The sequence below is a fragment of the Oryza sativa genome, chromosome 12 (genome assembly GCF_034140825.1).
Source record: "Oryza sativa Japonica Group chromosome 12, ASM3414082v1".
In the NCBI taxonomy this organism is placed as follows: domain Eukaryota; kingdom Viridiplantae; phylum Streptophyta; class Magnoliopsida; order Poales; family Poaceae; genus Oryza; species Oryza sativa.
Genome location: NC_089046.1, coordinates 2,842,111 through 2,913,485, shown reverse-complemented (window position 1 = coordinate 2,913,485; position 71,375 = coordinate 2,842,111). Strand labels below are relative to the sequence as shown.

The following is a 71,375-nucleotide window of genomic DNA, read 5'->3' as shown; positions in this document are numbered from 1 at the left end:
CGGTCGGCAGAAGCGGGCGACGCGCGGGGCCATAAAGCGCAGACGGCCGCGACTGCTGGCGTTGTGGAGAAGGGCGTTGGCGGGAGCATCTCCTCCGGGTACTGAAACCACGACGCCGACTCATCCTCCGCCATCGCCGCCGGCCGCCGCCACCGCCGCCGTCGTCGCCGTCCTCTCCGGCCTCGGCGGCTTCCGCGGCGCCTGACTCTGCATGATGACGTGGCCATTGCACCAGAGCAGCTCGACGAGCCCGTCGTCTTCGCTGCAACAACAACAATAACCAAAGAATCACTCATCTGATCGCCTCCAATCCATGGAAAGATCTCCAGCTTCGATCTAAGAAACGCACGAACCCTAATGGCGCAAAGCCATCTCCCATGCTGGTGGTGTTCCAATCAGGGACGAACTGGTTCATGGCATTAACAACCCTAATTAATCACTCACTGCAAGGAGAAGCACAACAACTCTGTCTTGTTTCTACTTGCAAAGCCAATGATCATATCAGATTCTGCAAGAATCAGAACAAGTACTTTCGCATCATGCAAAAAATATTTCTCTTTTTTTTATCAATGAAGCTTCAAGCTTTCCTGAGGACAAGAACAAAATTTGTAGGTTTGCCAAAATTTAAGGGAAAACTGAACTCCAAAGAACAAAATTTGTAGGTTTGGCAACGCCAATGCACGCCCTGGCTCACGGGAGATCGAGGCGTCATCTGGCTTGGGCGCGAGGCAGCAAGGCGCATTGCCCGAGAGGAGGGAGGCCGCCACTCCGGCGCCCACGCGAAGGCCCCCAAGGTCGCCGCGCCGGTGACCGCGCCCGAGGTCGGCTTCCGCGCCGGCGCCAGTGCCCAAGGCCGCCTCCACCCCGGCTCCCACGCGCTGTTCCCCAAGGCCGCCGCCACTCCGGCGCCCACGCACCAGCCCCCAAGGCCGCCGCTGCTCCGCCCGCCCCCTCCCCCCACCCACGACCTCGACTCCCGGGGGCTCTCCGCCGCCGCTTTGCCCACCCGCCGCCGCTCCGGCCGCCGTCGCCACTACTTCCTCGGACGACCTCGACTCCCGCGGGCTCTCCGCTGCCGCCTCGCCGGCTTCGCGCGCTGCCGCTCGGGCCACCGTCGCCCCGCCGACTTCGCGCGCCACCGCTCCGGCCTTGTCTTGCAGACTGCAGAGCAGGGGAGAGAAGAGAGAGGATTAAGGATGACATGTGGGACCCGCGTGGGTCCCACCATTTTTATTATTTGGTGTATGAAACTGGCATGTGGGTCCCACGGTTTTATATTTTTTTAAATTAAATTACCACATAAGCGCCACGTGGATGCTACATGGAATGAAGACCTAGTCAAAGCAGCCACGTAGGTGCCACATCAGCCAAAACCAGGCACAATACTACCGAGGGACCTCGTTTGCACGGTTTTGTAAGTTGAAGGATGCGTTCTACCCGGTTTTGCACTCAAGGGACGAATTTCGGACTCGGCAACAATTTGAGGGACCTAAAGTGAACTTATTCCTATAGGCTATGCCATGTAGTGGGCCGAAATATGGGCCGTCCGTCCGAAGGGCCCAAATTTTATGTTAGGCTCTGCCCTCTAGTGGGCCGAAATGGATCTTAACCCACATCATGGGCCTCATCGAGCAGGGCCCTGTGGCCCATGTCGTGTCTCGAGCCTGGCTCGAACGAATTCGTAGCCGAACTGAAAAGTATGGGCCGAACTATTAATTTATCAATTGATTATTTGATTATCTCGACGCATGCTCACGTACGTATACGGTTAGGTATTAAACTATTAATTAAATATATTTGTTTGGTTTGTGAGTATTTGTGAGCATAAATACGGTAGACATCATGTTCACGTACAATTCGTTGCAGTATCAATGCTGTGACGACCGAATGCCCATGCATATGCGTTGTAGGCGTACTCCACTACGTATACGTACGTATATACATACGTCGTCGCTAGCTACTAGCTTAAATGCTTAATTAAATCGAATTTGGTGCTTCCATCCATCTACATATTTCGATATGTGTGCCGCTTTTGTAGTACGCGTACGTACGCGCATAAATATATGCATACGTACATATGAATATGGTACAACTAAAAGTATACGTACCCAGATTAACTAAGGAAAAATAATATATTGCGCCGAAATTACTAAAGATCAAGATTTGCTGATGATTGTATTAGGACTTCTTCAGAATCAAACTACATTAAAAAAAAGCTTTACTTAAATTTTTTGAATAGATGAATTGTCGAACACGAGGTAAAACATTAATAGCATCATATATTAAGAGTAGGCCTGAATCGTGTATTTCAATTATATACAATATATTTTCAAAATTTTCATCATATTTTAAGAGTTTTAAAGGGGATTTCGAAGCTAAGTCTAGAGCTCAAGCCCTAACTCCTAAATCCCCTTACCTAATCCAGTGGAGCCCCCCTTTTGTCATAGGGGCGTAGCAAGCTAGGTGGCACCGTGGTCCACGGACCACCTAAAAATTTAAAATTATAGTATATGTGCTAGTTAATATAGTAAAAATTATATAGTGGACCACCCTTTTAATTGACATATTACATATAGATGGACCACTTTTACTTTAAATCCTAGCTACGCCTCATAGAAGAGGATCTGAATGTTATTTTTTTCGGATCATGGTATGTTTAGTCTGCTCTAATATTTTTGGATCGTCCCCTGGATCATGGTATGTACAAATGTTACAACCGATAATCAATGTCAATTATTACAAACGATCTATTCTCTCCGTCCCACAATATAAGAGATTTTAGGTTGATGTGACACATCCTAGTACAATGAATTTGAACATATTCTTTATCCAGATTAATTGTAGTAAGATATGTCATATCCACCTAAAATCTCTTATATTTTAGGACAAATGAAGTAACATAATTCAGTACTTGTACTAGCTATAGTTCCAGAGAGCCCTTAATTAACTGCAAGCTAGCTGCTGCAACTTTGATATCACTGGTAAGTACGTGTACTTGCATGAGCAATATTACTACTAGAACTAAATAAAAGCTGATTTTATTTAGGTACTAGCACTACTGAGATGGCCTTGATATATAGCTAGCTGAGCTGCTGTTAAATTCAGAGGAGAGCTGCTGTTAACAAGACTACAAGAGCAGGCAGGCAGATGCAGAAGCAGAGGCAGGGAGGCAATGCAACGACTCTGCAGGTGGCCTTTAAAACCGCAGCTATAGCTTCAGCCTTCAGCTATAGCCGGCGAGGTGTGGCAGTGGCAGTAGTGTGCCTGCGTGTGTGTGTGTGTTTATGCAGGAGCAGAGAGTACATTAACATGCAGGAGATCGATCGATCGAGAGGAGAAAGAAAGAGGAGAAAGAAAGTATATATGTCCTGTCCATTGGACATTAACTTGCTGCTTACTGCTAGTAGTAGCTAATACTATAGCTTTATTATTCAGTGCTGCTAGCTAGCTGCATTTGTGAGCATGCATGATCGATGCAGGCCTTGCAAGTAAGGTTTTAAATCTCTGGCTATAAACTGTCACTGTCTTCGGAGATAACTGTTGGAGAAGAGTTTAGCTATTTGCTTTTATGTACAACTGAGCCACTATTTTCATTTAGTTCGCTATTAGCTGTCTGAAAAAGCCGATCTCTTGCAATTCATGGCAGCTTGATGAAGCCTGCAATAAGCTACTACAAGCCCAAGCTTGCTTGGATCATCATCGATCAGCAGCAATGCCATTTTCTGAAATAAATCTTGCTACTGCTACTGCTATGAACTCATCATCATGGATCGATGTCCCAGCTGATAGTTTCCTACCTGATCTCTTCTTCTTCTTCGTCTTCCTCTCATCAGTCATCAGTGAGGGGATCGATCGGTGTAGTATTAATCGGAGTGACGCAGAGAGGGAGGCGCATGCGTTGGCGTCGCACCGCATGCCATTACTGCAGCAGCGCGAGGAGGCTCAGCTCAGCTCATCTATCTATCTCTCCCCGGCCAACTGCTTGCATTCATGCTGATTTGTTACTACTCCATCTCTCTCTACTTGCATATATTGCAATTCAAGTCTCTCTCTCTCTCTCCTGCAGATATGATAACAATGGTATATCTGATAGATTTTGAGAAGTCTAGCTATCTCCTCTACTACATTTGAAGTACAGCCTGTGTATATCTTTTTTTTAATCAGCTTAATTAATTATGGTTTGTGGTGAAACGCTGCCACATTTTCTGCGGTTTGCCTTTTATTTATAGTATTTTTTTTAAAAAAAGATGCGTCTTTCTAACAATTTGAGAATGTTGCAATGACATTTTTAAGGAGTAAATTGCATTACGGTACATGAACGTGTCAGGTGGGTATTACATGAACGTATCAGGTGGGTGCAATTTAGTGTATGAACTTGTAAAATGCTCATTTTAATGCATAAACTTGTCTAATGCATGCAAACTAAAACTAAAATGGCACGACAAGACTAAAATGTGTGCATAATATACTACCTAGCTTTCTTTTTCAACTTGACATTTTCGAACATGGAAACATCAATCTCCGATACATATATTTGATGATTATTTTATCATATCATATTTATCAAAAGAAAATTATTAAAAATATAACTAGGCTTCACTTCAAATCTAGTAATTTCACATTTCATACTCAAATAATTTCATGCATTAATGACTACAGATTTTGGTGTTTAAATGCATGTATATTGTTCATTGTTCTAAATACAAACTGTCATCTGAAATGTAAAAACATGAATTTTATGCTATGAAGTTAAGACACTTTCCAGTATTGGTGAGCCCCAAACCAATCTCATATGAATATATTTGATCATTACTTTATCATATCTTATATTTCTCGAAAGGAGATTATTAAATATATAACCACATCTCACGACAAATCTACTATGCCATTTTCCTACTCAATAATTTCGGGCATTAATGATATACGATTTTCGATGTTTGAACGTGTATATTGTAGGACACCATGTGTTTCTAAGTACAAACTCTTCTCTGAAATGTAAAACAAGAATCTTGTGATATGAACTTAAGACACTTTCCAGTCATATTGATAAGCCCCAAGCTAGCCTCAAATGAATATATCTGATCATTGCTTTATCATATCATATATTTATCGATAGGAAATTATTAGAAATATAACTACACAACAGGACAAATATACTAACATCACTTTTCCCTCTATTTATCATTTATATACCAACTATATCTTTCTTTCTACATCACCTATTTCTCCATTGATCAAATATAGGCGAATGTTTTGGTGAAGGTCATTGGGAGGGGGACCCACCTTGTAGGTTTAGTCATTCAAACCATTATTGCAATCTCCAACATTCTACACATGGTGGTGGTTTTGCTTGTAACATCATAATTGTTCTCATTAATCAAAATTCTCTCGTTCGACAGCTGTAAATATATAGTTGTTGGTGTGCCAACTCATCAATTCTTACTAGTAATAATGTTTTTTATCACTACGTAATCTTTACTCGGTTACGCCTCGATCTTTCCCAAGTAAACGTTTCTATCACCTCGAATGAATGGTAGTCTTACCAAATGTCGTTGTTAGCATTTGGATGGTTCAACAGATTTGTTGTTTTGCTTTGCCCTTATCACTGAACTGTGTCAACCCTTCTTTTAGACTCTTAGTCATACCATAGACAAAGGAGGTCAACTCTTTCATCGTGAGTAATTCGTTACCCATGACTCACAACTCACTATATTCAAATCTAGGCTATTGTTGCAAGGAAGGCTCTTCATTTGAAATGGTAGTGTATTTGTCTTTGAGTTGTCAACAAGCCAGTCAATGTGAGGGGATCTTGCCTTGTACATTTATACAGGTAGTTAGGTTAGTCATTTGAGCTGTTGCATTCTCCACCATCATCACCATCAGTGGCGGAGCTTAGTGGAGGCCAACATGGATGATGGTCCTAGTATATTGGACGAAAAACTTCATATAGATAGCACAAGTTACTAACTTCCTTTCATATGATGGTTACTATACTTGCCTGTTTCATTCCATGGATTGTCGGTTCAACTCCTCCCGGCCGACCCCATTCCCCCTCTCCCCCCTCGCTTTTTTCTACGAATTGCTCTCTAATGTGAAAAAAATATAGCTTTAACACTTTCGCTGTTTTTATATAAATTGCCATCTAATGTGAGAAAATGCCTTTAGCACTTTTAATTTTATCCTCTATAGGTTGCCCTCAAATGTGGGGGAAAAAAATGCTTTTAACACTTCCAAAAAAAAATCTATAGGTTGCCCTCCAATGTGAAAAAAATGCCTTTAACACTTTCAATTTTTTTCTCTATAGATTGCACTCTAATATGAAAAAAAAAAAGCTTTTAACACTTCCAAATTTTCTTTTTTTTCCTATAAATTGGGCTCTAATGTGAAATTTTTTTTAGCACTTCCTATTTTTTAATACTAATGGTATTGTTTATGTTATCGGTACTATGAATAATACTTAATTTTATTCTTTTTACCACTATATATGTTTCCCCAGTAAATGATTCAACCACCTATAATGATTATGCCATTGCTAGAAGTTCTAGATGGCATTTGTATGCATTAGAGAGACGTATTGATGAGATTTTCCTTTACCACTAGACATACAACAGCATTTCCATCCCCTGTAATTGTCCTATGGCCAAGAGTGGTCAACTCCTCCATCCCGCAATCTTCGGTTACATGCGACTAACAACTCAGTACACTCAAGCATAGGCTACATCATCTATGGTAGCATCATCTTTCTTTGATTTGCTAGCAAGCTAAGGGACTTTGTGCAAATTAACCTTTACGACTTGGTGTGCATATAACCGTTGCTGTGCCAACTCTTTTGTACACATATTGTTTTACCACTACATATCTTCCCCCAAGTAAATGATGCAATACATATTTTGAATGGCGCTCATGCTGGCATTTGGACTCATTAGAGAGACTCATTGATGAGATTTTCCGTTATCACTTAGCCATGCTTACACTGTTCTCAGACTCTTATAGTCATTCTATAGCTGAAGGAGTTCAACTCTTTCATCTTGTAGTATTCCGTTACTCGTGACCCACAACTCACTATACTCAAGTGTAGGCTATGATGGAAAAGGAGGCCCTTCACTCGAAACAGTAGCATATTTTCCTTTTGGTTGTTCGCAAACTAGTGCATAGGAGGGGATCTCGCCTTGGACAATTAGATAGATAGTTAGGTTAGTCATTCGAGCCATTGTATCCTCCACCATCACCACACAAGGTGGTGGTATACCTTGTTTGTCAACATGGTGTATATATATAACCGTTGGTATGCCAACTTATCTATACACATATTGTTTTACCACTATGTATCTTTCCGTAGTAAATGATTCAATCACCTATAAATGAACGACACTCTTGTTGGAAGTTCTTGCTGGGATTTGGGCACATTAGAGAGACGCTTTGATGAGATTTTTCGTTACCACTTAGCCGCTCCAACCCCATTATCAACCTCCTTAATCGAACGATGTCCTAGAGCTCAACTCTTCCGCAGTCTTCAGTTACATGAGGCTAATAACTCACTTCATTGAAGTGTAGGCTACGTCACCTAAGGTAAGCATCATCTTCCTTTAATATTCTAGCAAGTTGGTGACCTTTGTGCAAATTAACTTGTACACATAGTTGTGAACCGTCTTCCCTTTCGCTGATCTCAAGCATTTGGGTTTATTTCCTCGGAGTGAACATTTGATGTCATTGTCCCTTGATTGATACCTCATATATCTTGGTGACAGTCAATGGGAGGAGGGGGGGGGTCCCATCTTGTAGGTTTAGTCATTGAAGCCATTATATTGCAATCTCCACCGTCATATGTGGCTTTGCTTGTAATGTAGCTAAATAATTACCTGAAGTAGGTTGTGGTGAAGAGGAGAAGCTAGGACATGAGTTCTGCTCTATTTGGTTGATGGCTTTCAAGTGCCCCAAGAGGGTCCTTATATAGGGGTTCAGTAGGTGGAGAGGTCAATGCTTCTCTTAATTCGGTGTTGATGCAATGCAAAATAACAAGGCTCCATTCATCCCCTCCCCCCTCTCTCTCTCTTATGTCATTCATTTCCTAGTTTTGTTCTCTCTATATCTTGTGATTAATTCTAAGATTAATAGACATATATCTGCACATAGGGGTGAAAACGGTCACGGAAAATCCTGATCGACCGATGCTCCTTTTCAGTTTTTACCGGCCGAGCAATGTGCAGATGGTCACCAACGAAAACAAAAATAGGAATGGTAAAAAAACATATGGAAATTTAAACGGAAACATTTTTGCTGCATACCGAACGTTTCTGACTTTATCGTGTTCGTACGGTAATTACTTTTTTATACTATGTAATTATCGTAGTTCTAAATACACTAATATTTATGATATATTTCTTTAATTGACCCATGGTTTAGAGAGACCCGTCGATTTCTTAACCAGACCCTTAACTTGAGTACAAGGTTAAAAGGATATAATTTGGAACCTTGAATTTATATTATCATATTATATACTTTTGCAAAGCTAAATGTGCTATTGTACAGTTTAATATTTTCGATATTTATTATCGGCTTCTGATTGATACCGACATGTTTCCATCCGTATTGTCCCTTTCCAGTTTTTCGATATTTCCTGTATTGTTTTCATTTATGTCTTTACCATTTTTGAAAAAATGGTTTTGGAAATGGTTGAGATGTTTTCCGACCGTTTTCATCCTTATCTGCGCATTACAATGATCTATATAAGTTTGGCTGTGTACATCCTCTCATGGATGTAGATGCTGGGTTTTTTAATCCATTAATTAACAAAAATGTATCATACGTACATTCTAAATTTGAAACAATTAATATAGTTTTTTTCAGATGAACTTTGATTCATGAACAATTCTAATACAAATCATGTATGCAAATGATATACTACCTTTCTTTTTCAACTTGACATTTTTGAACATTGACACATCAATCTCTGATACATATATTTGATTATTATTTTACCGTATCATATTTATCAAAAGAAAATTATTAAAAATATAACTATACTTCAAGACAAATCTAGTAATTTCACATTTCAAACTCAATAATTTCATGCATTAATGACTACAGATTTTGGTGTTTAAATGCATATATATTGTAGGATGTCATCTGTCCTAAATACAAACTGTCATCTAAATTGTAAAGTATGAATTTTATGCTATTAAGTTAAGACACTTTCCAATATTAGTGAGCCACAAACCAGTCTCATATGAATATATTTGATCATTACTTTATCATATCATATATTTCTCGAAAGGATAATATTAAATATATAGCCACACCTCACGACAAATCTAGTAATGTCACTTTTTTACTCAATAATTTTGGGCATTAATGATATAAGATTTCGATGTTTGAACGTGTATATTGTAGGACGCCATGTGTTCTAAGTAAAAACTGTCCTCTGAAATGTAAAACATGAATCCTGTGATATGAACTTTAAGACACTTTCCAGTTATATTGATGAGCCCCAATCCAGCCTCAGATGAATACATTTGATCATTGGTTTATCATATCATATATTTATCGATAGGAAATTATTAGAAATATAACTACACAGCAGGACGAATCTACTAACATCACTTTCCCTCTATTTTTCGTTTATATACCAACTATATCTTTCTTTCAACATCACCTATTTCTCTATTGATCAAATATAGGCGGATGTTTTGGTGAAAGCCATTGGGAGGTGGTCCCACCTTGTAGTAAATTTTATAGAAATACATATTTTATGGTCAAAGTTGCAAAAAACCACACACACTTTGACATTGGTTACTTAACTACATATATTTTAGATTGAAGTTTCACAAAACTACACCATCAATGAACGGGCCCACCTGCAAGATGACGTGTCTGTTCCACCTAGGATGTGGACTTGGGAGCTTTATCCTAGGTGGAACACTCATAATGCCACGCCAGCATCCTAAATATATGTAGATAAGTAACCATGTCACCTCATGAGTGGACCCATTCGTTGATTGCGTAGTTTTGTGAAACTTTAATACCAGAATATATATAGGTAAGTGTCAAGTGTCAAAATGTGTATGTTTTTTTTTTGCAACTTGAACCACGTTGGTGCAGTTTTATGAAATTTACTCTTCTTTTTTAACTTGATATTTTTTTTAACAATGACACATGAGTCTCTGATACATATATTTGCCCATTATTATACCATATCATATAATATGAAAAGGAAATTACGGGTGCGCTAAAACACACCCAGAATAAGCAATAAATATAACACGTCCTTTACATAGTAAAATTTTTATTATGCCTTTACATAGTAAAATTTTTATTATGCGTTATATGTTTTCAAACACCTAATAACTTTACAAATAGGTTTAATAGGCGACAAATCTACTAATATAATTCTTCATACTCAATACTTCATGCATTAATGACTTAAGATTTAGAAACTTAAATGCATATATTGTAAGACGTCATATTCTGTTATAAATACAAACTCTCTTCTCACAAGTCAAAGTGGAGATATTCCTCAAGGTAGGGGTGGGCATTCAGTCTGACCGCAAATTTCGGTCTTAGTCTTCGGTCTTTCGGTCATTTCGGTCTTTGAAAAGTAAAGACAGAATTTCAACGCAAAAATATCAGGACCGACAAATTCAGTCTCGGTCTTGGTCCTGACCGAAATTCAACAACATTTTCATATATGCAACGAAATAATGGAAATTTTCAACACAAAAATCATAAAAAAAATTCATAAGCACGTATGACTAGTAAAGACACTTATTAGTTTGCATGACTAGAAGAAGTAGGGATGTGAAAATTAGAGTTTAATCCTATTGAATTTAGTGGATTGTAGGTTGCATTTAGACATTTTTTGTTAATTCGGTCTTTTCTGTCTATTCGATTAACCGAGGAAACTAACTGAATTGATGGGACAAAATTCGGTCTTTCACTACCTGGGACCGAATTTCTCGGTCTTGGTCTTTTCGTTTCGGTCTTTTTTTGCCCACTCCTACCTCAAGGAAATGCTATGGTTGCAACGAGTCCGAACACTTCATCGCCGAACCCTTTGAAATGTAAAACACGAATCTTGTTATATGAACTTAAGGCAATTTCCTTTCATATTTGTGAGCCCCAAATCAATCTTTGATAATATACTTGACCATTACTTTATCATATCATATATTTATCAAAAGGAAATTATTAAAAAAAAGCTATAACTAGACTTCATGACAAATCTACTAATGTTATTTTTTGTGCACGATAATTTTGTGCATTGATGAATTACGATTTCAATGTTTGAAGCATATATTTTAGGACGCCACCTATTCTACTAGTTTATTTTGTGAGAGAACTCCAATCAACTCCAGAGTACGCAATAACTAAAACACGTCCCTTACAAAGTAAAATTTATACTACGTGTTATATGTTTTCAAACAACTAATAACTTTACTAATAGGCTTAGTAGGTGACAAATCTACTAATGTAATTCTTTATACTCAACAACTTCGTGCATTAATGACTTAAGATTTAGAAACTTAAATGCATATATTGTAAGACGTCATATTTAGTTATAAATGCAAATTAACTCTCTTCTCACAAGTCAAAGTGGAGATATTTCTCAAGGAAATGCTATGATTGAAACGAGCCCGAACACTTCATCGTCGATTGCCCGAAACTCTACCCTCTGAAATGTAAAACACGAATCTTTGTTATATGAACTTAAGGCAATTTTCTTTCATATTTGTGAGCCCCAAATCAATCTCTGATAAGTGTACTTGACCATTACTTTATCATATCATATATTTATCAAAAGGAAATTATTAAAAAAAGATATAACTAGGTTTCACGAGAAATCTACTAATGTCATTTTTTGTACACAATAATTTTGTGCATTGCTGACTTAAGATTTTGATGTTTGAATGCATATATTGTAGGACGTCATATGTTCTACATACAAACTCTCCACATTGAATGTAAATCACGAATCTTGTAGGATGAACTTAAGATATTTTCCTATCATATTGTTGAGCCCCAAATCAATCTCAGATAAATATATTTGATCATTACTTTATCCTACCATATATTTATCGAAAGAAAATTATTAAAAATATAACTATGTAGGATTGAACAACAAGAACTAAGCCAACCAGAGAGGGGTGAATGGTTGGATATCACCGGCCCTATGCACCTGGTCTGATCGGTCCCACACAAAGAACACCACTTCTCTCTATTTTTCCAACTATATATACCAACTATATCTTTCTTTCTATATCACCTATTTCCATATCGATCAAATATAGGCGGATGTTTTGGTGAAGGCCATTGGGAGGGGGTCCCACCTTGTAGGTTTAGTCATTCAAACCATTATATTGCAATCTCCACCATCCTACACAAGGTGGTGGTTTTGCTTGTAACATCATATATAGTTGTTGGTGTGCCAACTCATAAATTCTTACTAGTGATAATGTTTTTATCACTACATAATCTTCACTCGGTTAAGTCTCAATCTTTCCCAAGTAAATGATTCAATCACCTCGAATGAAAGGTAATTTTACCAAATGTAGTTGTTAGCATTTGGATGTGTTCAACAGATTTATTGTTCTGCTTTCCTCTTATCACTGAACTGTGCCAACCCTTCTTTTAGACTCTTAGTCATACTATAGCCAAAGGAGGTCAACTCTTCCATTGTGAATATTTCGTTACCCATGACTCACAACTCACTATATTCAAGTCTAGGTTATTATGGCAAGGAAGGCTCTTCATTTGAAATGGTAGCATATTTGTCTTTGAGTTGTCAACAAGCCAGTCAATGTGAGGGATCTTGCGTTGTACATTTATATAGGTAGTTAGGTTATTCATTTGAGTTATTGCATTCTCCACCATCATCACCATCAGTGGCAGAGCTTAGTGGAGACTAACATGGATGATGGTCCCCCTAGTATATTGGATGAAAAACTTCATATAGGTAGCACAAGTTACTAACTTCCTTTCATATGTTGGTTACTATACTTGCCTGTTTCATTCCATTGGTTTTGGGTTCAACTCCTCCCGACCCCACCCCCCCCTCGTTTTTTTTCTACAGATTGCCCTCTAATGTGAAAAAAAATATGTCTTTAACACTTTCATTGTTTTTCTATAAATTGCCATCTAATGTGAAAAAATGCCTTTAACACTTTTAATATTTTCCTCTGTATATTGCCCTCAAATGTGGGGGAAAATGCTTTCAACACTTCCAAAAAAAAAATCTACAGGGTACGTGAAAAAAATGCCATTAACACTTTCAATATTTTTTTCTCTATAGATTGCACTCTAATATGAAAAAAAGAGCTTTTAACACTTCCTATTTTTTTAAACTAATGGTATTGTTTATGTTATCGGTACTATCAATAATACTTAACTTTATTCTTTTTACCACTGCATATGTTTCCCCAGTAAATGATTCAATCACCTATAATGAATTACGCCCTTACTAGAAGTTCTCGATGGAATTTGGATGCATTAGAGAGACATATTGATGAGATTTTCCGTTACCACTAAGCCATACCAACCCCTTTTCCACCCTCTGTAATCGTCCTATGGCCAAGAATGGTCAACTCCTCCATCCTGCACTCTTTAGTTACACGCGACTAACAACTGAATACATTCAAGCATAGGTTACATCATATTTCTTTGATTTGCTAGCAAGCCAAGGACCTTTGTGCAAATTGACCTTTGTCGCCTTAGCGTACATATATATAACCGCTGGTATACCTATATTAAATGGCGCTCATGCTCGCATTTGGACGCATTAGAGAGATTCATTTATAAGATTTTTCATTATCACTGAGCCATGCCAGCCCTATTCTCATACTCTTATATTCATACTATACCTGAAGGAGTTCAACTCTTCCATCTTGTAGTATTCCATTACCCGTGACCCACAATTCACTACACTCAAACATAGGCTATGATGGCAAAGGAGGCCCTTCACTCGAAACAGTAGCATGTTTTCCTTTTGGTTGTTCACAAACTAGTGCATAGGAGGGGATCTTGCCTTGGACATTTAGATAGCTAGTTAGGTTAGTCATTCGAGCCACTGCATTCTCCACCATCATCACCATACAAGGTGGAGGTATACCATGCTCGGTTAGTCAATTCCTTAATGAACCTATATGTTTGTCGACTTAGTGTGCATATATAACCATTGGTATGCCAACTTATCTATACACATATTGTTTTACCACTATGTATCTTTCCCTAGTAAATGATTCAATCACCTATAATGAGCGACACTCTTGTTGGAAATTCTTGCTGGGATATGGGCGCATTAGAGAAACGCCTTGATGAGATTTTTTGTTACCACTTAGCCGCACCAACCCCATTACCAGCCTCCTTAATCAAACAATGTCCTAGAGAGGTCAACTCTTCCGCGGTCTTCAATTACGTGAGGCTAATAACTCACTTCATTGAAGTGTAGGCTACGTCACCTAAGGTAAGCATCATCTTCCTTTAATATTCTAGCAAGCCGGGAACCTTTGTGCAAATTAACTTGTACACATAGGGTCATTTGATTTATGTTCTTCTTAAGGCCCTACACATAAAAACCATCCTAGGTCCTCTGGTTTGATCCTTGCATAAAGTTCCACTGCACACTACACCCTCCGTCACAAAAATAAGTTCATTGGTGGGTTTTTGTGTTCAACGTTTGACCGTCCATCTTATTTGAAAATTTTATGAAAAAATTAATAAAAACAAGTCATGCATAAAGCACTATTCATATTTTCACATCTAATAACAATCAAAATACTAATCATAAAAAAATTTAAATAAGACGGACGGTCAAATGTTACACATAAAGAAACCCACAAATGAATTTATTTTGGGACGAATGATTGTATTTTCTGGTCCACAGCTGCACAGGCTTCTGATTTCTTCTGGCCTTTGTAGCCTTGATGCTTAAGCTCAGATCCTGACTGTTTCTGCAGTTGGCATCAACATATAATTGGGTAATGATGCCCTTGTTTATGTCTCTCCAATGCGTGTGTCGTCTGTGGCCTCTGCAGTGGTCACCCATGACTGCACCTGCCAGAGATGCCCCCCTGCCGCTGTTGCCAACAATATCTGTGACGTCCACTCGTTCTCAGCCGTCAGATTTCGATCAGACCATCACTTTCTTCTCAGCCATTACATGCACACACTTTCTTCTCACAAATTACACACATTACATGCACACACTTTTTTCTCACAAAATTAGAAAATTACACACATTACGTGCACACACTTTCTTCTCAGCCATTAATTAAGTATTAACAACAACTGTCTTGCAAATTAATTTTCTCAAGAGAAGGGTTGATCATCATAGGGGCAAAATCAGGTTTAACAATCCCGGTTTTGGTTATAAGGGGTATCCTCGGTTTTCACGCCGTTGTTAAACTGATAAAATCTGAATAAATCTTATAAAAATATTATAATTTAGTTTGATTTCTTTTGAACTTGAAATAAAAACGAACGATTCGTGTTTTCGACCCTGTCCAAAAAGTCTAGATTTTGATAAGGTTCACAATCCCGGTTTTGGATATAAGGGGTATCCTCGGTTGTCACGCCGTTGTTAAACCGATAAAATCCAAATAAATCTTATAAAATATTATAATTTAGTTTGATTTCTTTCGAACTTTAAATAAAAACGAACGATTCGTGTTTTCGACCCTGTCCAAAAAGTCCAGATTTCATGAATTCCACGGAGATCGTAAACCCTGCACAATATTCACTCTACTGTTTTTTTTTATCAAAAGATAGTGGGGGAGTCCCCCATGGTTAAAATGTTATATAAATAAAAAGGAGACAGTTTATGTACACACTCTACTGTTCTTGGTGCAAGAACAGGACAAGAACAGAGTCCACCATTCACAAACAAATACACAAGTACTCTCTCTTGACTGAATCATCATTGCTGATATGCAATAGAGGGAAAAGTATAATGGTCACTGTTTGATTAGGGACAATGATCAACTTCTTAACCTAAAGTCTTATCTTGCACTTCTTTAATGGAAAAGGGGGGAGGGGGGGGGAGTTACAACTTACTGCTGCTACAAGAACCATTAATCCACCACCACATAATTAATTCCCCCCCTACTAAAACACACACTCACACACCAACCCATAACAATAAAAACCCCAACATAAGGTGACACAACCATTTTTTTGGTTTTTTATGATGAAACCAAAGACACTTAAAAGAGGCTCTACTACTACTATAATAATGATGAAGAAATCCGGCATCGTCCAGTGGATGATCCAACGGCTGTCACTCGTCCACTCATGCATGGATCCTGAGGTAACCATCCGTGTGAGCATCCACTGGACGGACATGGCTGGCGGCAATGGCGGTCTCCTCCTCGTCGGCGGCAGCGGCATCTTCATTTTCTTCTCACAAAATTAGAAAATTACACACATTACATGCACACACTTTCTTCTCAGCCATTAATTAAGTATAACAACATCTGTTGCAAATTAAGTTTCTCAAGAGAAAGGTTGATCATCCGAGGTCCCAGTTTTGGTTATAAGAGATATCTTCGGTTTTCACGCCGTTGTTAAACCGATGAAATTCAAATAAAACTTATAAATATATTATTATTTAGTTTGATTTCTTTTGAATTTAAAATAAAAACAAACGATTCATGTTTTCGACCCTATCCAAAAAGTCCAGATTTCGTGGAATCGGGAGATCGGGAATCTAGAGATCGTAAACCCTGCACAAGATTCCTACTGTTCTTGGTGCAAGAACAGGACAAGAACAGAGTCCACCAGTCACAAACAGATACACAAGTACTCTCTCTTGACTGAATCATCATTAATGGTCACTGTTTGATTAGGGACAATGATCACCTTCTTAATCTAAAGTCTTATCTTGCATTTCTTCAATGAAAAAGGGGGAGTTACAACTTACTGCTGCTACAAGAACCATTAAGCCACCACCACGTAATTAATTCCCCCCTACTAAAACACACCCACACCAACCCATAACAATAAAACATAAGGTGACACAACCATTTTTTTGGTTTTTTATGACGAAACCAAAGACACTTAAAGAGGCTACTACTACTATAATAATGATGAAGAAATCCGGCACCGTCCAGTGGATGATCCAACGGCTGTCACTCGTCCACGCATGCATGGATCCTGATGAGGTAACCATCCGTGTGAGCATCCACTGGACGGACATGGCCGGCGGCAATGGTGGCCTCGTCGGCGGCGGCGTCTTCACTTGCGCTTTCCGCCGCGCTTCTTGTCGGCGTCGGCGTCGGCGGCGGCGGCGTCCTGGTTCTGGAGGAGGTCGACGAGGGAGGGTTGCTTGCAGTTGATGCAGGTCGGGTAGTCCTTCTTGGCGACCATGCAGTACATGAGGCAACGGGTGCAGGCGCCGATCACCATCGGCGACTTGTCCCCGGGGCTGCCGCCGGCGGAGCTGCGGCCATCCGACGACACGCACGACGTCGGCGACGACGAGTCGCTGTCGTCGTTGCCGTCCACCTCCATACCCACCGCCGGCGGCGACAGGTTCAGCTGCAGCTCCAACCTCGCCCCCCTCGTGCTCCCGCCGCCGCCGCCGCCGTTCCCGTTGCTCCGGCTCATGCTTCCCTGATTCACAAATCAAGATCATACATGTAAATAGAACACCATTGGTAGATATACAAAAACGAAAGAAAAAAGAGATCGATTGTTTTTTTGCTCGTGAACAAGAACAGCGCACATCGATCAAGATCGATCTTTGTTTGGTCATGAAAAAGAAGTGCATATCAAGATTGATTTTGCTTTTTGTTTTTTTGCTCATGAACAAGAAGAGTTTATGAAGAACTAGAAGAACAAGTCAATCAAGAATCAAATAACAAAGTTGCTACCTGAAGGTTGTGGAGAAGAGAGGAGAGGAGAGGAGAAGAGAAAGAAATGGACACTGCTCTATTTGGTTGGTGGCTTTCAAGGGCCCCAAGAGGGTTTTATATAGGGGAGTTCAGCAGGAGAGGTCAATGCTTCCCTCACTTTGGTGTTAATGCAATGCGAAAATTCATCTCCCCCCCTTCTCTGCTTCCATATCTTTGTGATTAATTCTATGAATACTAACCAGATATCTGTGCATTTACAGTTATCTATAATATCTATAATAAATTAAGTATAATATGTTTTAAACTTGAAACAACATTTTTTTTCGAGCGTTGTTGCGGTACAGCGGTCGGTACCAGTACCGCCCGGTACCAAAATCCTGGCCGTTGGATCTGACCCGATCCAACGGCTGGTAGAGTTTGTACTGGGCGGTACCAATTCTGTCCCTGGTGCAGTACCAAGTGGGGAACTGAGGTGGAAGGGCAAAAACGTAACTTTGTGTGCAATGAGAACAGACTATTACCCTAGAAATCCCGATCCGCCGCCGCCGTGTTCCTCTTCCATGTCGTCGCCGTGTTTCTCTTCCGCTCCAGCGCCGCCATGTTCCTCTTCCGCCCCGCCGTCGCCGTGTCTGCCACTGCCGTGTTCCTCCTTCGGCGCCGCGAGATTGGCCTCTGTATTGTCCGTGAAAGCGGAGGCGGAGGCGAATGAGCCAGCGGCGGAGTATGCGGTTGCAGCGGCTGAGGAGCCGCTCCGGTGGTGGCGCCGGAGTAGGCCGTGGCTGAGGCACGACGAAGGAGGAGGCGGCGGGGGAGAAGGCACACCCATTTTCTCTCACGATCCTTCCCTTCCCTGATTCAACGGTTGGATGATTTTTGGTACCACATTCTGCTGGACAGTAAAAAATCTCTTTTTTTTTTCAATTGAACTTTGATCATAAATAATTCTAATACAAATCAGATATACTACCTTTCTTTTTAGTAAATTTTATAGAAATACATATTTTTATGGTTCAAGTTGCAGAAAACCACACAAACTTTAACACTGGGTACTTAACTACATATATTTTATATTGAAGTTTCACAAAACTACACCATCAATGAACGGGTCCACCTGCAAGATGACGTGTCTGTTCCACCTAGGATGCGGACTTGGGAGCTTTATCCTAGTGGAACACTCACGATGCCACGCCAACATCCTAAATATATGTAGATAAAGAACCATGTCATCTCGTAAGTGGACCCATTCGTTGATTGTGTAGTTTTGTGAAACTTTAATACCAGAATATATGTACTTAAGTGTCAAGTGTCAAAATGTGTATGTTTTTCTGCAACTTGAACCCCAGAATGTGCAGTTTTATGAAATTTACTCTTTCTTTTTTAACTTGATGTTTTTTTAACAATGACACATAAGTCTCTGATACATATATTTGCCCATTATTTTACCATTTCATATAATATGAAAAGGAAATTACAGGTGCACTAAAACACACCCAGAGTACGCAATAACTAAACATGTCCCTTACATAGTAAAATTTTTGCTACGCGTTATATGTTTTCAAACACATAATAACTTTACTAATAGGTTTAATAGGTGACAAATCTACTAATGTAATTCTTCATACTCAATAACTTCATGCATTAATAACTTAAGATTTAGAAACTTAAATGCATATATTGTAAGACGTCATATTTTGTTATAAATACAAACTCTCTTCTCACAAGTCAAAGTGGAGATATTCGTCATGGTAAGGGTGGGCATTTGGTTTGACTGAAAATTTCGTTATGGGTCTTCGGTCTTTAGGTCTTTAAAAAGTAAAGTAAAGACTGAATTTCAACGCAAAAATGTCAGGACCAACAAATTCGGTCTCAGTCTTGGTCCTTGACCGAAATTCAACAACATTTTCATATACGCAAAGAAATAATGGAAATTTTCAACACAAAAATCACAAAAAAAATGTAAGCACATATGAGTAAAGACTCTTACTAGGTTGCATGCCTAGAAGAAGTAGGGATGTGAAAATTAGAGTTTAATCGTATTAAACTTAGTGGATTGTAGGTTGCATTTAGACTTTTTTTTGTTAATTCGGTTTATTTGGTTAATCGAGGAAAATAACCAAATTGACTGAACAAAATTGGGTCTTTCACTACCTAGAACCAAATTGATGACCGAATTTCTCAGTCTCGTTCTTTTTGGTTCAGTCTTTTTCTGCCCACCCCTACCTCAAGGAAATGCTATGATTGCAAAGAGCTCGAACACTTCATCGTCGATTGCACGAAACTCTACCTAGTGGAGTTGAAACTGTTTGATTGGGCTCCAATTCTAGGAGAGGTAGAAAGCTGGAGCGATGTCAAACAACCCCTCAATCTCCAGTAAATATATTTGATCATTAATTTATCGTATCATATATTTATCATATAATATGAAAAGGAAATTACAGGTGCTCTAAAACACACGCAGAGTACGCAATAACTAAAACATGTCCCTTAGATAGTAAAATTTATACTACGTGTTATATGTTTTCAAATACCTAATAAATTTACTAATAGGTTTAATAGGTGACGACAAATCTACTAATGTAATTCTTCATACTCAATAACTTCGTGCATTAATGGCTTAAGATTTAGAAACTTAAATGCATATATTGTAAGACGTCATATTTAGTTATAAATACAAATTAACTCTCTTCTCACAAGTCGAAGTGGAGATATTCCTCAAGGAAATGCTGTGATTGCAACGAGCCCGAACACTTCATCGCCGATTGCTCGAAACTCTACCCTCTGAAATGTAAAACACGAATATTGTTATATGAACAGGCAATTTTCTTTCGTATTTATGAGCCCCAAATCAATCTCCGATAAATATACTTGACCATTATTTTATCATATCATTTATTTATCAAAGGAAATTATTAAAAAAGATATAACTAGACTTCACGACAAATCTACTAATGTCATTTTTTGTACACAATAATTTTGTGCATTGATGACTTACAATTTCGATGTTTGAAGCATATATTGTAGGACGTCACCTAGTAGTCTACTAGTTCATTTTGTGAGAGAACTCCAACCAACTCCACTCCCATTTTGAGTGGAGTTGAAACCATTTGATTGGGCTCCAATTCTAGGAGAGGTGGAAAGCTGGAGCTATGTCAAACAACCCCTCAATCTCCGATAAATATATTTGATCATTAATTTATCGTATCATATATTTATCGATAGGAAATTATAAAAAATATAGCTATACCTCACCACAAATCCATTAATGTCATCTTTTGTACCTTGAATAATTTAGGGTATTAATGACTTAAGATTTTGATGTTTGAATGCATATATTGTAGGACGTCATATGTTCTACATACAAACTCCCCACATTGAAATGTAAATCATGAATCTTATAGGATGAACTTAAGATATTTTCCTATCATATTGTTGAGCCCCAAATCAGTCTCAGATAAATATATTTGAGCATTACTTTATCCTACCATATATTTATCGAAAGACAACTATTAAAAATATAACTATGTAGGATCGAACAACAAGAACTAAGCCAACCAAAGAGGGGTGAATAGTTGGATCTCATCGGCCCTATCCACTTGGTCTGATCGGTACCACACAAAGAACACCACTTCGCCAATTATCATCAAATATCAAAACCAATTATCTATCATGCTAATTGTTCATCATGAATTAATAAATCAAAACACACTTTGATTTCACAAACTAAACCTTACGACTAATGCCATGTTTTTTACTCCCTCTGTCCCATAATATAACCTAGAACCGGATGGGACATTTCATAGTACAAGAATCTAGATAACCTCTCGTCTAGATTCATTGTGCTATGAATTATGAAATGTCTTATACGGTCTTATGTTGCTATATTATGGGACGGAGAGAGTACTTAATTAGTAAGTGTAATAATGACTTAAGATTTCGATGTTTGAATGCATCATCTATTCTAAGTATACAAACTCCCTATTGAAATGTAAAACATGAATCCTGTGATACGAACTTAAGACACTTTCCTGTCATATTGGTGAGCCCCAAATCAACTTGTCCTGCTGGTGATTGCCCCCTCTGCTTATCCACCATGCTATTGCCAATACCTGTGAGTATGTTTACACCATGCAGCAGTTGGCAATAGCTGTATGACAGTGTTAACATCTTGAATGCCCTTTATGAACAGAATTTATGGCCACAGCTGATTCTATCTAGCAAAGTAAATGTGCATCAATGTGTCACTGGTTATGTGAATAAATAGATCTTAAATAGGAGATGTGCTACTTTAGGTAAATAGTGTCTTTAATTGAACGGCGAGGTCGTACATATGTCTTTGCAGCCTCTCCTTCAATGCTCTTTACACTTCAATGAAGTTATAGGAAACTAGCAGCCCATTAACTTCAATACTTCATTTGATGTTTCACAAGGTGCAGCTTGTGAAATGACATCTCACCAGCAAGCTTTTAGAACCCTATCGCATCTATGCTTGATTTCTTTTACTGCTTTTTAGTTGGTTATTTTTATAAATGTACCGCTTAAATTTGCTGATGTAATTGGGGCTCTGCTCGTTTAGTCAAAGAGGAGTTTATTCTTGCCAGTTTGCTCTGACAACGAAGCTCTATAGCATTCTAGGGTTGACTCCGAGTGTATCTTGCAGGAACCAGGACGAGACAAGCAACAATACCAGTACTCTGAATAACTTGTGCTCACATAATATAGCTCCAAAAAATATGTATGTATGAAAAACCTAGATCTCATTTTTAAAGAACAAGTAAAATTAAAATCATACATATTTTAAGTGAAGTGTATCTGACCTAAAAGTTGTAAACATGAGACATGGAAATTAAAGATTAGTACTTTCAACTTTCAATCACCATCATCAGGTAAAAATAAGAAGCATCTGCTTATCTGTAGCATATATTTAAGCTGAATTAGGCTCATCTCAAAGGAGGGAAAAATTACCCATTCCCAAGGGATTTAACAGTTCCATGTGAAATTCATGCTTGGTTACTTAGAGGGATATCAGTATCAGACTACTTATATTTCTATCAAATGATAATTGTCCTCAAACTTAGCAGACTCATCCATGGTGGACATATGAGGTGTCAAACTCTTGTTCATGTTATATATGCAATCTTTTCAGTAAGGGAAGTTATATATGTAATCTGACGGTGTAAGCATTAGATAGAAAAGAAGGTAATAGTTATGTTGTTCACAAAAAAGTTTAAAAATTGTGCACATGAACCTTGATAACCTTATACATGAATAAATATAACAGAGAAGAGAATTTTTGTTGTCTAACGGATTAATAATCAGATATGCATATAGGATTTGACCTTATTACATACATAAACAGGAAGTTCTCAAAGAGACAAGGTAGTAATTGTTTTGATAATAGAGGAGCACTTTACATGGACTGTGCACCAACAGTAGACGATCAACGAATGCAACCTTATATGCATTGTTTCCTTTTTTTTCTTTTGAGCAAATTCTATGTACATATCTTAACATCAGGGCAATTGAATGATGGTACTCAGTACTCAGTACCCAGGGGATTTGATTACTGTACAGACAACATGTGCGATTTAAACAAGTATGGACTGTTATTGCACGTGCCAACTTGAATTATATATTCGATGAGGATTAGGATTTTAATTTAAAAGTATATTGTAGACCATTTATTCATAGATTCAGATATTTCACAACTAAGACATGTTTCAAGATCTGTTCTGCTATGTGCAACTAAGGAAAAAAATGTGACATGCCGGATTCTGATGAGTTTCAAACTGCAGAATGAAGTTGCTTGCAAACTGATATGTAATGCTCGAAATAAAAAATCGACAAGCTAAAAATAATAATAATCATACCTTCAGGTCTGATGATCACCAGAACTCCAGATGACAATTATATGAAATCTGTGACACAGGTGAGATTACTGATGTTAGCTGAAAGCCTGAATAAAGCTCTGAGTAAGTTGTGTAAATACGCACAGATCAATGTACAACAAAAATATGTGAGGATATATATCAAATATATATTATCTATTTCTCTGTACTTATCAATTACTTAAAGTAAATAGAAATTTCCAAGACCATAACTAATCAGATCATTCAAACCCCATGGCTGCTGTTGTCTTGTGGAAGGAGAGAAATAAGAGAAGGGTGATCACAAGTGAGGACAAATCAGCATAGCAGGTGGAGCAAGACAAAGCTAAATCCTTAACAGAAGATAGAACAAACGATCTACAAGTGGAAGTTGTGTATCCAACGCGCTGATTTTGTTTTGCTACTGACAGAAGAAAAATTGCCATTTGTTGGATTATGACATTTCACACTAAACAGAAAATGTACAATATAGCATGATTGGAATGGAACCCTAACTGCACTTCCAGTGTGCTGGTGCAATACAGTCTGTTGAGGTTTATTTATATTAATTTCCAGTTGCAAGAAAAAACACTGACTGGATTACCATAGAATGGACCATACTTACAGAGTAACAGGATTAGATACAGCAGACTCTGAAAGAGTTGGCTCACATTCTTATTGTACTTAAGTCAGCACCAAGTCAAGTGATCAACAGTGAAGACTGACCAGCATGTGGACCCACACAAGGCAATACTCCCAATAGACCTGCTAGTTGTATGTGCATGTGGCATTCCATTACAATGATTTTGCTATCGATACCTCTCATCTGTTTGCCTTTAAGTTTCTGAGACGAAACTATTGCAAACCAATTAAAGAACGCTAGGACAGTCAGAGCTTGCGTTCTTATGCAATAAAACCAGCTACAGTAGCGAAATAACTGTGTAAATCAGAACACTTTAATGTTCTATCTTGGTCACTTCAATTTCATCAGAGTACACATTTCCCTAACTACAAATATGTACTCCTACGCAAGAACTATCACTTTTTTATCGCATGAAAGTAGAATGTGATATAAAGCTCACATTTCTCAGAGTAGCAATTCACAATTGTACTTGTATTCTTTCAACAACTTTGTGCGAAATGCTGGCAAACTTTAGGGTGTGTTTAGTTCATGCCAAAATTGAAAGTTTGGTTAAAATTAGAACGATGTGACGGAAAAGTTGGAAGTTTATGTGTGTAGAAAAGTTTTGATGTGATGGAAAAGTTTAAAGTTTGAAACTAAACTCGGCCTTAACTGAAAAGGTAAGAAGAAGAGTCAGGCTCTTCCAAGATTATGATGCAATCATCTTTTTAACCTTAGACATAGATTACCACTCACTGGATGAAGCATGGAAAAGTTACGAGTAAGACATCTAATGATGCATTTGTTGTAGTATATCTTACTAGCAACTTAGGCTCTAGCTAATCAATAGTATTATCGTCTTGAAAATCCAGCAATTTGTAACTTATTTCTCCATTAACTAGTCAGGAATCTTTCCTACATTTATCGTTTCTGCGCCAAGGGATACCAGTATTAAGTTGGCATCGTTCCTCAAAATGGGCTACAACCTTTATGAGCTCAGAGCCTTAAAGGCAGGTGTAAAGAGGGACATGTCTAATCTTTGACCACAAAAAAATGAATTAACCCAGGAACCAGTGCCATCGTGGATAAATGAATCCCATTGACATAACTCTCCAGCAACAGGTAGAAATAACTCTAGGAAATGAGCAGGGTACTTCTCCCTCCCTCTCCACAAATATAACTGTTCCAAGCATTTAAAATTTGTCCACAAATATAAGAATTCTAGAATACTACTTATTCATCAATTATATCTCATCTGAATTTCTTCCCATCCTATCCCCAACAACAACCATCTCTCCTTCAATAATGGACACCAAAGTCTTTTCTCCTCAATCTTAAATCTACTAAATAACTTAGAATTACTTATATATGTGGACAGCGGGAGTACTCTACAAACATAATCAATGCATTATGGAACACAAACTTGTAGGATTGAACACAAGTAACCAAGCCTACCAGAGAGGGATGAATGGTAGGGAAAACCAAAAACCCAAAAACTTTTAGCGGAAATAAAAGTTACCCTCAAATCGATGGAAATCTCGACGTAGTCCTGTCGCCGCCGGCCGGACCACTCACACGCCGCCGGTTAGATCATCTCCCTGCCGCCTGAACCCGAAGAAACACAAATCGAAGAACTCTCAAAGTAGATGACAACTTTATTGCTTCTCTCTGTGTTTACAAAGTGCACCAACAGCACTCTTTACAAAAATTTCGACTAAACTCGAAACCCTAACTAAACTAGCAACTCAATTGCTCTCGAAAACGATACCGGGAGGCTACCTCTCCCTCTCTGTTTATACCGAAAACCTCCTACTCAAAGTAGCAGAACAACTCCTAATCACACTAGGACTCTATCCTCAATTACCAACCAAATTACAATTTACCAAATTGTAATTCTCTCAAACTACAGCCGCACGCATCTCCTATACCAGCTTGGTCTCGGTCTCCATCGCACGGGACGACACCAACTCGGCCTCTCTACCTTGCCCTCCAGGGCGACACGGTCTGTATCCAACCGAGCCGCTGCATCGCTACCTGTTTGCACAGAACGCACACACATGCATGCTACAGTACCGCCCGTACTGTAGCACCATATGCCAGCCAATCACAGACACGATCAATCACACATATATGCATGCTACAGTACCTCGCCGTAGTGTAGCATCATATACTCTTCCTCAGTTGTACTCTAATCCCCTTCGCGAACACCGACGCTTGCATGCATACCTCGTGAAGCCCGTTGCGAATATCTCTCCTACACGGTATCCATCCACCGTGTACCATCTCGTATCCAACTTCGTCACCCGATATACTTAATAGTCTGGACCTCAACTCCTCCTTGAGTTTAGTCCCGATCCCCACCGTTGACTGAAGTTGACCTCCAAGAATCCTGACTCTAGTCACCTTCTCACATGGTATCCCGACCGCAATAGACCTCTGCTCCTCCCTGAGCATAGTCCCGGTCCTCACCATTGACTAAGGCTGACCTCAAGTCACCTGCACACAATCAGACAAAACAACCGTTTCTGGACACAGATATCACAACCTGACCCACATTAGTCACACGCACTCACACCAACATCCACACATACTTTCAAACCAAATCTTTGATTAAATCATTTGCATAGCCAATTGTTCATCACAAATATTAATCATAAAAATGATTTCACAAAACTATTTAAGACACCATGTAATATAACATAAAAAAAAAGAAGAGGTGGTCAGAAGTACTTCTTTCTCATAAAATTTTGTCTCGAAGATCTGATTTCCTGAACAAAGATATGTTTTCCTTTGTACAGGACAGTAGGACACGTATAGACCTAAATGAACAATTGAAAAGTCAGGCAAGAAACAGAGGCCGAGTTTAGTTTCAAAATTTTTCATCAAACTTTCAATTTTTCCATCACATAAAAACTTTCCTACACACATAAACTATCAACTTTTCCGTCACATCGTTCCAATTTCAACCAAAATTCCAATTTTGGCGTGAACTAAACACACCAGAAATGGGCCAGAAACTAATATCAGAAAATGAGTTAGACAAAATGTATTTCAGTTTTGACACATGGAAAGGGGCCATCCAAGTATCCAAGTAAGATCTTTGCTCGATACAGTTATACAGAGGCAACATAACCTGCAATCAGCAGCAGTAATGCACATGAACAATTGAACACAGATGCTGATTTACCTTTGAGTTCCAGAACGAGACAGATGATGCCACCTCTCCAGCCATGTTGGCAACAACATCCAATAGAGTACCAGGAAGCGCAGAAAAGGTGTCAGGGAACACACATACAGACAGAGGCAGTGGTGGTGGTCTGGTGGATGCCTATCTTGTTGTCGTCCCGTCCCGTCTCGTCTCCTCCAGGCAGATATGGCTGAGAGCTCCAGTCCATGCCGCGCACACGAGCTAGGCACGCACGCGGCACGCTCCTCGTCGTCAGGCGACCTGGCTGCAAATCCAAGCGGGGGCGTCCTCTTCAGGTGTTGTTGCGAGTCCAATCCAGCCGTCGCCTCACTCTCCCCCACTGGTGCCCTTCGGCGCGGCATTTCGTCAAACACCTCGTCGCCATGCGGTGATGCATGCGCGGTGCGCCCGTGCCGACGAGCAACTTGGCAACAGGAAACAGTCCTCCTACGACGAGTGGCCCAGCACTTTCGAGGCGGCGGCGGTGGACGTTTTCTGCCTCGGATCAGCTTGCCCGCACCGCCGCACGCCGGCGGCCGCGGCGGCGGCGGACGGTTTTGCTCAGACAAAGACGGTGAGGGTATGGCCCGTGGGCCGCCTCTCCACCATTCTCCCATTCTTGGGCCGTCTACCGATCTCCTATTCTCCCTTGGAATAAGTTCACCGGAGGTCCCTCAACTTAACAGCGAGAATTTTCGAGGCCCTCAACCATAAAACCAGAAATCTCCACCCCTAAACTATACAATACCGTTCACTCAAGGTCCCTAAGCAGTATATATGGGTGGTTTCGCTGACGTGGCATCCTAGTCAGCAAATAAAAATTTAAAAAGTGCGTGGGGCCTACATGTCAACTGCACATATTCTTTTTCTTCTCTTTTTCTTTTCCTTCTCTTCTCTTTTCTCTCCTCTCTCCTTTTCTTCAGCGAGGGAGGCGGCGGCAGGCGGAGCAGCGGAGGGCGAGCGCGGCAGCAGAGGGCGAGCGGGCGCGAGCGCGGCCGCGGGCAGAGAAGCGGGCGGCGGGGCGCGTCACGTCACTAGACGTGTCCATGAGCCTCCTTGCCGGCGAGCTCTCACCGGCCATCGCCAACCTCACGTAGCTCGAGCTACTCATCAACCTCACCTCCAACGCCTTCTCCGGGAGCATCCCCGATGGCCTCGGCTGGCTCCGGCGGATGTGGTATCTCAGCCTATGCGACAACGCGTTCGCCGGCAAGATACCTGACGTGCTCCGCAATTGCACCGCCCTCGACGTCGCGTACCTCAACAACAACAACCTCGATTGTCGGCGGCGTTCCACGGTGGCTCGACGCGTTGCCGAATCTCATGGTGCTCCGGCTCAGCCACAACTCGATCTCCGGCCACATCCCGCCATCGCTGGCGAACCTCACGAAGATCGTGCAGCTCGAGTTCGACCAGAACCTTCTGGAAAGTTCCATCCCCGACGGCTTGCCACGCCTCCCAGCGCTCCGCATGTTAGCCTTGTCGCAGAACAGCCTCACCGGAGAGATCCTGCCGAGTTTCTTCAACATGACGTCGTTGCGAGGCCTCGCACTCGCGAACAACGTGTTCCGCAGTGAGCTCCTAGCCGATTGACGTGGGCGTGCGCGGACCAGCACATTCCTCCCAAGTTCTAAACGCAGATCAAACCATACAAGTGTAAAACTTCATCACCGAATTCGCATTTCTATCTACTCCACGATTCGGACGTCAACTAGCGATAGCACTGTAGTCTGTACCACGAGTTCACGACCCGACACCTCCAGGCTCTATCCCTAACCCGAGTAACAACCAAAAGAACCCACCAAACCTGGACATCTCGAGCGATTCCCACACAGATCTGCGAGGGCTAGCGAATCTATCGACACTACATAAATCAGAGTAAGTCCAAAGAAGCACCTTGCGGCGGAGGTGCTCCTTGGGGATGCCGGAGACCATGCTTATCTCGCCTGGCTTGATCTCGACGAGGGCGTCGGACGCTGCCGCGGAGAGCATCCGCGCGGGCGCGGGAGACGATGAGAGGAGCGCCTGCCCCAGGGAGGGGAAGCTCCGCAGGAGCGGGGCGTCCATCTTGTCAGAGCCGTACGCCGACCGATGACGGCGGCGCCTGGGAGTTCTTGGACAACCTGACCAACTGCAACGCCTTGGCTGAGATATTCCTCGACGGCAACATGTTCGCCGGCGTGATGTTGAGCTCCATCGTGGTTCCATCCGCCATTGGCCGATTGGCGACCTCACGCAGCTACTCAAGCTCGACCTGAGTGGTAACTCGCAGCTCGCTCCGCGCCGCCTGCCGCCTGCCACGCCCGCCTCCTGCCCTCCTCTCCCGCTTCTTCCCCACGCCCCGCCGTGCCCGCACCCGCATCTGCCCGCCTCTCCAAAGAAGAGAAGAGAAAAGAGAATATGCAGCTGACATGTGGGCCCAAGTACTTTTTTTAAAAAAAATTGCTGACTAGGATGCCACGTCAGTAAAACCGGGCAAAAATACTGCCGAGGGACCTCCGGTGAATGGTTTTGTATAGTTTAGGGGTGAAGATTTCTGGTTTTGTGGTTAAGGGGCCTTAGAAAATCTCGCTATTAAATTAAGGGACCTCCGGCGAACTTATTCCTTCTCCCTTTCTTGGGCCAGTGGTCCATTTTGAAACGTTAAATGTTTCATCCCTCAAAAAAGAAAAAAAATAAATTTCACAAACTAAGTATAATTCCACCAAACTATTACAAAACGGCAGGTTGATGTGTTGGAGTATATCATAATCACAGATTGAACATTATGTGTACTATGTAAAACTACATATCTACTCTCTCTCTCCCTAAATATAAGGGATTCTAGTTGTACCAAAATCCTTATATAAGAGATTTTGGTTGAAAGTGACAGGACGGAGGGAGTATAAGCGTATAAGTTAGTACGGATTAATAAAGTTATTATTTTTACAAAGTTAGAAAGCTATAGTTTTATTATGTTTGTAGTTTTGTAAAAATAAAATTGGTAATAAATCTCTAGTTTTGTGATTTTTTTGTTTAAGCAATCCCTCCGTTTGTAAATATTTGACACCGTCGACTTTTTAGCACATGTTTGACCGTTCGTTTTATTTAAAAACTTTTGTGAAATATGTAAAACTATATGTATACATAAAAGTATATTTAACAATGAATCAAATGACATGAAAAGAATTAATAATTACTTAAATTTTTTAAATAAGACGAACGATTAAACATATTTTAAAAAGTCAACTGTATTTAGAAACGGAGGAGTATATATTTTATTTTTTTAAAAAAAAATACTTAAAAGAAAGAAAGGCGTCTCTTGGTGGCGTGGCGGGCCGCGCAGCTGCTGCACTCCAACTCTCCAAGAGAGAAGGAATCGCGACTTCGCCGCCGCGGCCGCAACACCGACTTCGCCGGCGGCGGCGGCGATGGGCAACGCGCAGGCTTCCGCCTCCTCCACCAGCTCCCCCCGCTTCTCCATGGCGTCCAGGTAGTACCCCCTGGGCATCGAGAGAGCCTTCCCCGTTCTCGCAGCAGCCACTTCAATTCCCCTTACTCGATTCTCCCCTCGCGATCTCACTCGCTCTCGCTGTCTCGTCTCGCCGCGCAGGGCCTTCTCGAGGCAGGAGCTGGACGACCTCCGCGCGCTGTTCGTCTCGCTGGCGGCGCAGTCGCAGACCGGCGGCCGTGCCATCTCCCGCCCCGTCTTCCTCGTGAGCACACCACCACGCGTCCGTTACCGTTGAATCGAGGTTCTGGATCTGGGAATTCCAGTTTACGGAATCTGACACGCGCTGTTGATCTTCGCTCGCAGGAGTATTTCGGGATACGTGGGGCGCTCGGGGATCGGCTGTTCCAGCTGGTGGCGAGGGAGAGCGGCGGGGGTGAGGGGGTCACCTTCGAGGACTTGATCGTCTCCAAAGTGAGTTGGTGCCTTTCTTTCTCCTACTTCTCAATTCATTCGGTCCGTTTTGTTGTTCAATTAGGTGTTGCAAGTGTGAGTTTTAGTGGATTGGACAAATTTATTAGGGCATTCTTGCTTGATTTCTTAGTGCTAGGAGCTCTTTGCGTTCAAAGGGACAAATGTGCTTCGTGCCATATATTGTTCGAAGTTTAGCTAGAATTTATTAGAGAAATTCGATAATTTGACACTTTTCTGTTACAAATTTGCTTTAATTTACATTTGTGCGGATGACATGTGTGACCATCTGGGTGAATGAAAGTGGCCCAGGATGTCAAATAATTGAAGCCCATTTTAAGAAGTGCCAAATTATCAAATCTCTCAATTTAGAGAATTATGAACTTTCATCTCTTTCTTTGCAGTTTTTTAGCTTTGTTGCATGCATGAAATTGTTAGTTCGACTTGATATCATGTTTCATTAACAGTGTCAGTGTACTAGAGCCTTGGATTCTGTCCAAAATGGCAAACACTACAGCAATGGAAATTGTTTTGCTTAACCATACTTCATAGGGTTTTATCTTTGAAACCTTCTACCTCTATATAAATTTAGTCCATGAGGTGATGTAGTTTATGTAATTATTTCTTGATTTATCAACACAAATGTCTCTACCCAGTGTTCTAGCGTAAAATGGATATATGCCATATTTTTTATGGATACCAAGTGCTTTCAAACATTTTATTTTTATTTTTTTTCTTGTTAGGTAATGTTTTCTTTGTACAATCTACCATGTAGGCAACATACGAGAGAGGAACTCGAGATGAAGTTGATGAATTCATTTATCAACTATGTGATGTTACAGGAGATGAAGTCTTAGAAAGGTACTGTCGACTGTTCTCGTATAGACTGGTCTTCTCATGGTGTGTACTGTCTATAAATTTGTTGCACTCTTCTGATCCAAATTAATTTATGTGACAAGAATTTCTTCTTTGAAGTATTCTATCAAATACTTAGATTTATTTTGTGTTAGGTTTTATTATTAGCTCTTCTGTTTTTTTATGATCCGTTTACTCTTCTTCTTTTTATGAATGGTCATTTTACATTTGCCTTTGCTGTCCTGGATTGCCAGGTCTGATCTGGAAACTATCTTGGCATCTATTCGTGAAACCATATTTTCAGAAAATAAGGAAGCTGGGGAAGGCTCAAACAAGAGGACATTTGAAGCATTTATCAACTCTGCAGTATTTTCGAAGGATGCTGAAGGAGTCGCAAGGAAGTCTATGTCGCTATCAGACTTTAGGAGCTGGTGCATTCTCATTCCATCCTTGAGGAAGTTCCTTGGAAGTTTGTTGATGCCTCCTGATTCAGGTCTGTTTTTCCATTCTGTGTATTCCCTACAGCAGCAATTTGAAAAGAAGTGTCTTTACTGCATTTTTAATAGACTCGACTGCATAGTCTAATTAATTTGTATGATCAAGTATGATAATTGTGTTAATCGGACTAGCATTATGTTTATCTCATACACATATTATTCCTCATTTTTAGAATTTACCCTGTTCCAACTTCCAACCCCACTCAAATGGTGAGTGTAGCTTTTGTGCAGACTACAGATGGTGTTTAGGGGATAAGCCTCTCTTTCACAAGTCCTGCAATAGGAATTTCTACGTCCCTCACATGTAATTATGTGTATAGGCAGGACAAAAGATTAGAAGAACCCCGAGACCATAGAAATCAAAGAGTGTTAAGACATCATTTTCTCTTACTTCTATTCTGTCTATTTCTCAAACATGCATTGTTTCCGGTCATGCTTGGAATGGACATGTACTAGGCCTGTTTTAGGGTACATATACATCTGGAATTACATAACCTGCATACTTTTATTATCGGTTGAGGGAGATTAACAATGGACGTGTTGCCAAGAGGTCATGCATTGAGACGTCACAGCGCATAGCTAACTTGACAGAGGCTTAGGGATTTCCTGTGAACATCCCAATCTCACAATAACAAAGGAAGCTAAAATGGATCAACATTCAATCTACCATCCAGTTTAGTAAGTAAGAAACCTGTGGTTGATTCAATATTTTCATGTGTACAACAAAGCCAAGTCCTGCAGGTGAAATGAATATGCGAGTTAACATAGATCTTTTTCACTTCATTTGGTAATTGGGCAGTTTCTAGTGGGCATGAATGACTGAATGAGTCTGAATGGTGTCAACTGGGCACATGGTGTTGGCATGATTGCACCAGTCTGCTGGAACAAGATGGACAGTTGGTGTAGACTGTAGGCTGCCTGTAGAGGGCCTTCATCTTAGAACATTCCACCGTTATTCAAAGTGAACCTTTGATCAAAATCACCACAATGCTTGTTATTCCTCATTGATATGATCCTACTGTACCCTTGCTTGTACCTTTTGAAACAGTGTCTCTATTGGTTAATTTGCATGCGATCTTTGATTATGCTATACCTTTTTTTAGTGTTTAAGCAGTCTAAAACAATTCTTCATGAAAATATGTGAACTCTGAAAAGACCATATCTAACCTGGATATGTATGGTGTATCATGAGCATGATTTGTGTTATTCTGTAGGCAGACCAGGCTTCCAAGTACCAGCGCTTCATTACCTAGAAAACATCTCCCCAGATTTGCTACTTTTAAATAAAGAGTATGCTTGGCATATTGGAGGTGGTTTTTCACAACAGGAGGTGCAAGAATGGAGGCTTCTATATCACAGTTCTCTTCATGGACAAAGCTTCAACACTTTCTTAGGCAATGTAACGTGAGTACTCTTAAATATTGGTGATTCCAACTACTCTGTTTGATATAATAATACCCATTTCAAGACTATCTAATTCTAAATAAAAACTACACCTACAAACTAAATGTCATGATAATCCTTTCGCTTGGTCTATCATATCTGATATACCATCATGATTTTCCAGTACGTGAATAATCCCTGGGAATGTTTGTCATTTTATAGGAATGGAGATGCACAGACTGTTATCATCGTTAAAGATACTGAAGGATTTGTTTTTGGTGGATACGCATCACATCCTTGGGAAAGGCACAGTGATTTTTATGGTGATATGAAAACATTCCTGTTCAAGTTATATCCTGAAGCATCCATTTTCCGCCCTACAGGAGGGAACAGAAACCTCCAATGGGTATGCTCTGTTCAATTTCAAGTGCTCTCATATGTATCTATGCTCGGCATGTCAAATTTAAAGGAGTAAACCTTATGTATTTTTTTCCAGTGTGCCGTGAACTTCAGCTCTGACTCCATTCCAAATGGCATTGGCTTTGGAGGGCAGCCGCATCACTTCGGTTTTTTCCTATCCGCAAATTTTGATCAAGGGCACTCATTTACATGTACCACATTCACCAGTCCTGCCCTTTCAAAGACAAATAGGTTCAGGCCAGAGGTAATTGAATGTTGGGGCATACAAACGAAGGGGGCACTTGATGAAAAGGCAGAGCTTGTCAAGGGGACAGTCCTAGAGAGATTCAAGGAGGATCGGAACATGCTGAAGCTGGTTGGTTTGGCGAACGCGAGTGATTGACAGCTGAAAGAGGATCACCACGGCAAATTCCTGAGGACCCTGTACAGCACAATTTTACAGAAGAAGATAGATCCTTATATACGATTGTCACTGCTGAACTGAGCTTTATGAAACTTGTTTAGCTGCAAGTTGGTCTGTACTGTGTGTTGTGGCTGTATTAGATCAACTTCAATGCCGAATTCGAGATATGATGAGAGAGAAACTGACTGTATTTTGAAACATTGTCTATTTGTTTGTTAATATAAATGTTGACTGCTGAATATAGATGTATGACATGTACTTTAATAAAAAGATACTCCCTTCATTTCTAAATATTTGACGCTGTTACTTTTATAAACATCTTTGACTATTCGTCTTATTAAAAAAATTAAGTAATTATTAATTCTTTTCCTATCATTTGATTCATTGTTAAATATACTTTCATGTATACGTATAGTTTACATATTTCACAAAAATTTTTTGAATAAGACGAACGGTCAAACATATGCTAAAAAGTTAACGGCGTTAAACGTTTAGAAATGGAAGGAGTAGTTGGAATACGTTTGAACTGAGGATTCCGAAGAAATGAAATGCCAAAACAAGAGAAAAAGGGGACATGACAAACTCCGAAACAACGAACGGCATAATGGGCATCGATGACAGCATAGCCTGACAATCACTGCACTTGCGAAAGTACATGTACATCTATGTATATATATGCCTGTAAATAGTAGATAACATTTTTGGCATGTCCAGGATCTACCATATAGGGCTGGGGCTAAGTAAATTATGTGCTGGGCCAAATTATTATTGGACCAGGAGATATTGATTTGTCCATTAATTTCTTCTTCAATGGGCACACGGATTGTACCAGTGCAGGGTAAGCTATCCGACTCAGAAAATGAAATTACGATGTACATTCATCATCTGCATGTAGAGCCACAGCCAAAATTTAAATTTCAAAACTTGATTTTTAGAGTAAAATTCAAAGTTTATTTTTCAGCGTGGACTTTTAAACCTTAAAAAAAAACTTTTGCTCATAAATTACTTTTTAGTAGCTTAGTTCACTTCTCCATGGCCGTAGGTCCAGCAAATTTTAAAAATCCGTTTCTACACAGAATTTCCACAGCCAAAATTTAAAATTTAAAACTTGATTTTTAGAGTAAAATTTGAAGTTTTTTTATCGTAGTTTATTTTTCAGCGTGGACTTTTAAACCTTAAAAATAAAACTTTTGCTCATAAATTATTTTTATAGTAGCTTAGTTCACTTTTCCATTGCCGTAGGTCCACAACAAATTTTAAAAATCCGTTTCTGTACAGAATTTTTCGACCATATAATAATTGTTCACCTACAGTTCCGAATACTGTAGCATATCACTAATCTCACTAAATTCTCGTTAAAATCTCATCTACGTATGTCAAATATTTGTGAGCGCCAGAATTTGAACCCTAATGGGTGAAATCATGCAACTATGATTCCACCACATCATTGTGTTTCCCCCGCAATCCCTTTTCGTTTGTTCTTTCCACCGAAAATATATTTCAGGAGCACATCATGTAGATCTCAGATTAACCAATAATATGACCTAGATCTGGCTTGAATTACTATGTGATGTGGGGCCACATAATTCTACAATGAAGATGCTCGAGGTTCAATTATGCCATATTCGGGCAAAGATCAAATTACTCCTATTTCATTTTGATATGTTCAACTAACAGAGCGTGAATTATCAAACATATCTGAATAGATCACAATAATTTAGATATCTGAACATAGCAAACCATAATTACATGTATCTAAACACATCTGTGTTCCACATGACCAGCACATCTCATTTCGGGAATACAACAAAGTGTACAAAATGCTGCCGAATTTGAACCATGCAATCTCCTCATGCAAACCGAAGGAGATATATCAACTTATCATGAATCAAGGACCACCAATCAGGAGGGCATAATGTGCACAAGAAAGCTCTCTACAGATGACATCCTAACCATATTTGTGAAGAATTTGCAGTGCATGTGAGATTCGTGATAGAAAGATACTTTGCATATTGGCCACTTTGAAAGGGACAACACCTAAGAAGATCACTACATGCTAGACCTAAACATATGTACATTGACCACCGATATTATTTGTGCCAGCATATCGCGTGAAGTTTTGTATTGCACAATAATAACTCATCAAAGCTTAGTACACTAGTTCTTCTCTCAGAACCAACAAGGCCACGTTATCAATAAAAACTCATGTAGCTAGAGCCAGGGCCACGGCCAGCCCCTGAGCTGATCACTCAGTCCGATCTGATCAGACCCAACTCTCTTCAATCATCACTGAAACATGCATATGCCCCCCATTAATAACAAGATGGACCCAAACACAGAACTCTCAAGGAAAATAGAACATGTATACTTATGCTCCTTTCACATGTAGTCTCATCTAACTACTTTACAGTAGACGCGTTTCCATTATCTATGTGCCTGTATGGCAGGGTCCAGCTTCAGTTTCACCTCTCTTAGAGTTGAAGCCAACTAAATGGTTTCAGGTTCATAAAAAAAAAGGAGTGAAGTAGACTAGTGATCTAAAAATGAACTAGAGGAGTGGGTTAGGGTTCAGGACGCTCCATAGCTCTACTCCGAACTTCGCTTTTGGAGTTAGATTTTGGAGTTGGAGCCTTAACAAACATATCGTGCAACTAAAGCATTTCATCTTGCCATTAATCTTGATATAATTTTATGCATGATTTCTTCCCATATGTTAATTCTTCATAATCTAACCAATTTATGCATTATTCCTTCTGTCTTCAAATACTTGTTACAATGGGTACTATTCATCTTCAAACTGTCTTATTTGAAGGAAATGAATAGATATTTAGAGTGTGTTATATCCTAAATATAATCATGAACTTTCATACATCATGATCTAACCAGGGGCGGAGCTAGAACGAAAAGAAGAGAGATGCCACTCGCTTGCTTTACTCTATTTTAGACTGATATAAGTACATGAGTTTAGATTGAGGGGGTGCATATATGGTGAAAATAATTAACTATAGCTTAAAAAAATTTCTTGACCGAGTTCTTGGGCACCCCCTCTCCTACCTAGCTCCGCCCCTAGATCTAACCATAAAAAAATATTAATGGTAGGGAGTACAATTCACCCCATACTTGGGCCCTGTTTAGTTCACACCAAACTTCCCCCAAACTCCCAACTTTCCATCACATCACATTACATCCAAAACTTTCCTACTCACATAAACTTTCAACTTTTTTTCCAAACTACCAACTTTCCCCAAACTTCTCCCCAATTTCAAAAACTAAACACAGCCTTGCTTCAGCCAGAGTCGGGGCAGAATCCCAAATGCTCAGAATGCCTACCTACACATTGCAAAACACATGCAGATGATCAGATGGTGGGTTGAGTGGCATGCAGAGTTTGGAGCACCAGCACCTTCCACCACCTTGGTCCCTACTAATTAAGTTCCCTCCTCTGATATATCTCATCCCTATCTCCATCAATAACTGTACGCTTTATTCCATTTTTTTTCATCTACTCCATGAGTGACAAGATGATGAGGATGATCAAAGCATATAGATAGCATCATGGCAATTTGCAAAACATTATACCGGTACTTCCACCACACTCAAAATAGAACAACTTCTAACCTTTAAAATTTGTTTCAAAATACAACTTCTCCACTTATATACATTCTCTTATCAATCAATCATAACATTTTACCATTAAAATTCTCTAAATATCTCTCTCTTCAACAAATCATAATTTTCACCAATTTAATTTCATCAACTTTTTTAATAGTCTTGTTTAACCCTAAAACTACTTAGAAGTATATTTTAAGATGGAGGTAGCAGTAGTAGATACCAGTGTGGCTTGCAAGGACAGAATTGGGTAAAGTGCATGCTAGGGGACCAGGGCCCATGGAGGGCCTGCCTGACAAGGCGATCTGCATCGGCAAAAGCCTAGCTAGAGTCCAGAGAGAGAGTGGAGGCCCACTTGGAGATGGTGACGTCACCAGGCATGCACACGAGGTTCAGGTGTCACCGGACAAGGGGACCCACCTGCAGGTGACGAGAATCATTGATCATCACGCTAGCTAGCTCCCCGCTGCTGCTGGTCCGAGGCTTCACCCAAACTACGTCACTCTAGCTCTAGCTAGATCGATCATCGATCAGCTCAAGGAAAGAGATGAAAGAAGGGGGGTAATGTAGCAGTGGTTGATCCGTGGATCAGTCTGCATTCAGGTTACTGATTGGGCAGCAGCAGAGAGAGAGAAGCAGCAGTACAAGAACGGTGTGACGCACGTACCCGATGCATGCATCCAGCTGACAAGATCCAACGAGGCGTGTATCGTGCATCAGCATGCACAGTGGTTAGCCTGGTGGTAGTACTTTCTTCGTTTCAAAATAAACAAATTTAATATGAAATATAACATATGCTAGCATTGTATGTTCGTAGCTTTAGAATCCATCACATCTCTTACTAGGTTAGTTCCTCTCCAAGAAGAAAATCCACTATAAAATGGTACTACATTCGTCCCAAAACAAGTGCAGTTGTGGATATCCGTGTCCAACGTTTGACCGTCCGTCTTATTTGAAAAATTTATGAAAAAATTAAAAAAATTAGTCACACATAAAGTACTATTCATGTTTTATCAGTTTCTAATAAGAGTCAAACGTTGAACGCGAATAGTGTAAAACTGCACTTATTTTAGGACGGATGGAGTAGAGTACTACTAGATCGGATCAACATAGTTAGTTCACACAATAATATATTACTATATTTGTTTTCAGAAGTAATATCTCTATCTTTAAGTGTAACTTGTTTAGATTCGTAATAGTAGAATGTATATAATACAATCTTATGTTTGACGGAGGAAGCAGTAAACAAAGAAGCCACAAGAGGTAAGCTTATACGTACCGTAGTGACTGAGGTGGACAATTAATCACCGTTTCCAGCGGCATTATGCATTGCAAAGCTGTGACGATCATTCGCGCGCTGTGCAAAGTGTGTACCCCAGCAGCATGCGAGAAACTTGATGGCGTTTTGCTCCGAGGTCCACATGTACAGTAGAGATCGGGGACCTCATCCATCACCTTCACATCACCCCTGTGTGTGGCCCGCGCGCGTGGAGGAGAGCGCTGAGCTAGGCTGGACCGCCGGCCGGCTAGCCGGGGACCCCTGCCTCCGGCTCGCCGGCGCGGCGGCACGTGGACACCGGCGCCCGGCCCCAGCCAGTTACAGCACGCGCGCCTGCAACCTGCATGCCTCCTCCTCCTCGTCTTCGTCGTCGACAACCCGCCTAACAACGGCAGCAGCAGGGGACCAGAGAGAGATATATGTGAGATCAATTCATCAATGGAGGAGTCTAGCTAAGCAAACATAATGCAGCTTGATTAGGCCCCGTTTGGGTTTGCTCAAGATGATAAAGTACGGGGCACGCAGAAGGAGAAAACCACTAACACGTGATTAATTAAGTTTTTATTATTATTATTTTAAACTTGAGAAATGGATTTGTGTGATATTTTAAAGGAAAAAGTACGAATTACCCCCTGAACAATTGTGGTCGGCCGAATTACACCCCTAAACTTGAAAACTGGACATTTTACACCCTCAATTATCGAAACCGGACAAATAACCCCCCTAAACACTGTTTTGAGTGGTTTTGACTAGAAATTACACACGTGGCGCCAATGTGGCAATCCAGTCAGCAAAACAAAATAAAAAAACTCCCTGAGCCCACTTGTCGGACTAATTCCTCAACCCAATCCCTTCCGTCCGGCTCTCTCTTGCGCATGCGCTCGGACAAGGAAGCCGTCAGCGGAGGCGGCAGGCAGCCGGCGGTGGAGGCGGACCTCGCCCGTGCAGTGGGTGGTGGAGGCATACCGAGCAGCCGGCGGCGGAGGCGGGCCTCGTCCGGGCAGCGGTCGGCGGAGACGAACCCGGCAGCAAGCGGCGGAGGTGGACCTCGCCTGGGTAGCCAGCGGCGGAGGCGGGCCTCGCACGGGCGGATGGTGGCGGAGGCGAACCTGGCAGCCGGCGGCGGATGCGGGCCTCGCTTGGGCGACTGGTGGCGGAGACGAACCCGGCAGCCAGCGGCGGAGGCGGACCTCGCCCGGGCAGCTGGTGGCGGAGGCGAACCTGGCAGCTGGCGGCGGAAGCGGGCCTCGCCTGGGCGGCTGGTGGCGGAGGCGAACCCGACAGCCGATGGCGGAGGCGACTAACGCGGAGCTCGGGCTGCAGGCCGGTGCGGGACGAGGGTGACGGCGATGGGGCCAAGGCGGCGGTCCTGATGGCAACGACGAATGGGCTCCTCCTCTTATGCTCTTCTCTCTCTCTCCTCTTCACGCGCGCCGCGGCGCCGGCACGGCCCATGTGGGCGCTGCTCCAGCTCTCGAAGATGGATCATTCGGGGTGTTGTCGCAGCCGGCGCGTCGCTCCACGCCGACTATCCGCCATGCATCTCCTACCTCACCTTCGCCGCCAGCTTCGTCGACCCCCGCCCCTGCCACGACACCGAGTCCGAGATACTCGGCACGGTCTCCACCGACATCCACGCCACGAGCGGTGACGGCCTCGTCCTTGTCTGCTTCTGTGACTCCCGCAACCACGTCCCCACCGTCGGGAGCCGCGGCGGCGAGCTGATGCGCGAGTGGTCCGCGAGGAGGCAGTCACGCGAGCGGGACAGTGCCGGCGCCTGGTCGGCCTCTGCCTCCATCGTCGGCCGCCACTGCCTCAACCACCGGTTGCCCCGGCGAGCTTCTCCTCAGCCGCCTGCCGCCCGGGCGAGCTCCGCCTCCGCCGTCGACCGGCTGGTCCACCTTCGCCTGCAGAGCCGCCTGCCTGAGCGTGCACGCGGGAGAGAGAAAGAGAGCGACCGGGGAGGCGGGGAGAGAGAGGGGTATGACCGGTTGTAGGATCGAAATGTCGACTAGAGGGGGGGTGAATAGGCGATTTAAAACTAAATGACACATAATCAAAACTAACCTAAGTTGCTAGGCTTGGTGAGGGTGAACTCTAACTAAGCAACTAAGTTATGTTTTGCAAACCTAGGGTGATAGTGGCTCAATTATATCTCTAGGAAAGTAAATCACACTCCTATGTCAATGTTTAGCAATCCTAGGATAATATGATCTCAAGTATGTCTCTAGAAATGTAAATTGCACAAATGTAAATGCGACAATCAAATGAGACAAGGAGACGAGATTTTTCACCGAGGTTCGGAAACTCGCCGGTTTCCTACTCCCCGTTGAGGCGAGCCCAACTCTACCGCTCAACCACGAAGCCACCGCACGCCCCCTTCGTCAAAGGGTGGACAAGGCGGGAGCCGGCCCACGGAGAGGACTACCCAAGCCTCGATCACTAGGGTAGTTCTTCCTTCACTCCGAAGGTGGTGAACTCCAAACCACTCACAAACCGGCGCCGGGCCTCCTCCACAATCTTCTCGGAGAGGTCACCGGGCAACTCCTCCACAAGCCGTCTAGGAGGCGGCAACCTCCAAGAGTAACAAGCAATGACCCGGCGTGGAGATGATCAATCAAGTGCCACACTAACTCTACAATGGAAGCAAATGCACTTGACTCTTGGCTAGATCAAATCTCTAACACACTAGATGGATGAACACAAAGCTTAAGTGGGTGTGAGAGAGGTGTAAGGGGTGTATGCAATTGAATTGGGTGCCAAGAGAGTCCCCTTGCTGCTGGTGGGGGAGTATTTATACTCCCACCCACCAAAACTAGCCGTTGGGGGCGAAATCCCCCAATCATTGTGCTCTGCCGGTCTGACCGGAGGTATGTGGCCGGTCAGACTGTGCTATTCTGCAACGGCTAGAAAACTAGCCGTTGAAGTACAGTCAGAGGGCCCCATCGGCCTGGCCGGTCAGATCGGCGTTGAGTGGGCGGTCAGACCGGCCTCGGCTCGGTCAGACCGCCATCAACTCGGTCTAACCGAATATGGCTCCGTCGGCTCTGTATCGGCCACCCCAAGTAGCACCATCTCGGCCTCCAGGGGGCCGGTCTGACCGCGCATGGGCCGCCGGTCAGACCGGCCTTATGCACCAGTCAGACCGCCTTCTTGCGGCCGGTCAGACCGACCAGGGCACGCCGGTCAGACCGCCACTATGTGGCCGGTCTGACCGCCCCTGGTCAGGCCGAGCCTAGTGAAATTCCAAGTGATTGTGTGTGTGAGATGAAAAGCGAGCACAAGTCTAAATGCATAATGACCTAATGTGGCAATTAAAATCATCTCTTTGCTAGGTCATTACCCCTCTTAATAGTACAGCGAAACTAAAAAATAAACTAGCAAATTTGATCGCCCTTCACCTCGATCAATTTTAAAACTAAAACACTACTTTTACCGTTTTCTTTTCTTCGCTTCGCGCCATCAAATTTTAATCCATCGATAGTCATCCATGCGCACACATGACGTGGATCTAACTTAAAATGTATAGCTCAAAAGACAATGGTTAGTCCACAATTAGTGCTTGTCATTAATTACCAAAATTAACACCGGGGGCCTAGATGCTTCACCGGTGAGCCCAAGGGAGTTATTTTTATTTTTATTTGCTGACTGGATTGCCACGTAGGCGCCACGTGTGCAAACTTAAGTCAAAACCGCTCAAAATAGTGTTGAGGGGGGTAATTCGTCTGGTATTAAAAGTTCGGGGTGAGTAATGTCTGGTTTCCGGGTTTAGGGGGGTAATTCGGTCGACCACCATAGTTTAGGGGGTAATTCGTACTTTTTCCTACTTTAAATAAACTTTGATATAAAAGGTTTTCGCATGAAATACAATATTGTTTGACAGTTTGAAAAATGTGTTAACAAAAAAATCGAGATAAAACTTGTATTTTAGTTAGAAATAAAAGAGCGGGGGGCCTTACTTATGCCAGTCTGCGTGCCGAACTGTTCCGGTGGGGAAGGAGAAGAAGACGACGAGGAGCAGCAGTGAAAAGGACCAGCTATTGCTGCTGCTGCGATGATAATACGATCGATATGATGCATAGCCCCGTGACAGAAACTGCGATATGCAACTGTGCAAAAGTGATGCATCTACACAAAAGTTGTTCTTCATCTTGTTACCTGCTGCTCGCATTGCATTGCTGCTGAATGCTGACGATGATGATGAGTGATGATGGGTCAGGTTCGTGCAGGGACAACAAGCGGCTGACTCTTCTTGGTACTGATACAGTGCAGCTGGGTACGTACCTGTCCCGGGTGCTTTTCTAGCTCATCCAACTGGATCGATCTTTCTTTCAGGTACCCCTTGGAAGAGACCACCAGGATAAATATAAGTTAATTTGGTGTTTTCTGTTCACGCAAGAAGCCAACAATAATGTTACAATTAAAGAGATGTCATTGGTAAAAAAACGGAGATCAGGCATATGGAAATTATTAGCAGAAGTGTTATATTTATTGAGTTTAATACACCAACTACAACTAGCAGCTTAGCTAGAAGATTAAGCCAATGCGAAAAGTGAGCCGCAGTTTTAAAGAATTGACATCTTGTCTATATGTCCATATCATGAATAAATGAAGGATACAAAGAAAGCTGTGGCTGATGAACTGTAGAAACATGAATTAATTAATTAAAAATTCTATACAGGTAAAACCTTTATATTTGTACATTTTGAAAGCTAATGATGGAAAATAAAGAACAATGAGAAAACCACAAAATCAACTTAGAATTAAGTTTGACAATTTAAATTTGGATTGTAGTTAATAAGGAGCAGTTATCTAATTTGAGTACCACAATGCTCAAACTCAAATTTACTACTAGTTCGGTTAGGGACCCCACCCCACCTTCCATGCTTCATTAGTTCCTCTTAATACAAATAATGCAGTTACAAATTGAAATGTCAGGATTATGCCCGTACCCAGTAGAGGAAAGTTTAGTTTTTAACTTCAGCAAGCGACAAAAACAAGCTGAATATACCGGTTAATTAGTGACAAAAACAAAGATATTACTGTACTTTCTCTAATCAAACTTATATGATGTAGCGAAAACTGAGGTTAGTTTTTCCAACGTCAAATGTTTTTGACTAAAGAAAGTACTTAACTAACATGATGCAATAGAGCTGGACTCCATCAATGCAATTATCATCATGTCACTATTAAATACTCCCTCTATATTATAAATCGTTTGTTTTTTTGTCAAACTTTTTTTAGAAAATTATAGTAACATTTCCAATAAAAATAAACTTTGTATCAAAATATATTCGATGTTGAATTTTATGAGACTAATTTGGTATTGTAGGTATTGCTAATTTTTTTTATAAATTTGGTTAAATCTATAAAATTTTGACCAAGAAAAAAAATCAAACATCTTATAATATGAAACGAAGAGAGTAGTCCGCCGTATGAGGGGAAAATCCTCACCTGATCACACCATTGTAACCTGTGTGTGTTCATCCTTTTTAGGGCCTAGTATCAAACTCTCACTTTCTCTTTCTCGTGGTAATCAGGAGGGCCTTGCTTCCACTTTGTCTCCCCCCTTCACTCCTATAGGAGAGTGTACTCTTTAACCCTGACAGAGAGTAGTAGTAACATGACAGCAATGCAGGCCGGCCCTGCGACTGCGAGGGTAAAAAGGCATCTGAAAACATACCAGTTTTTCTCTGCCATCATCTCCTCCCCTGCCCTTCTCTATCACGTCAGTCAGTCTTTCTTCAGTGCGCCAAAACAGAAGAAAAAAAAAAAGCTCCAATCTTGAGATCATCTGCACCTCTCCTTTACGCATTCCCACAGCACACACCAAGATCTGTTCAAAAGATCTCAGATTTAGTCGCACCTGCATGGTACAGAAATTTAGGCAGTCGTCACAATACTGCAACATGACCATGCATTCATGCAGAATGCTGTTACAACAACTACTACTATAATGTTTATCATTAACCTGGGAAATCTTACACAAGAACGCTAATTATGCTAGTACTTGCCTACTAGGTCCAGGACCCATCAAGATCATGGCACTTGAGGCAATGAGATCTGCTACAATAACAAAAGTTTATTTTTTTTCATCTTCCATTGAATCAAAGCAAAGAGAGGCCAGAAACTAACCTGGATATATTAGTAGTTGAGGACATGTGTGCATTAGCCGCGGGCCACGTAGAATAGACATCACATTGGGTATTAGTTTACATCAACCAGCGACAAGCCACCACAAAAACAATCTTCGAAGTTCGTACATCTTAATTAAACCAACACCATTCCTAATAATAAAGGTGTTGTATATATGCTCCCCACGTCCATCATGCCGTTCAAGGCTCTTGGTCATACACACATACATCTGCATGATCCTGGCAAATATAAAAACGTAAGTACGTGGCCTCATGGAAAGGAACAGAGCCACACGGAATAACATAATGAGGAGCATTAGCATGTGTCCCCTTATCTAGAGTTTTATCTGAATATACAATTCTCCATAAGATACCAAATTCGTTCATGTGCATGGAGAAACACAAACCTGAATTATCAAACGATTGGGCAGGTGAGCTGCATGATTGAAGCTTGTAGGATGAAGAACCTGCTGCGTGGCTCCCTAGCTCCGATCCTCATTGCCACCTTTAAATATGATGCACTTGGGGCAACAATTCACAGCCAGTGCATGCATATGCACTGTCCAGATGCTATGCCTTGCCTGCAGATGGGTACCAGTTTAGTAGTTCTGATCTGGTGTGTTCCTCCACTCTTCAACAGATACGTACACAGCTATACAACTGAAAGTACAGTACACTGCATCATTTCTTCTTGGTCAATGTTTTGACAATGATGCAATTGTCAATGACTATATTATGTAGTATATGTTTAACTACCATCAGAATCAGAGGCCCTGTTTCATAATTTTCAGGCAAATCCTTCCACTGAGTTTTATAAGATGCAACGAGATTAATGCATGCCCTTTCTTTATTTTCAAGAGTCTAGTATTTCACAAGAGTAGAGACATGCATACATCAGCTGAAGTTCAGAACATAGTAGTACAAGGTACAGACAACCTATGAAACATGAACTACGAAATTTCTCTTTTCGAAGATTAAGAAAGAGTCGAAATATCTTGAAATAAATAATAAGCATAACCTTCTACATGATATAAGCATAACCTTAATGAATTAACTAACTTCTTTTTAAATAAAAATAAAAATAGAAAATCTGGCCTCTTAGCATTCTAAGGCTAAAAATCTAGTTTAAAGTTAAAAAAAACCGTCTTTATGTAAATTAGGCTCCATCATTTGCATGAGACTGCAATCGAGTAACCTCCATGACTTTTCTTGACAAGATTCCATAAGAAAACATGCAACTTGAATTTAATCATGCATGTTTTCACAGCCCAAGAGATGCTAAGCATAGACTCATCATGCTGACAGAGAGATTTACTATAGTAGTTTAATAAAAGTGGAGTATTATATATCATGCATGCGGTTAACTAATACTACTGGAGTATTACATATGCAGCAGATGAAGCCATGTAGGTGGTGATCTTTATTGCATATCTGATAGTACTATCTCAGGCCCTGTTTAGTTTCCACACGAAAATTTTACACCCTATCACATCGAACGTTTGAATACCTGCATGAAGTGTTAAATATAGACAAAAAATAACTAATTGCACAGATTGCGACTAATTTGCGAGATGAATCTTTTAAGCCTAATTGCTCCATGATTTGATAATGTGGTGCTACAGTAAACATTTGCTAATGACAGATTAATTAGGCTTAATAAATTCGCCTCGCTATTTACTGCCGGATTCTATAATTAGTTTTTTCTATTAGTGTCCGAATATCCCATACGACACCCTTTATAATACTCGATCTGACACACCAAAACTTTACACCTTGGATCTACACACCCCCTCAATGTGCATGCATGCACAGAGAAAACAATAGCAGAAAACTTCTAGGGATTAGTAGTGACTACGAGGACCAGGAGTTGTACACGCAACAGCAGGGGGTGAAGGAATTGGGGACAAAAATTTGCATCACCCCATTCATGAGGTTATTGGAAATTGGAGAAGGGGGATCTCTGCGCAGGTCCAATCTTGATCCTATTTCCCATTTCAATGTTAGAATATTTTGACGTTTGGGAACTTGGAGCCCCCGGCAACACCAAGGCAGAACAGGTAACGCCAAGGTCACGTGAGATAATAATAATCATGTATTTGCTCCAATTTTCCTGGTGCTAGTTAGGCCAGGGTAGAAGAAAACATAATGTTTAGATGATACTGGTATTTGACATATGATCTGGATGGGTGATGTTGTGCTAATTGAAAATAAGAAGCAAATAATAAAATTAATGGAGCAATTACCTATGAGGAGATCCGTTAAATCACCGTTATGATTGGATTCTGGACAAAAAAACGCCCCATCTTGGGCCCTCCGGTTTCTCCAAAGGCTGACAAACTGAATAATACTTGGCCATTAGTATACATCAGTGAGCACACAATGTATCTGACCATGTGATGGAATACTTGTCTCCAAAGAAGCAAGCAAAGCGACATTGCTGATTTTATCGTTAATATTTTACAGAATCTGATACAGATCTGTCGTTAAAAAAAATATAAAGAACAGATCATATTATGTTCTGTATTCCAATCCTCCAGCAGCAAGAGGTGCCCCCCCAAAATGCCCTAATGAAATGATAAAGAACCACCACTGATCTTACTTATTACTATTAAGGTTATCATCCACACAAGAAGAAGCAGAGTAATGACCGATGGCTTTACTCCCACGCAAGCACACACACTCCTTACAAGTGGAATTGTGTGTGTCCTGAGCAGGGTAGGTTGTCCTAGGGCAAAGGTTTGAATGGAAACAATATCTTACAGCCAATTCAATTCATTGTGTGAGAATCCAACCAAAACCAGCTTGTAACTTGCAAGTCTTGTCCTCTTAAGGGGTGGTCAGCACACATTCAATGAGACAGGCCTCCTGACAAAACCCCTTGATTGTGTTGAATCTGAGATCAAAGAAATGGCTGGTTGCTAGTAGTAGGAGTACTCTACTCCATGGCTGTGCATGATAATTAGAGCACACAGCCCATACACCTCAAATGTCACATCTCTCACAAGAGGCCTCTACCCTGAACAAGTTATTGCCTACTCCCTCTGTCCAAAAATAAGGCAAACTATGGGTTTTCGTGTCCAACTTTGACTGTCCGTCTTATATAAATTTTTTTATAATTTGTATTTTTATTGTTGTTAGATGATAAAAAATGATTAATATTTTATGCGTGACTTGTCTTTTTAATTTTTTTCATAATTTTTTCAAATAAGACGGACAGTCAAACGTTAGACACGGAAACCAAGGTTTGTCTTTTTTTGGGATGGAGGGAGTACACCAGCTATTTCAAGTGGACCACAAATATAAACTGCTGCCAATCTATCAATCCACCCCTTTTAGCTAGTAAATCTATACTAAAATTCCATGTCTTTCTCCACAGGTTAAATTGCAATGCAACAAGAACAAGCCTCCTCATTCATTCAGTTCCAAATGAACAGTGGGATAGACTTGGGTTCCTTACCCAGGACTTCCAAAGCCAAATCGAAATTTGGTGCCCTGCAGCAACACACCAGGAAGCTAAAGGAACCTGGACCTCTACAAGTTAAAATGGGGAGTTAAGGACAGTGGTCATACATGCATATGCATAGGCCCCCAACCACCCATGCACATGGAAAGCAATGGTAGGGTCTACCCCCCTGGATGGCTGTGATTAGGCCACAATGGCCAGGCACCAACTTTTAAGTACCACCACCTGATCATTCCTCATCACCTACACTCAGACTATATATTCTAACCTCACCACCTTTGAACCCCCCTTCACTTTGATTCTTCCTGTCTACCTAGGTTAAAAAAACTCCCCATCTCTCTCTCTCTCTCTCTCTCTCTAGAGATCTAGCAGTAATACATGCATACACCAAAAGAACCTCATGTACTAGTAGCAAATATCAATACATAAAGCTCTACACTTCTACTACTAGTATAGTTGGAAGGCTATAAATGCCTAGCCATGATATGTGCATGGTTCTCTACACAACACACCATCATCATCTTCATCTCCTACCTCCTCTCCTCTCCTCTCCTCTTCTCCACTACCCAACTTTTGCTCCCAACACATCTTTGTTTCGATCGACCGATCGATCAGCTCTAGCTCAGCCGCAGCAATGGCCATGCACCCTCTCGCCCAGGGGCACCCCCAGGCGTGGCCATGGGGTGTAGCCATGTACACCAACCTGCACTACCACCACCACTACGAGAGGGAGCACCTGTTCGAGAAGCCGCTGACGCCGAGCGACGTCGGCAAGCTCAACAGGCTGGTGATCCCCAAGCAGCACGCCGAGAGGTACTTCCCGCTCGGCGGCGGCGACTCCGGTGAGAAGGGCCTCCTCCTCTCCTTCGAGGACGAGTCCGGCAAGCCATGGCGGTTCCGCTACTCCTACTGGACCAGCAGCCAGAGCTACGTGCTCACCAAGGGCTGGAGCCGCTACGTCAAGGAGAAGCGCCTCGACGCCGGCGACGTCGTCCACTTCGAGCGCGTCCGCGGCCTCGGCGCCGCCGACCGCCTCTTCATCGGCTGCAGGCGCCGCGGCGAGAGCGCGCCCGCGCCGCCGCCCGCCGTTCGCGTCACGCCGCAGCCGCCTGCCCTCAACGGCGGCGAGCAGCAGCCGTGGAGCCCAATGTGTTACAGCACGTCGGGCTCGTCCTACGACCCTACCAGCCCTGCCAATTCATATGCCTACCATCGCTCCGTAGACCAAGATCACAGCGACATACTACACGCAGGTAACTAACTAAACACGCAATTGCATATCTAGTAGTAGAAACTCAAGAACAAATTAATTAAGCACTTTGATACTATAATTAACATGCAACTACAGCAAGTGATTAAAGATCATATACCTTTCGCGGTGGAACAATTTGCAGGAGAGTCGCAGAGAGAAGCAGACGCCAAGAGCAGCAGCGCGGCGTCGGCGCCGCCGCCGTCGAGGCGGCTCAGGCTGTTCGGCGTTAACCTCGACTGCGGCCCGGAGCCGGAGGCGGATCAGGCGACGGCAATGTACGGCTACATGCACCACCAGAGCCCCTACGCCGCAGTGTCTACAGTGCCAAATTACTGGTCAGTATTTTTTCAGTTTTAACAGCCATCTAGAATTACAGTTGCAGCATTAAGCTAGTAGAGAACGAACTAGAAATCAAATGACAGCAACGACCAGCACTTCTCCAAATCAAATTCAATTGTTAATTCTAAGGTTTTCAAACAATTCTCTTGTTTTTGCACAACAGGGGCAGCTAGTTGATGAGATGATGAGGAGATCTGAGGCCTTTGCTTGCAGAATCCTAACCACCAACAGTGAAACTAGTTACTACTACCACCAGCCTACTACTACTACACTCTGAACCAAGTGACAGGTTCGATTGAATTGACCTGTTGGAAGGGAAAAAAGAAGAAGGAAGTGGGGAGAGATCCCTTGTTTCCCGGGCAATCTTCCTTCCATGAATCATCAGAGTGCCCCTTTTCCTGGGTTTTTTTTACATTCTTGTCTTCCAGAAACCCTACTTACAGTACGGGGGCCCTTGCAGCAGGTGGGGAGGTTTCAGGAAACATCAGGTTGAAAAGGAGAGGGAGGAGAGAGATGGTGACACACCATGAGAAACAAACAGGAGAGAGAGAGAGAGAGGAAAAATTGACATGTTTTGCAAGTATGTATGTGTCATCTGTAGTATGTGACTGTGAGTGGGTCCATGAACAAACTGTGAAGTTGATGTATCCTTCTCCTGCTGCCTCCCCTGAACCTGAAGAAACAAAGTAATACCCCAATGGGGATTTTGTTCTCTTCCCCTTTTCTTCTACCACTACTACTGTTTCTATACATGCATGAATGACTCTTCTACTGTTCTATACTTCTACATGCATGATGCATGAGTTGTTCTTTGTTTTAAAAAAATAAATTTAACCTCGTGCAATCAATTCATTCAATGCTTTCACCTAATAATGAGTAATGCAAGGAGGAGGGGGGCATGTGCAGTGCATTTCTCCTTCTCTAAGCAACAGGGTGGTGGTGATGCACTAGCAGTAGTAGGAGTAGTGAAATTATGGAGAAAAAATTCATAGTAGATGCCCCAAGGACCATTAAAGAAGTGATGTGCCACAAGCAATGCCGACACCTGGGGATTTTCATGTCCTGATCTTTTACTAGTCTATTAATGGCCGGTCTCTACCTTTCTGTTCCCTCGGGAAGGAAAGGCACAACAAAAGTTAGAGTGTACAAGTGGGCTCAATTTGCCCTAATAGGATACAAAGAAAAAAAGGCTAGCTAAGTTGATGGTCTAAGGCACACAAAAAGGCCACTAAACTCCAATAATCCGCCAGATTCCCCACACAGCATGCAGGTATCAAAAGATTAAAAAAAAATGGAGATCTGTCTCCTGCTTTTGTTGCCTATGTTAGAAAGGTTTGTACGAGGCTAAACCACAGATTTATTGCTCTGTCCGGTCAATAATCCAAAGCAGCAGATGCCTGGAGAAAGGAACATGGAGGCCTAACTGAACTGACGTGGTGCTATCAGCCTCTTAATTAACTTCAGGCAGTTACCTCGTGTCAACTAATGAAACACAACCATAGCTAATTAAAACAAAAGTACTCCTACCTGAAGAATCTAGAGTGAAAGCTTTGCATTACCTAGCTAGGCCACCAAGCTAATTTGGAGGCAAGAGCACCACTTGGTATGTATGACGACTGAGCAAGCTGCAAGTTGCCCTAAGAAGGTAGGTACACAATTTCTACATGCAGGACAGATTAAGTATAAAACTAAGGTTAGTACTAGAATAGAGATTTGATTAGGAAAATAAAGAATGAGATGCAGGTCTCAGATTCATCTGAATGGGGGGCTTCCTCGCGGCAATTGTGCTAGTGATGATTAAACTTAATAGGTTAACTACCGTATCAACAGCAAGATTTCCTGTCTGCTTGCAAGAACCGTAGCCATGTGCAGGGGGAGCTCTCCCTAATGACAAAAGATGAACCTTATCCGAGGCACTCCAGGGTTGCATGATTAACGCCTTTGAACCCCAAATAATATATCTTAGCATTAGCAGAAAAGAGTCATGTGAGTGCCATAATGATAAAGTAGACCCTCACTTAGTCTACTTAACGCATACCGAGAAAAAGGATCTGTTTTTTTATATATAACAAAAAGGAGGCCTTGTCAAAGGAACAACTGCCAAGTACAGACTAATCACGTCATCTATGTTAAAAATATACAGCTGATTGTGCATCTCTGTCTGGAACTAAACCCCTGTCCTACCTGCCTAATTTTAGTCTCTACTCAATGTAGTTACTGCCAGGGATAGAGAATACAGGTTTAGGCAAAAAAAAAATTAGGTGGGTTAAACCAAAGAATTACTAAACACGATGCATGGTGGTGAGCAGGCAATAGAATTAACTACCACATGATTAAAAACGGTTATACGAGATGAGATTGAGGATGCGTCACATGAGTGACTCAGTGACCCACACACCCTTGGCTACTGGGACTACCAGAACCTGACCCACAAAACTGGATGCAGCCATGCAGGGGCCCAACTCAAAAACCGGACCTACAAGACGCTATGATATACCCACCACCAACACCAAGGAAGGCATCACTACTGCATCATCAGCCACAAGGCCAGAAAGCCCGCAAGATCCCATTTTTCGCTACAAGAAGCTGCTGCCTTCATGTAGATCATGAATGGGCATGGTCCACAAAGAGATGGCTAACCCAGATGAATGGTCATCTCTTGTAGGCATTATTTGCCCTTTTCCTGAGTACTACCTTCAAGTGGTTCTAGACGCCAGCTTTTGTACACAAACAGTACTTTCCTTGAAAAACAGGTGTATCATGCGCATGGTGGACCAGTATTGGACTGTAAGGACCAAAGATATGGCCGGTTCTACCATGATAGAGAAAACTATAGAACAGTCAGTAAGTTGGTAAGGGTGAGAAATGACAAGGACAAACATTTCCCCTATGTTATGCCGTAAGTATAGACAGTGAAAAGATGTTTTCAGTCGTTGATGACAAATGCCTTGACGTAGCAACATCATAAAGTAACTGATCATCATGATCAAGAGAATATGACAAATTAGTTTTTTAGGAGTACACTTGTCGACATCCTAGCGTAACCAACAGCTCAGGTTTTGTCTATTATGACTGATGAACATATTAGAGGCTTTTAGGTAATGAAAATCTGAACCAATGCGCTTGCTGTTTTTGTTCCAGAATATCAATAATTTGCCATACTGAAGACAACACTAGATAGATAGTAGAAGACTATTACTACGAAATTAAAAGCTAAAAAGGAAAATCTGATACTCCCACCATACGATTAAAGTTTCAGGGAAATCTGGTTGTTAGTTGTAAGCAGAACAAAAGAATTGCAAGAAACAAACAAACTACAAGCTCTTGTATTTAAGACCAACAAATGCTAGAGTACAATTATGTGGAATGCAATAAAATATACTGTATTTAAATACAGCACAAAAATGTATAGAAATCGCAAAGGACATGATAGGAGCAACAGAAGAAAAAGAGAGCGAGGAATACCACTTTCCAGAATTCATCATTTTTGGAGTGGAAAAATGATGAGAAAGATTCGATTATAGGAGCGTAGATGAAATGTGCATCCAATTGTGCAGTTCAATTAACTTCAGAGCACTAGTACAAACCAAATAGTTTCAATTGCAACTTCTGTAGGCTCTGAAATCAATAAATGTTGAGGTCAGAAGAAATCCATTTCCCTGAATATGTCTAATAAAAAAAAATCTTCCGGTCCATATTTTCCCATGTATATTTTCATATATACAAAACTTGCATCGATCTACTTCCCATGAAAGCATGTCAGTGCAAAAACCAAATCATGGATTTTTAAGTGGCTTGCAATGCATGATAAAATCACTGTACAAGATAATATCTTTGTAGGTCGCACAATCTATTCAGTATCTCATATAAATAAGGACTCACATCTGTGCTTCCATTTGCTATGCACAGTTCAGATGATTGTGTTGATATTACACCAAATGGGGCCAGCAGCATGACATTATTGACTTGGGTGACAAAGAATATCAATATAAGTCCTGACACAGATCTTTAGTGCGGCAGTGCCACTACTCACAGGGCAATAATTTTCTACATGATGAGGGCACCGCTGGTAGATGATTGGTATTCCTCATTCAGTCCTAGATCACCAGAAGTCCCCACAAGAACATGAGCCATCCTTAAAATGGTGAAATCTATTGATATCTCTGACAATGACTTGGCGTTCTGTAATACAGGATACAATCTTCATAAAGGAATGACAGTCTCCGCAGATCCTAAGGTTCTTGTATATAGTAATTGGTATATTAGGGGGCAAGCTGATTAAACCAAAAGCAAATGCTAGTTTCTCACTGTGGTGTTTAAGTAGCTCCTCTTTTTGGTCAGCATGCACATCATGCAGATCACATTGTGTGTTGGCTCTGTGAGAAATCTTTCTCATCTCATGGTAAATTTCCTCCAACTTATTGTATACATCAGTTATTCCTGGGTGTTCTCTCTCTCCAGCAACAAAAACATGAATCTTGCCTTTCGCCTCAATCCAACTCCTGCCCATCTCTTTTTTAGCACCACTATCCCTCAAATACTTCCTTGCAACAACAACATTCTCCCAGTTTCCACTGGCAGCATATACATTTGATAGCAAAACATGGTTCCCTCCATTTTCAGGCTCAAGACGGAAAAGCTGTTCAGCTGCTATTCTGGCTAATCTAATATTCTTGTGGATCCTGCTTGATCCAAGCAAAGATCCCCACATAGATGCAGTTGGTTCAAATGGCATTTTATCAAGTAATTTCCAAGCCTCATCAGTCTTCCCAGATCGCCCCAAAACATCAACCATACAAGAATAGTGAAGGACATTAGGTTCAGCGGTCCGATCAGACAATAGCAGGTTAAAGTAGTGACGGCCCTCTTCAACTAAGCCAGTATGACTGCATGCTGACAAGATGGAGAGATAGGTAACTTCGTTTGGAAAAATCCCCACCTGCTGCATTTTCTCAAAGAGAATCATTGCTTCCCAAGAATGAGCATGCCTAGAAAAACTAGCAATCATTGCATTCCATAAGACAACATTCTTTTCTTCCATATCAGCAAATACTTCATATGATTTTTCAATCTGACCACACTTTGCATAGACATCCACAAGAGATGTTGCTACAAAGAGGTTCCTATGAAAACCATGCTTAACAATAACTGCATGCACCTGTGTTCCTTCAATTATCAATGCTAAGCTTGCACATGTGCTGAGGATAGATGAAACAGTGAATTCAGTCAATTGCATTCCTTCCCTTTGTGTACTCTGAAATAAACACAATACCTCTTCATGGAGACCATTCTGCACAAATCCTGCAAATAATGAACTCCATGTAACTGAAGTTTTCTCAGGCATATTCTCGAAAACCCAGCAGGCATCCTTTATCATATTACACTTTGCATAAACATCAAGAAATGCAGTCCCAACAAAACTGCTAGAATCAAGTGCAAGCTTGATGGCAATAGTGTGTAACTGTTTGCATTCAATAATAGCATATTTCGCAGCACATGCGCAGAGAGTGCTGGATAAGGTAAATTCGGTCATCTGGGTCCCTTCTCGGTGCATTCTTGAAAAAAGCTTCAGTGCTTCTACATCCTCTCTATTATGAGTATATCCAGCAATCATGGTATTCCAAGAGATTATGCTTCTGACAGACATTGCATCAAAAACGCGACGAGCACAATCATTCTGGCCACATTTTGTGTACAAGTTGATGAGAATATTGCATGTGACAGTATCAGTTACCAGCCCAAAATGAATGGCTAATCCATGGCAGCTTTTCCCAACTAAGAGGGACCTCCTCTTTGCACATAACTGCAGAAGTTCATGGAGTGTAAACACGTCAATCAAATCCCTCTCGACCCTAACAAGATTTTTATCCTTGTGGACAATCCTGTGGTTCGGCTTGTCACAGAAAGCACGAGTAGCAAAATAAATTCCAGAGCATGCTAAAGTAAGAGCCTTGGTCCTTTGGCATAGAGGATGGTAGTGAAACCAAATGCCCATCCATGCAAATCAACTGCTCATACGTTCATAATTATACTTCAAGCTAACTTTTTACCAATTGACTTGGTTTGATGCACTGATGACACAAAAAGCAGCAGCTAATAGGAAAGTTTGGATGCTTGCCTGCTGTTAAGAGCACAGGATCCGTTGTGGCCTGAAATGATAATTTCTCTTGTTAGTTCACCTTCAAAATTTGAGAGTTTGATAAAACCTCTGGTAGGAAGAGAATGTCAGCAACAACGATGTGATATTCGCCATACTTCGATTTTTTTTTTCAATCCTGTTGCATGAAATTTGATCAGGAAAAGGATGCAAGTTCTCATGAAAAAGGAACTCTAAAATGTTACAGATTTTCACTAGGCAAGATAACAAAGATATAAAACAGATTAAGGAGCAGGGAATTCTAATGCCTGGTGAGCTTCTGGGTTTAACACTGATGGACTACAGAATGGGGTTGCCATTTTTACTAGCCCTTTGAAGCGAAATAGCATTTCAACAGTAGTAGAAACCCGGAGAAAAATTAGTTCTATGTCTCAATTCCGAATGCTCAACATCACATCACTGTTTTATTCAAAGCAGTGCAAGATCATGTTCCAGTTCCATCCATCTGAAATAGCGCGCAGACACCGCACGCTAGCATGCAAACACAAGTAGTAAACCATAAAACAGGGAAACGAAGAGGCTTACGCTTACCCACATACCTCCCTCCCTCTCTCTCTCTTTCTCTCGGCTGGGCATTCCGTCGAACACCTCCCGTGCGCCCCGCGCGCGAACACAGCAGCACAACCACCGCAGGGGGGAAGCGCCAGCCACCACGCGCCTCCGCTCCAGGGGGGTTGAGGGGGGCGGGGGGAGCGGGCAGGATCTCCGGGAATCCTCGCGGGTGGAGGGGAGATGACCTGCGGATCGTCGCGCGGAGTGGAGGTGGGGGAGGAGGAAGACGAAGCGCGGAAGCGAGAGGCGGCGGGAGTGGGAGGAGCGGAGCGGATTAGGAAATCAGAATTTTGGGGGGATTTGGGGTTGAGGCCCAACTACGTTATGTGGGCCGAAATTTATAGAGAGGCGAAATTATCCACACAGGCCTTAGTTGGAAAGGCCCAAAATAAAGTGTTTATAGACAAATGGGTTAGGAAACGATGATTTGTTTTTGAAGCTCCATTGTGAATCCATTTATCGTTAAGGCCCGTTCGTTTCTGAGTAAGATACATATTTTACCTTATTTTTCGTTAACACATTTTTTAAATTGCTAAACTTTCTCTATAAAAGCTGCTTTAAAGCATTAGATAAATCTATTTTCTAAGTTTGAAATAATTAAAACTTAATTAACCATGTGCTAATGGCTTTCTCATTTTTACGTGCATGTACTTAATCTTTATTTTCATCACTACCTGACGAGGCCATATTAAGTTCATATTCTAGAAAATGAGCCTCACTTCTATGGCTTGCCTGATCTTAGTGAACTAAGTTGGATTTTTCAGTGGGTAATGTTACTCCCGTATCTAACCAAACAGTTACAGCGGTATAGATTAAAAAGACGATGGTAGCCATTAGGTGACGAAATGGATTTTGAAATTTATTGATATTATCTAGAAAAGATATTATCCATAAGTATGTCGGCATTGAAAGCATTATAAGAACACCTAATAACCTATTAGGTACCATCTAATAACAGTTCAACTTACCATACCAAACTTTAGGCTGCTGCATCTTTTAACCTTTTGTTTGGTTCATTGCTACAATTATGACTTGCCACACTTTCTTAGCACATTGCCCCTCTTGTCATATACTCAATCGTTTGTTCACCAATCATTTAGTTGTTTGATAGTAGGGTGTATATCAAACAACCACAATACGATTAGCTACGAGCATGACACGTCGGATAACCTATCGAACAACCATTGTTCAATAAAGGTTGCTGGACTAATTACACATTCATGTAAGGTAAAAGCACATGCATGTAGTGGCCAACAATAATAGGCCATGCACATGCACCATGAGTTTTCAAGTTGTTTTTACCCTGCAACCCCTTTCAAACAACCAAAGTTCGACAATGTGCTAAACTTACAATTTTAGCCAACAGATCTCTACTTTTGCAATTTCTCATTTAAATGGTGTTGTTTCTAAAAATAGTTCTACAATTTGTAGGGAAAAAATTATGACAAGCCACACTTAACTAAAGTGAGTTATGATTTATGACAATGTTAGTAACCGAACAACCCTTACATGCAAAAGTACGTAGAAGTACTACTAGAAAAATGTCACGGGAAATTCTACTATGCACATAAGCTTTCCGTACACACTCCGTGCACACCAATTAACAAATGTTACAAAAAAACTAAAAAAATAGACATATACTCTTAATAGTATTACATATATCTGCAAAGTCTCATATTCAAATTCATTATATTTTAGCTGTAACAAAAAGTGAAAAATCTGACAGTTTTAAGGGTGAAAATTTGTCAGAATTTTGTCTTTTTTGTTATGGCTGAAATATAATGAATTTGATGATAATATTTCACACGTGGATGTAATACTATTGGAACATGTGTCCAATTTTTTCTAAAATTTTCTGTGATATTTGCTAGTTGGTATGCACGGAGTGTGCACGAGAAGCTTATATGTATAGGATATGTTCTCTAGAAAAGTACTATATAAAACATCGTTGGGCCACACGGGTTCCCCATAATAATTACGTCACATCCTTTTGCCTAATTTTTGCAACATAGGTTTAAATTTAAAAAGGTACCAAACACCAAAATATCGAAAAGCCATTGCACCAAATCTTTACTAGGATTTGAGGAGGCTGGTGTGATTTTCCACCACTATACAAAGAATTCTATCTTTCCAATAGACATTTTCATGATAGGTGGAAAGGTAAGTACTTAAAAAAATGCAACCTGAAACTTTTCTTTATGAAAGACAATGCTGGAGAAGTTACTCCCAAAATATCTCCAGAGACCTTCAAAACTTTTATAAACAACCCACCTGGAGATATCGATGGATGGGCATAGAACATCAACACTATCACCAACCTTTTTTATTGAAGGGGAAAAGACACACATACCACTGAAACTTCGTACCACGAACATGGTTAACTCATAACTGTTTTTTCATGAGATGGTGACGCAAACTACACTTGATGCTGCATGATTAAGTTATCCTATAGCTTAATTTAATGAAAGCTAAATCCATTGCCCAAATCTTTGCCTTAGCTACAAGTCAATCTGAATTCTGAAAAGCTTTGGATGCAGGCACAAAGTAACAGTTGTTTTGTGCTGCCTACCGAAGAATCAATAATACTTTCACCTGTCGAACACTTGCAACATTCAGAACAGAGGCTGGCAAAAAAAGAAACAAAAAAAAATCCATAAACTGATGCATAATTTCTGCAGTGTTGGCATGCAATCTGCAGCTTGTTACATTCACGCATCGATTTGGACATCGGAGTTCGGTATTGTGCACTTTGTCAGTGTTCTTTCTTGATGTCTGCCTGACTCTGCAAAGTAAACGCGTCCAGATGCATCATTCTACAGGCATTGTGCATTATGCCACTATCTTATACTGTAATACAATCTGATTGCGATTTGCACAAACTGTTACATACCTGTCAAACTTGCAAAACATGTGTCATATATATATGGTCAAATACAAAGAGCATTTGATGGAATATGATCCTCTTTGTTTTTTTTTTACAAAAAAGGAATGATTTGCATACTTGCATTTCTTTCTATCAATTGCAAAGCTCTGAATATTTCAGGGAAGAGAAAAATTCTGAACAATTGCATTCCAGTGCGCCATGCCCATGCTTCAACCAAAGACAGAGTATCTATTCTTTCAGAAGGTGCAAAGTAGTAGCACAGTGAACCAAATACTAACAACCAGCTGCATTATTGCATAGGCAGCCCATAAGATTTGGTCTAAAGCACAGGGAAAAAGCCATGATCACATGCCTGAAATTGAATAGATCCTTCTTGGCCATTGTCAAAGCTTAGATAAACCTCAAAAATTTGTCGGCAAACGAAGACGAACACCAACCGATAAAACTTCTGAAGAACAGGATAGAGTGCGTGCTGTATCTGTCACTCTGCACTTTCAGAAGTTTCGGTTAAGTGGTGAATTGATGGAGGTGGAAGAAAAGTAAAAATTTCTTTCAGCCGCCCTCTGTTGCTTAGTGGATACTAGATTTGATTCAGAGGGAAAGAGAGATAGAGAGAGTTATCTGATGGACAATCAGGAGCTTTCAGGTATTCAGAGAAAAATTCAGAGCATGCTCAAAAAGAAAGAGAAGCACATAGTGGCAGGTTACTATGCTGTCCCTTCTGCATCAATACGTCATGCAGGATAATCAACAGTTACATGCATATATATCTCGTTATTTTGCCAATCCAGTTGTGACTGATATAGGTAAGAAAGCTCTCTGATGTCAAGTACAAAAGATATGCAAATGCAGACAAAGCAAAGTAGCTGAATTGTGGTTCATCCATTGCCTGAAGAGATCAGTGGAAGGTCTGCTCAGTGCTCAGAAGCATAAGGATGGTTTTGGGATGGTTCTTTCTTCCAACATGTATCATCAACTTTTGATTCCATCCTAAGATAACATCTTCAATCCTTACCCGAAAACTTATCTTTACTTCTTCACAGCGAATGATTCAGAGAGCAAAAGTGGCATTTTGATCCTTCAACGATTGGTTGCTTAATTACCTATCAGAAGATCCATGGAAAGTGTTGTCATCATTTCGATTGAAGTAGCATATTTCTGTACATAAAAAGTACTCCAATATATATAATGTGCGTCAGTGCAGTGTGAAGATGATGAAGGCATGAAAAAAAAACCGGCAATCCAACCCTGTTTTGCACGAGCGTTGTTAGCACGAATCCAACTGAAAAAAGGCATGCGAATCCATGAATCTGATGCATGCAAGATATACATATGCATCGTCTGTTATCTCATCATCAATATGATCTATGAAAGATTAGCATCGAGATGTAGATAATGATTGCTGCAATCTTAGTAAAAATGGCACACGACCAACCAATCAATTAGTAGCAAAAAAGAAAAAGGATATATGGAGAGGTGTAGAGTAGAGCCAGCTCAAAGAATGCATATATATCCTTGCAAAATGGACGTCTCTATCTTGTGCTACTGGGATAATCAGCTCGTGCCAAATGTGTGTGCAGCAAGAACAGTGCAGCAATGGTGGATTCTGGATTTGGGTCTATCCTGAGAATCTGAACAAGGATGTAATCCATTTGCTTGTACGGCTCGATCCGGCCCTTCTTCTCCGAGCTGTGTAAAGCTTCTCGCGTTTCTGTTGATAAATAGTTTCAGATTTCGCTAAAAAATATAGTTTCAGATAACAATGCTGATTGTCACATATTCACAGAGGAGGAGGATGCAATCATGTAAACATTCCCTCCGTACCGAAATGTATGACGCCGTTGACTTTTTTTATAGTATCTGACCATTCGTCTTATTTAAAAATTAAGTATTAATATGTAAAAGTATAAGTTGAGATTATATTTTCTTTGATGATGAAACAAATCACAACAAAGTAAATAATATTTATATTTTTTAATAAGACAAATGGTGAAACGTTATGCAAGAAAGTTAGCGGTTTTATATATTTTGGGACGGACAGGGTACTTTGCTTCAGTTATACTACTTCAAGTGATAAATATTTGACGTTTAGTATGAGAATGGATCATTTTCATTTAAAACAAACTTTGACCACAAATTACTTCTGAAATGCTTAGTTAATTTATTTTAAAAAATCGGTATGTATAGATTTACCTTGGAGAGAAGTATCAAAATATCATAAACTTATTTTAATATAAAGTTGATGATCAAATTGAAAATTAACCAAATCTTATCTAAAGATCAAATATATTTTTACCAAATGGAGTATTTGTAAAAATGCAAGTTAAAACTTCGCAGTCATGGACTCATGGTATTGGTGATCAACTCTCATTAATTCCTAACAATAATATAAAAGGTAAAATGGACAAGAATCCTAACAATAATATAAAGGTAAAATGGACAAGAATTTATTGTTCTAGAGGCTACATTTATCCTGAAAAACTTTATTTTTAACTATAAACCTAAACAGCTTGTCTAGGTGTCTAGGTTTGCTCTAGCTCTATAGCTATCATTTCCATCCAACCCTCTTGTACACTTGCCCCAACCCTGAGGACTTAATCCATCGAGGTCAATGGTATTTGGGCTGGTGGTGTCCTATGGCAGCACGAAATCTAGAGGAATCACGAGGATGGAACCCAGCTTCCATTGAAGGTCTTGTTCGGTTTAAAGGGGATTAAAGAGTATTGGAGGGGATTGATGGAGAATAATTCCACACCACAATAAGTGTGGAATAAATCCCCTCCAATCCCTCCCTCTTGGGGATTAACCAAACAAGGCCTGAATGTGTGAATCGCCTACTAACCAATTAAGCAACAAGAGGTTTATGCTCAAATAGAGAACTACTTTCTATAAATATAATAAATATAGGAATTGGGTCTAATACCCATGATCCTCACTGTGTCCGCTCTTCTCCCTCTCCCATCCACTCCTAAAGGAGTAAAAGTTGATGATAACTCATTGATAGCAAATGTGTCCTTAAAATTACTTATTGTTCTAGTTTTTTTAAGTCAAACATTTGCACCTTTGACCACCAATTTCTACAAATTTATATCGTTTAGCACCATAAGATTTTTATTTTTAGATTCACCATGAGAAATACTTTCACGAGATGTAATTCATGTGTTGTTAAAATATAATTTTTTTTTGAAAAAAAATTGATAGTTGAAGATATAAATGTTTGACTTATGACAAATTTAGAACGAGACGACCGAGGTAATAACCATTTTCTTGAGGGGATTTTTTTTTTGTACAATTGCATATTTGCAAGATAAAGTTACATTTCTCTCTTTCCTTCCACTCATTCACACTCCTGTCTATTTCCTTGTCTTTTCACCCTGTTAGCATCTTGAATCTTTTTTTACCACCAAAAACTACTTAGAGCCTTTTTTTTAATCCAACACTAAAAAACTACTTTAGCCTGAAAAAAAGGCTGAAACACCATATAGCAAGAAAGAAGAAGAAAAAAAAAATCTACTACAGAGTACACTTGACCAGCTGTCCCTACATGTCAGCCACCCCCCAAAGCTAGTTATACCTTGCAGCCCTCGTCGAGCACCTTGGCACCGTCGAGCGCGGCGGCGGCCTCGTCGGCGTCGTAGCTGGCGTGCACGCTGTAGAGCACGTAGACGAGCGCGGCGGCGGCGGTGAAGAAGCCGAAGCGGACGTAGGAGGGGCGGTCGAGCGAGCCGAGGAGGAAGACGTTGAGGAACACCGACGCCGCGGGCACCCACGGCATGGCCGGGACGCCCCACAGCTCCGGCCGCCGCGCCTGCGGCACCAGCGCCCGGAACGCCGCGACGGCGGCGGCGGCCGCCGCGCCGCACGCCACCAGCAGCCCCGTCCTGGCCCCGCCGCGCGGCGCCAGCTTCCACACCAGCGTGAAGCAGAGCGCCACCAGGGAGAAGGCCAGCAGGAACGCCAGCGTCGGCACCGCCCCGCGCCGCCGCCCCTCCTCGTCGTCCTCGGCGGCGGCGACGTAGCGGCGGTAGACGACGGCGTTGGCCACCATGTAGAAGACGAAGAGCGTGCCGATGCAGACGAGGTTGAGGAGGATGTCGAGCTCCGTGAACAGCGCCAGCGCCGCCGTGAACACCCCTGCATCGTCGCCAAGGACCAAACTGTTTATTCCCCAGAACAAATGGATCAAAGTGATCAAACAGTTGTAGAAAGATACACCATCCGTTTTATATCATAAGTTATTTTAACTTTTTTTAAGTCAAATATGTCTAAATTTGATTAAATTTGTAAAAAAAAATATAGTAACATTTTTAACATAAAACAAACGTACTATCAAAATACAAAATATATTCAATGTTATATTTAATGAAACTAATTTGGTGTGATAGATATTGCTAGATATTTTCTACAAATTTAGTTAAACCAGAAAAAAATTATCTAGAAAAAAGTCAAAACGATTTATAATATAAAATAGATGGAGTAGATTCTACACTCTCGAGATTACACCCCGTTTGCATGCATTTAAATAATTAGAAAAAGAATAAAGAAAATTTAGTAAGATAAATTAATATATGATATATCAGTTCACAAGCATATAAAATCAAATTTAACATCTACTACAAGTTGAGAAAAAAATTAATTGTGAATATACATTAATTATCTATAGTTTATTTTTTCTAAAATTTATACAAGTCAAAATTTAACTTTTTATATTTCTGAAATGATATATCATTTAGTAACGTATCTTATTAATTTCTTTTAAAAGAATATAACTATTTAAATGACATATATATATATGGAATCGAGGCAGTGTCGCTGTCTTGACTACCTGGAATTAATTAGGAGGAAGGTAAGTTGAATTGAGAAGTCAGAAAAGGCTCACACGGATTTCAGACTAATCACGGAAGATTCATGAGACAAAAGAGTACTACCCCCTAGCAGTACTCCCAAATCACGGGATTACAAGTGGAATTCAAAGACACGGGCTCTAATAATTTCCTCTCACAGTGAACATTACCATCCTACAAATTCTCACGGCTCATCAATCAAAACCATTGCATCGCACAGCCAATCACTCACTCCCTGACTCACTCACTCGATCAGCATGTCGTTATCCTGTCAAATGTCAAACAGTAGTAGCTAGAACCGTGAGTTTGAAGACGATTAGTTAGTTAGTTAGTTAGTTAGTTAGCTAAGCAGCTTTTCATTAATTGCGTGTGTGTGGCTGTGTTTGTGTTGGTTGTGCTCTCGTCGTCATCTTCTTCTTCCTCGCCGAGATGAGTTGAGAGAGAAGCCAACAACCACCACCACCACCACCACACCCGTGTCATGTCCGCCGCTTTAATTTCATCGATCGCGGTTAGCTAGCTTCCCTGGCCGCAAAGGCTAACAAGAAAAGGCAGACTGATGCTGCTGTTATTAGTTTAGACACTGTGTGAACAAGAGCTGGTACTGTACTAGCTAAGCTAGCTCACTGTTTCGTCGTCAACTGCTACTCACATGCCACTTTGACTTATGGGGAAAAAAAACATCCATGTAAAAGTTTCTTTTTAAAAAAATATATATATCTTTAACACTTACAGCAATATTTGGTATTTTTTTTAAAAAAATTGACCATCGATAATTTATTTTTTAAGATAATATAATAAATCGGCCTCTACACCCAAAAAGGATGTACACAGCCCTAACCATCGATAATTTCTCAGATGGTTGGTTTAGAAATAAAAACAAACGATATCCATATATTCACCATGAAAAAATATAATATGATCGTTTAAACTCATCAGACTTTATAATTCACTATAAAGCAAAATTGGTTCATGGAACTAGAAATTCAACCGAATCTTGTGTTAAATATCAAATATTTATTATTTACGACTCAGAAGGAGCAGGTATGTATAATAAAAGGCTCACCGAGGAAGGCGGAGGCATTGACGGGGGTGGCAGTGCGAGGGTTCACCCTGGCGAGCCAGGCCGGCATGACACCGGATCGGCCGATGACGCAGAGATACCTAGCTTGTCCCAGCATCGCTACCATCAGCGACGTTAGGATGCCAAGGCTAGCGCCGGCGCCGATCACGTTGGACACCCATCCCCACCCAGAGCTCCCCTTGAACGCCCCAGAGAACGGCGCCTCCGTGTCAATCTGCACCACACCAAAACACAAGCACAACAAAAATAAATATTGATGTTATTTTTCCAAATTAATTCCCAATTTCTCGAGGGGGGAATGTGAGCATATGGATCAGAAAGGTTAATTTTGCAGATTCTTTGATGTATTTTAATTCATCCTGTTGGAAAAAAAAAGTAGTAATACTGTGACTAGATCTTTTTTTACTGTAGATTCATCCAGCTACTACATATCTATCCCGGAAAGGTTGAAAGCGAAACAAAGGATTAGAAAAAGAAAGAGATTCGTGTGCCGGCCTCCTATTCTAGCTATAGCTAATATATTCCCCAGAATTATCCTCTAACATCAAAGCCTAGAAAAAAACTTTTTTCCCCTTGGTTTTTAATTATTAGCCTAGGAGAGTGAGACTACAATGTCCTATTTGGGAATCTCCGTTTTTTTTCTATAGATAGATTCCTTTGATAGCTTTGATAGGTAGTATCCCCTCTGTCCCGATATATAACAAATTTTAACATTGAAAATTTATTCAGAATATTGCAACTTCTCTCTATACTTCTCATCTCAACTAGTGATAATTATCTCACATTTAATGTTTCTCAACCAAACTATCAAAAATGCTTATATGTTTGGATGGAGGGAGAGATGACACTGGGCCCAGCCATCTCAGAGAGAGGGGAGGTGTACTTACCGCGTCGTAGGGAAGAAGCATGGACATGGAAGCGGCCATGAGGCAGTAGAGCAGTGTGACGAGCACGACGGAGCCGGAGACGCCGATGGGGATGTCGCGTGACGGCCGCTCCACCTCCTCGGCCATGGTGGACACCGCGTCGTACCCGATGTAGCTCAGGTACACCATGGCGGCGCCGTTGAACACCCCGGCAGCGCCGTGCGGGAAGAACCCGCCGGGGTTGTGCTCCGGGTCGGCGGGGCGCGTCAGATTCCGGGTGTCACCGCGCCAGAATCCCATCACAATGACGAACATGATGAACAACACGTGCACTGCCGTCAGCACCATGTTCACCGACGAGCTCTCCTTCGTGCTGCGCCATAAAAAATCCCATCAAAATAATTCTTTTTCTTAAAAAAAATTGTAAGAATATTGTCATGCTGACCAAAATGAATCTTGGTCATGGAAACATAGCTATCAGAATTCAATCATAATGTACTGATTGATTCTCCTCTGCATTCACCAATCATTTCAGGAATTGTATTCCCAAAATCTCAGCACACATTTGTGCAGGGGACAAGAACAAAAAAGAGTGGTTCTTGACTGTTTTGACTTGATACGATATGCCAGAGCATGGGAACACAAGGACACAGGCCGGACGGCTTCTTTTGCAGATTCTTCCTTTGGACAAAGCTTGCCAACACATTCGCCACAGAAAACACATTCGATCGTGAAAGAAAAAGGGAGGGTAAAACGGGCATTTGGAATAGCAGAGACCGACCATTCAACAAGATCCTTTCTTTCAGAACAAAATCTCTGAATTTTTTTTTTCTCTGCAGAGGAGGACCATGCAGCCATGGAGCAGGAGAAATTCGACCAAAATTAAATTGGCACCATGCACATTGTGTGAACTTTGAGCTAGAATTTGCCAAGAAGAAAGACACAGGACTACAGGAGCAGTTGCAGAGAAGACAAGGGAACAGACAACGCAACAAAAGTTGCTTGCACTTGCTCTGCAAAAGCCTTGCAGTACACATCCGTAGGAAGAGACAAGAACTCTGACACTTGTGTCATAAGCAAAACCAGCACAATTTCTATTATAGGGTGTGTTTAGTTGGATCCAAAGTTTGGATTTTGGTTGAAATTGGAGATGATGTGACTGAAAAGTTGTGTGTGTATGACAGGTTGATGTGATGGAAAAGGACTAAAGTTTGGATCCAAACTTTGAATCTAAACACAGCCATACTCCCTTGGTCCCAAAAAAAAACTTAAGCTAGTGTGTGTTTAGTTCCACATTAAAATTAGAAGTTTGACTAAACTTAAAAGTTTGAAGAAAAAAATTAAAAGTTTATATGTGTAGCAAAGTTTTGATGTGATGGAAAAGTTGAAAGTTTGAAAAAAAAAGTTGGGAACTAAACCTGGCCCTAGAAAGAGTTAAGGATAACGAATTTGGACAAATGGTAGTCTAGATTCATTGTAGGGGTCACATCCTCTTCTAGATTGAGTTTTTTTGGACGGAAGGAGTACTCCCCCAACAAAAAAAAAAGTTGTTTTTTTTAGTTTTTACAGATGTGTGCGTACCTGTAGCAGATGCAGACGGTGATGAGGAGGATGACGCCGACGGCGACGAGGTCAACCTCGTTGAAGCCCTTGGGGAGGCCTGGCACGGCGATCCGCCACTTGCTCGGCGCGTCGACGCCCACCGCTGTGCCGAGGTACGCCGTGAAGCTCCTCGCCACGGCGGCGTTGGAGAAGACGTACTCCATGATCAGGTTCGCCCCTGTCAAGAACGCCGCTAACTCCCCTGCACAACCAAACAAACTCAAAAATCTGATCCATCTGAAAAAAAACATAACGCATTTTGGACTTTTAGAGAGCAGAAAAATAGTCTCAAATTCTAAATTACTACTACATCCATCTTAAAATATAAGTATTTCTAACTCTAGAAATACTTATATTCTAGGACAGATATAGTAAATTACAAGCAAGTTAATAGATGCAACAGTGTATGTAATTTCTATGCAATTATGCTTGGTTAGCTGAAGAGTGATATATTTTTTTTGTGAAAAATAAAATGAAGTGACTGCAAAAACTGATGATCAGTCACAATGGGATCTTTTTGGTCCCAGGTGGAAAAAAAAAGGGTAAGCGGTTTGGGAGATGCAAAGAAACAAAGAAAGGGACTTTGCAACATTATTTGGACATGGACATGCGCCCGTGTAATAAAATTTGTTGGGAGTCACAATCTAGCCAAACTCCTTTTTTTTATGATCCATTTGGTGTGAGTTTCTGAAAAAGAAAAATGTTGATATGAAACCTATTGACAAATCTACGTGCATGTAACTAAATAAAGTTGGCACAATATTAGGCTTCGTTACTAGTTTTGGAATGCTCATTTCCCTCGAACAAATAATAAAATAATCAAACCACCCGTAGTTACTTGTCAAAATAAAAAAGTGTGAAAATAGAAATTAGATCGGATTTTCAAGCTGACAAATTTTTTTTTAAAAAAAACATATGAAAAATCTAGTAACCTTTAAGAAAAGGAAGAGCCAATTAATATGAAATCAGAGAAAGACATTTTCTTGCTCATACAACTTGAGCCCATAATAAATACAGCGAAAATATGCAGGGCAGCATCAATCAGCAAAAGTACAGGTATTATAAAATTTATCAAAAAAAACCATAGGAGCAAACAAAAGGACAACAGCAGCCGGCTTAAAAGGAAACTGCCATGTTCATATGCATATAAATGCTCACAAAAAGAAACTGAAATTTGCACTTTCTAGCGTGTAGATAGATAGATAGATAAACCGAAGGATGGCGAAAAGCCAAGCCATAGAGATAGATAACCATCAAATCTTTGAGTACAGAAAAAAAAAAGAAAAGAAAGAAAAGATAGAACCCAATCTTTAATGACGTAATTACATGAACAAACGGCCCAACAAAATGAAACGAAATTTGAAGAAATCCTGAATTGACGCCAAAAAAGAAGGGAAATATTTAAGTCATGATCTTGGCGTGATTGAGCAGCTGAGCTCACCGAAGGTGACGCGGAGGTAGCTGAAGGCGCCGCCGGCGACGGGCATGTCGACGGCGAACTCGGTGTAGCAGAAGGCGGAGAGGAGCGCGCAGAGGCCGGCAATGGCGTACGACACGACGACGGCCGGGCCCGCGTAGAGGCGCGTGGCGCGCCCCGTGGTGACGAACACCCCGGCGCCCACCATGCCGCCGAGGCCGAGCCCGACGAGGTCCGGCCACCGCAGGGCGCGCGCCATGTCGGCCCCCGAGCGCGCGCGCACGCGGCTCATCTCCTCGCCGGGCGAGGCCGCGGCGCACGCCCGCGCCGCCAGCCGCCGCGGCGTCTGCGCCAGCGCGCGCCCGTACGCGCGCAGGCTCGAGAACGACGAGCCCCCGCCTCCGCCGACGCAGCACGTCTCGTCGGGCGACGGCATCAGGGCGCCCTTGTCCATGGCTGGAACGCTGTCCCTGTCGGCGGCGGACGACGGCGATGCGGTGGCCGACGGCGAGGGAGAAGGAACGGAAGAGAGGAGAGGAGTGGATGCGTACCGAGCGGCAGGTCGGGAGCGGTTTTTATAGAGTGAGTGAGCCTGTGAAAAGGTGAGACTTCAATTTTTACCGTTTTAGTTTTACAGTTACCAACGGTGAAATGTGACGGTAAAATGAGCTGAAATTTTGAAGTTTGACTTTTTATGACAAAAATATGTTCCAAAGTGAAAGGACATGAGAATAAGAAAACCACAGTAATTAAAGTTGTATGTTTGTCTAATCCTACAACATGGAAAATATAGGAAATGAGAGGACCGAATAGTTTTTCAAATGGTTAGACTTATTTTCCATAAAATTGAGTCATATGGATGAGAAACGTCCAAGCCTCACCCCTTCTAATTATTTGATATTAGGTTCTTCTCTAATA

General features: G+C 41.2%; 5 protein-coding genes, 1 long non-coding RNA gene and 1 other non-coding gene across 16 annotated transcripts in view; 2 read left to right on the top strand and 5 right to left on the bottom strand.

The window, feature by feature from the left end:
* Window positions 1-1,174, bottom strand: part of LOC136354840 (uncharacterized) — a 1,371-nt gene extending 197 nt beyond the window's left edge. Inside the window, exons 1-2 of the long non-coding RNA XR_010738685.1 lie at window positions 354-1,174; window positions 1-262 (exon numbers count right to left, since the gene is read on the bottom strand). The exon at window positions 1-262 is cut by the window's left edge and continues 197 nt beyond it. This is a non-coding gene — a long non-coding RNA (uncharacterized lncRNA). The remainder of the gene's footprint in view (window positions 263-353) is intronic.
* A 15,678-nt stretch (window positions 1,175-16,852) lies between these two features.
* On the bottom strand, window positions 16,853-17,932 carry LOC4351550 (protein GL2-INTERACTING REPRESSOR 2). Its single transcript, XM_015763996.3, has 2 exons — window positions 17,862-17,932; window positions 16,853-17,601 (listed from the first exon to the last, which is right to left on the bottom strand). The coding sequence occupies exon 2, from the start codon at window positions 17,593-17,595 to the stop codon at window positions 17,224-17,226; it is 372 nt and encodes a 123-aa protein (XP_015619482.1). The 5' UTR covers window positions 17,596-17,601; window positions 17,862-17,932; the 3' UTR covers window positions 16,853-17,223.
* A 12,893-nt stretch (window positions 17,933-30,825) lies between these two features.
* LOC4351549 (uncharacterized) lies at window positions 30,826-35,214 on the top strand. Its single transcript, XM_015762704.2, has 8 exons — window positions 30,826-30,988; window positions 31,109-31,211; window positions 31,313-31,420; window positions 32,193-32,278; window positions 32,527-32,765; window positions 33,984-34,173; window positions 34,375-34,558; window positions 34,649-35,214. Exons 1-8 carry the CDS (start codon window positions 30,927-30,929, stop codon window positions 34,952-34,954), a joined length of 1,278 nt encoding a protein of 425 aa, XP_015618190.1. The 5' UTR covers window positions 30,826-30,926; the 3' UTR covers window positions 34,955-35,214.
* Window positions 35,215-37,691: 2,477 nt separating this feature from the next.
* LOC107277890 (uncharacterized) lies at window positions 37,692-50,970 on the bottom strand. Of its 6 annotated transcripts, XR_010738603.1 has the most exons (10): window positions 50,831-50,970; window positions 48,241-48,334; window positions 46,405-46,578; window positions 45,999-46,237; window positions 45,547-45,729; window positions 45,318-45,440; window positions 44,022-44,204; window positions 43,823-43,912; window positions 39,864-40,245; window positions 37,692-38,305 (listed from the first exon to the last, which is right to left on the bottom strand). It is a non-coding gene; the product is annotated as an uncharacterized protein (transcript). The 6 variants fall into 6 exon arrangements; XR_010738602.1 differs by lacking the exon at window positions 37,692-38,305 and having other exon boundaries at window positions 39,702-40,245; window positions 46,405-46,657; XR_003240044.2 differs by lacking the exon at window positions 37,692-38,305 and having other exon boundaries at window positions 39,702-40,245; window positions 45,318-45,465.
* LOC9268451 (B3 domain-containing protein Os11g0156000-like) lies at window positions 49,966-51,765 on the top strand. Its single transcript, XM_015762668.3, has 3 exons — window positions 49,966-50,713; window positions 50,855-51,047; window positions 51,215-51,765. The coding sequence occupies exons 1-3, from the start codon at window positions 50,095-50,097 to the stop codon at window positions 51,222-51,224; spliced, it is 822 nt and encodes a 273-aa protein (XP_015618154.1). The 5' UTR covers window positions 49,966-50,094; the 3' UTR covers window positions 51,225-51,765.
* A 2,590-nt stretch (window positions 51,766-54,355) lies between these two features.
* Window positions 54,356-58,011, bottom strand: LOC136351068 (pentatricopeptide repeat-containing protein At5g04780, mitochondrial). 5 transcript variants are annotated; one of them, XR_010738202.1, is made up of 3 exons: window positions 57,740-58,011; window positions 54,934-57,200; window positions 54,356-54,669 (listed from the first exon to the last, which is right to left on the bottom strand). XR_010738202.1 is itself a non-coding variant. In XM_026022166.2 (2 exons), the coding sequence occupies exon 2, from the start codon at window positions 57,044-57,046 to the stop codon at window positions 55,154-55,156; it is 1,893 nt and encodes a 630-aa protein (XP_025877951.1). In that variant the 5' UTR covers window positions 57,047-57,326; window positions 57,748-58,011; the 3' UTR covers window positions 54,729-55,153. The 5 variants fall into 5 exon arrangements, 2 of the variants coding, with proteins under 2 accessions (XP_025877951.1, XP_066162247.1); XR_010738201.1 differs by having other exon boundaries at window positions 54,934-57,326; window positions 57,748-58,011; XR_010738203.1 differs by having other exon boundaries at window positions 57,748-58,011.
* A 5,886-nt stretch (window positions 58,012-63,897) lies between these two features.
* LOC107275890 (cationic amino acid transporter 6, chloroplastic) lies at window positions 63,898-71,026 on the bottom strand. Its single transcript, XM_015763394.3, has 5 exons — window positions 70,482-71,026; window positions 69,020-69,242; window positions 67,460-67,811; window positions 66,555-66,786; window positions 63,898-64,778 (listed from the first exon to the last, which is right to left on the bottom strand). The coding sequence occupies exons 1-5, from the start codon at window positions 70,909-70,911 to the stop codon at window positions 64,213-64,215; spliced, it is 1,803 nt and encodes a 600-aa protein (XP_015618880.1). The 5' UTR covers window positions 70,912-71,026; the 3' UTR covers window positions 63,898-64,212.
* Between the last annotated feature and the right edge of the window lie 349 nt (window positions 71,027-71,375).

What these genes read in the sequence shown, in the direction of transcription:
- LOC9268451 (XM_015762668.3), top strand. Translation starts at nt 50,095, where the DNA reads ATGGCCATGCACCCTCTCGCCCAGGGGCACCCCCAGGCGTGGCCATGG. An exon ending in CAGCGACATACTACACGCAG is followed by an intron (nt 50,714 to 50,854) that starts GTAACTAACTAA and finishes AACAATTTGCAG; the next exon opens with GAGAGTCGCAGAGAGAAGCA.
- LOC4351549 (XM_015762704.2), top strand. Translation starts at nt 30,927, where the DNA reads ATGGGCAACGCGCAGGCTTCCGCCTCCTCCACCAGCTCCCCCCGCTTC. An exon ending in CGCTTCTCCATGGCGTCCAG is followed by an intron (nt 30,989 to 31,108) that starts GTAGTACCCCCT and finishes CTCGCCGCGCAG; the next exon opens with GGCCTTCTCGAGGCAGGAGC. An exon ending in GTTGATGCCTCCTGATTCAG is followed by an intron (nt 32,766 to 33,983) that starts GTCTGTTTTTCC and finishes GTTATTCTGTAG; the next exon opens with GCAGACCAGGCTTCCAAGTA.
- LOC107275890 (XM_015763394.3), bottom strand. Translation starts at nt 70,911, where the DNA reads ATGGACAAGGGCGCCCTGATGCCGTCGCCCGACGAGACGTGCTGCGTC. An exon ending in CTACCTCCGCGTCACCTTCG is followed by an intron (nt 69,243 to 70,481) that starts GTGAGCTCAGCT and finishes TTGGTTGTGCAG; the next exon opens with GGGAGTTAGCGGCGTTCTTG. An exon ending in TGCTTCTTCCCTACGACGCG is followed by an intron (nt 66,787 to 67,459) that starts GTAAGTACACCT and finishes GGTGTGGTGCAG; the next exon opens with ATTGACACGGAGGCGCCGTT.
- LOC136351068 (XM_026022166.2), bottom strand. Translation starts at nt 57,046, where the DNA reads ATGGGCATTTGGTTTCACTACCATCCTCTATGCCAAAGGACCAAGGCT.
- LOC4351550 (XM_015763996.3), bottom strand. Translation starts at nt 17,595, where the DNA reads ATGAGCCGGAGCAACGGGAACGGCGGCGGCGGCGGCGGGAGCACGAGG.